Source organism: Leucopleurus acutus (assembly GCF_964270905.1).
Source record: "Leucopleurus acutus genome assembly, chromosome: 1".
NCBI classification, from domain to species: Eukaryota; Metazoa; Chordata; class Mammalia; order Artiodactyla; family Delphinidae; genus Leucopleurus; species Leucopleurus acutus.
The window spans coordinates 27,103,421-27,160,455 of record NC_139142.1 but is presented as its reverse complement, the minus strand read 5'-3'; the positions used below and the strand labels follow the sequence as shown (position 1 = coordinate 27,160,455).

Below are 57,035 nucleotides of genomic sequence, written 5' to 3'. Positions count from 1 at the left end.
GGTAATATTAAAGAAACTACCAAAGTACTTAGCAAACTCTATAGTTTCACTGTCCAATGTGGTAGCCACTAGCTACACGAAACTACTGAGCACTTGAATTGTGGCTAGTCTGAAGTAAGACGTGTTGTAGCCGTAAAATGCACACCAAAGACTTTATATGGAACAAAGAATGTTAGATATCTCAGTCATTTTTACATTTTTATATTGAATTTTATGTTGACATTCTATTTTGGATATATTAGACTTAATGTATTATTAAAATTAATTTCACAATATTTACAATAACCAGGACATGGAAGCAACCTAAATGTCCATTAACAGATAAATGGATGAAGATGTGGTACATATATACAATGGAATATTACTCAGCCATCAAAAAGAACGAAATAATGCCATTTGCAGTGACATGGATGGACCTAGAGATTGTCGTACTTTTAAAAAATATTTATTTATTTATGCATGCATGCATGCCATGCCAGGTCTTAGTTGCGGCATGCAGGCTTCTTAGTTGCAGCATGTGGACTCTTAGTTGCAGCATGCATGTGGGATCTAGTTCCCTGACCAGGGATTGAACCCAGGCCCCCTGCATTGGGAGCACAGAGTCTTACCCACTGGACCACCAGGGAAGTCCTGAAATTGTCATACTGAGTGAAATAAGTCAGACAGAGAAAGATAAATATCATATGATATTGCTTATATGTGGAATCTAAAAAAAAAAAAAAAGGTACAAATGAACTTATTTACACAACGGAAACAGAGTCACAGATGTAGAAAGCAAACTTATGGTTACCAAGGGGGAAAGGGATAAACTGGGAGATTGGGATTGACATGCACGCACTACTATATATAAAATATCAATATGTAACTAATGAGAACCTACTGTGTAGCACAGGGAACTCTACTCAATACTCTGTAATGACCTATATGGGAATAGAAGCTAAAAAAGAATGGATATATGTATGGGTATAACTGATTCACTTTGTTGTACGGCAGAAAAACACAACATTGTAAATCAACTATACTCCAATAAAAATTATTTAAAAAATAAAATAAATTTCAACTGTTTTTTTTACTTTTTAAATGTGGTACTAGAAAAATTCATATTATTCGTGGGGCTCATGCTATGAGATATCATTGTAGCAGACTGAATAGCTAATAATTTGTAGAACATGTACAACTATTCAACATATATACTGTTGAGACAATTAAATTTAAATTCACTTACACATTTTGCTGAATTCATTATTTATGTTCTATAAAATATCAGTAAGAAGTAAGACATTTTTGATGTTAAAATATTTACACTTAAACGTTGGGAACTACTACTTTATAAACTACACATTCACTGACATAATTTATTAACTGTTTTTTGGGGGAATGGAGGTAAAGGGTAAATAAGAGGCCAGCTAGTCAACGTGTAAAGCACTTCAGGTTGACTCTTAAAAAGAATCTTTATGGGGCTTCCCTGGTGGCTCAGTGGTTAAGAATCCACCTGCCAATGCAGGGCACACGGGTTCGAGCCCTGGTCCGGGAAGATCCCACATGCCACGGAGCAACTAAGTCTGTGTGCCACAACTACTGAGCCTGCGCTCTAGAGCCCGCAAGCCACAACTACTGAGCCTGTGTGCCGCAACTACTGAAGCCCGCGTGCCTAGAGCCTGTGCTCCGCAACAAGAGAAGCCACCACAATGAGAAGCCCGCGCAAAGCAACCAAGAGTAGCTCCCTCTCGCCACAACTAGAGAAAGCCCGCGCGCAGCAACGAAGACCCAACGCAGCCAAAAATAAAAATTAAATTAAAAATTAAAAAAAAGGGCTTCCCTGGTGGTGCAGTGGTTGAGAGTCTGCTTGCTGATGCAGGGGACACGGGTTCGTGCCCCGGTCCGGGAGGATCCCACATGCCGTGGAGCAGCTGGGCCCGTGAGCCATGGCTGCTGAGCCTGTGCATCCGGAGCCTGTGCTCCGCAACAGGAGAGGCCACAACAGTGAGAGGCCCGCGTACCGCAAAAAAACAAAACAAAACAAAAAACCCCAAAAACACCAAAACTACAACAACAAAAAAAATTAAAAAAAAAAAAAGCTTTATGGAAAAGATTCAACTGCAAGTAAAAGGAATGGAGAAAATGGCCTTTACCTGCTGGAGTGGGGTTTTGCATAGATGTGATGGGTCAAAAAAGCAAGTCCTGGGGGGGTTCTAAATTGGGAGGGGTATTCTAAAGAATGGAGGGAAAGGGAGAAGACCCTCTGTAGGAATAATTCCAGTAACAGTTTCTAAAACAGAGAAGCTACAGAGAATTCCTGGCTTACAGAACCCTATTTGGTCTTTCTGAACATGTATAATTATTACTACTTTAATATACATATTATATACAGTTTATACATTTATATATAAAGTATAATAAACTTTTACTAGCTCACATAAACTTTATCCATCTGGAGTAAATTACAAACATTTTTTCTCTAATTCGTCACATATAATTTGCCATACTTTAATACTGAGGAATATGGAGGAATTATTGCCAATCCAGATAAAGAGATACTCGAGTAACAGAAAAATACACCTAAAATAGTTTCTGCTAGCCTTTATTTGAGAAAATTTACACAAAAATCCCCAATCCAACACTTACAAGTGAATCTGTATAAATCCATAAATCCCACATGCCTCTTTCCATTAAACAAACATAAAAACAGCTTATGACAGGGGTTTATGACAATGGTATAACAAAGCTTACTTAAAACTATCACTTTCATCAATAATTTACAGGCTTTGTTGAATAACAGGTTCAAAAATGGAGGAAAGCGATAACATCTTCCTTTTTAAAGCTGATTTGCTCTTGCACTAGTCTTTTATCAAAGGCAAATAATTTTACTTTTTAGATAAAATCAAACTGTGATATCAATGAACTTTAAACCAAAAGCACAAATTCCAAGTTTGTAGTCTTGGCATGAGTAAAAGGAAAGGACAGGAAAGAATTTCAGTTTCACAAAGTCACATGTGGGAACAAAACATCAGCCAAATAAAGTATTTTCCTCTCCTATCTTCTTCTTTGACATTTTGTCAGAACAGAAGACTACAACCAACTGAGTAGCTTTCATTGTTTCTAAAAAGGGAAAAGGCACCAGTCAGAAATATGAAAGTTTCTTGTTAGGCTAATGGTACAGAACAGTATTTCACCTTTAAACGTCTAAGGATGGATCTTAACTCACAAATTTGGTTATTCTCTTCCCTGCTTGGATGTATCCTCTGTTGTTTAGTATATGGAATACCACAGATAGACTTTCTCAACATCTGCTGCCCTTATGGTGAGATTTGGCTGCCAGGTTCTCAGAAACAGTATCTATCAATTCTTAACAGCAGATGGCAATGTTGCACAAATTAATGACAGAACTACTTTTATGCCACACCAGAGGAATGCACAGAGGGAGTCAAAAGAGGGGGGAAAAAAAGGCTTTTGGGTTCACAATAGCTGGAACATTTACAGAACAGCCTGGGAGTTTAACAACATAACTCACTCCCTCTTTCCCCTTTGTACTTTATCCAGGTCATGACAGCACTGTTCTCTGTTAATTCCAACATGCTGCTTCTTAACTGCAAGCTGCAGAGCCCTAAGTCCTGTAATGCTTGTCATTGCGATGGGACAAGCCCTGTAACAGTCAGCAGGGTTAAAAAAAAGAGATTACAGAAAGGACAAACTCCCACCCACTTTATTGGGAGAAGTGGGGCAAATATCAAGTGATGTTATTTTTTCACTGTTGTTTATGAACATGATCATTCGTGTCCACTCTTTCTCTTATTTACCTTAGTATTGGCCTTTAGGCACCTCATATTCCCAAAGTGATTATTGGATTTGCTTTTATAACATATATTTTCAGGTATTTACTCGATTCATGATCCTTCCAGATGTGTTACCTTTTAATACTTCATATGTCTTAATTGTCTAGATGGAATACATAAGAACAGAAATTAAGTCAGTGACTTGCCATGTAAGAAGACTTTGTAAATTTTACTTATATTTTCCTTTGTATAAGTTATGTTAAAAATTTAAGCAACCACATAACTGACAAAGGACTTGTATCTAGGATATATAAGGACTCCTCAAACTCAATAGTATTAGTCAACTATACTTCAATTAAAAAAAAACCCTCAGTAGTAAAAAGAACACACAATCTAATCATAAAATGGGCAAAGGAACAGATATTTCACCAGGAAGAAATATAGATGGCAAATAAACACATGAAAGGATGTTCAACACCATTTACTAATAGGAAAATGCAAATTAAAACCACAATGAATATCATTACACACGCCTCTCAGAATGACTAAAAAAATTTAAAAAAAAATAGCAAATACTGGTGAGGATGTGGAGAAACTGGATTGGTCATACATTGCTAATGGGAACGTAAAATGACACAGTCATTCTGAAAAAAGCAGGACAGTTTCTTACAAAAATAAACATGTGTTTACCAGATAACCCAGCAATTGCTCTTTTGGGCACTTATCCCAGAGAAATGAAAATTTATGTTCACATAAAAACATGTACATGAATGTTCACAGCAGCTTTATTAGTAATGGCCCAAAACTGAAAACAACAGTGATGTCCTTCAGATGCTGGTTAAACTGTGGTACATCCACACCATGAAATGCTAATGAGCAATAAAGAGGAACAAACTAGTGATATATGCAACAACTTGGATGGATTTCAACGGCACTATGTTGAGTGAAAAAAGTCAATCTCAAAAGGTTATATACTATGTGATTCCATTTATATAACATTCTTAAAATTACAAAATTAGAGAGATGGAGAACAGATTAGTGGTGCCAGAGGTTGGGGCTTGGGGTTAAGGAAGGAGGTGACTGTGGCTATAAAAGGGTACCCCAAGGGATCCATGTGATGAAACGGTTGTGCATCTTGTGGTGGTGGTCACACATCCATACATGTGATAAAACTGCATAGAACTAAACACACATAAATACACAAAAAGAAAGAAGTTCAAGCGGCTGAGCACAAATATTTTAATTCTCTAAAATGAAATTTTCTTTAAGAGTAATCTACAGTTCAAAGCTCATTTCTATGAGGTGTCACATCCATTACACTTTTAAGAGACATAAAATTGTGAAAGGGTATCACCAGAAGCTAGCTAAACATTTCAGCTAAGGGTCAAGAGAAAGTTAATGGTATTGTCACACAGAAATCCAAAGAGGACAATCAGAATGAAACAAGTTCAACATGGTCATACAAATGTTGGTAAAAGAACTAGAGTGGAAGCCCAAGCTGGTGAGCAAGTGGGAGAAGGAAAGAAAACATGGTTCAAACAGATCATACGAGGAAACCCAAATGCTGGCTTTGGCATTATCTAGGTAACCCCTATTTTTTGTCATAGGTGACTCTAATAATAGTCTTATTGTTGCAAAACCAGTCCAAATCCTACCAAGTTAAAAAGAAGTCCCTCTTTGACTTATTGGGTGTAGGTGGTAACCCACGTCCTCCCACACCAAAAGACATCAGTTCTAGCAAGAAAGCTCCAACGTGCCTTGATGGTGTTGCTGGTAGGATGTCTTAGGCCACGCACATCCCAGCGATGTTCTGCTGGCTAAGATACAAGGTGGGAGGAGACTGGGCTTTATTACTCAATCAACTTCTTGGCCTTGAAGAAGCGACGCAGGTAGAAGACCTGCCAGGTGGCTAGACCAATGAGGCAGAACATTGAAAAGATGCTGAAGTACAGGACCCGAGTGTTTGTGGACTCTAAAAAAAAAAAGCAAAAGCAGTGTAAATGTAATGAAGTGAGGCTCAGTAGGCTAAATGGCCAGGGGGAAAAGACAATTAATTAGCTTCACTCTGCCCCTAGGCCTTACAGTAGGATCTCAGATAAGTTTTTTTCTTAAATTTTCATTATCCTATACATAAATGTTAAAAATTACAAAGATTAGTACTATTAGTTTGATACACTATGAGCTGACTGAGAATATGGTCAACTGCTTATCACAGAAAAAACTGCTATTCCCTTGAAAATCTAACAAGGCTCATTTACCTGTAGAGCAACAACACGGAAGTAAGCAATTATCCTTCCACACAACCCCCTTTGGCAAATCTGAGAAAAAGGTACACCAGAATTTAAAGTTTGGGGATCTATCTCCTTTACGGTGCACGTACTGAGAAACAAGAGCTTCCCTCCCCTCACCATTGGTATCACGCATCTCTTCCTCTCGCTTCTTCATATAGGCAAAATCATTAACAATAGATTCTGAAAGGTCTTCTAGGCGTCGTAGCTCTACCTCCAAAGGTTTGAGCTTCTCAACTTTTGCAATCTGGAAAAGAAAGGAATTATGAACACACTCCCTGAAAAAACTGCTACAGTCAAGAACACAACATAACAGAGGAGTCTTTTTAAAAGTTTCGCCAAACTTAAAATTTCTTCTGTCATTATTCTAACACATTTTAAAATTTGGGCTTCTTCCCTTCCCTACTGTCTCTATGTTTCCATCTCAAACTTTTTTTATACTTTAATTTTGATTAAAACCTCCTTAGTAGTACTATAATATGGTAGCCTATAAAATAAGATATATTATTTTTCCAAGATTTCTGACTTTAATAATGCATTTTACTTTGCCTTTCCACTTTTGTCTAAGAAATAAGCAATATTATTAGCATAAGTGTGAGCGTCATAGTATTAGTCAAATGTGGTTTTGAGAAGAAAACACACCAAATTCCCAATAGGGAATGCACAGGAATGAGAGAGTACATATAACTATAACATTAAGATAATAACTCAAACTGCAAAATTAGAGAATTCTGGTTTGCTCATTTAAATCCCACAACCCTTTAAGGTTTGTAACAGAGCTCTAGAACCCAGATGAATCCTAGCTCTGCTTAAAAAAAAAAAAAAATCCACTGAGTGTTTTTTTGTTTTTGTTTTTTAACATCTTTATTGGAGTATAATTGCTTTACAGTGTTGTGTTAGTTTCTTCTGTATAACAAAGTGAATCAGCTATATGTATACATATGTCCCCATGTGTTTTGTTTTTAATTACACAGCCAGTTATCAAAATAAATCTCCAAGGACATCACTGTGTGCTAAGGAATGAAGGGTATGAGAAATAAACTGTCTTCCTTTTTCACCCCAGACCACTGTGAAACCTCCAAGAGTATCTAGTAACTAAACGCATATATGATCAGAGAAAGGATTTCATATTCTATTTGTTTTTTCTTTATCAATCTTAGATTATGATTTGTATTAAAATGGGGATATAACACCAGAGCATTTCAGATCTTAAAATTCATATACCAGTTGCTCTTACATTTTTTCCACAGAGAACTCTTCAAAAAATATTTCTACATCTGCTTCTTTACTCCCTATACATTCTCTATACAACTCCCCACTTTTTCTTCTCTTCTGTTCAATTCACCTTCCTTGTTATTTTCCTCTGTTAAATGTTAATAGCAGTTAATGTGGGATGAATGGGAATAGTTTGAGGGTGTTCTTGTGTTCTCTTCACTAAACTATATTCTTCATTGAACCTGTGAAGAACAAGACACAGTTATTTAAAATAAAAGAAAACTAAAAACTGCTGTTAAGATAGGGATATAAAAATTGAGTTTATATTTAAGGTACCTAATTTATTAATTTTTAAAAATTTATCTATTTTTGGCTGCACTGGGTCTTCATTGCTGTGCACAGGCTTTCTCTAGTTGCGGCGAGCAGGGGCTACCCTTCATTGCGGTGTGCCTGCTTCTCATTACGGTCGATTCTCTTGTTGCACAGCACGGGCTCTAGGCACGTGGGCTTCAGTACTTGTGGCACGAAGGCTCAGTAGCTGTGGCTCGTGGGCTCTAGAGCTCAGGCTCAGTAGCTGTGGCGCACAGGCTTAGTTGCTCCGTGGCATGTGGGATCTTCCCAGGCCAGGGCACAAACCTGTGTCCCCTGCATTGGCAGGAGGATTCTTAATCACTGCGCCACCAAGGAAGTCCTAAGGTACCTAAAATATAGTGATGGATTTGTAATGATCCACCTAAGTTTTCTTTCACTGGATGCACATTTTCTTACAATTGTAAAATGTTGGATACAGTTAATAGCTTGACTGACAGCTAGCTACAGAACAGAATAAAGCTAACTGGGTATAATATTTACAATGGTTAGTTAATACACTGAGCTAACACTCTTAGCTGAATACCCAAACACCAGGTTTTGCCATTAACCTACAATATATATCTGTTAATTGATTTCATATAGAGGTGCAGAGCAAAGAAATCCCCCCAGGAAAAAGATACAAGACATATATAATAAGCTGAACCTTTGGCTGTTTAACATTTTCCCTCCTGGTATATGCTTTCCCCTCCAAAGCTTCTTGAATGAGATAGTATGAAGGCAACAGCATGATACCTCTTTAGAGATAAGTGCTTTAAGGCTCCTTAAATAGAAACTTATAAAAGGAACTGCAAGTGAAACTATGGCTGTACCTCTCTCTGCCAGCTGAAAATAATATTCTTAAAAATTACTTTGAAGACTACTTCTAACTCCCCACCCTTTTTTTGGTTAAATGACAATAGCCCAAAGGCCTAAAACCCCAAAAAGGAGGATGGAATGAAAATAAATTTGGTACTGAGAATAGCCTTTGTTGAATATAGTCCCCCAAACCTGTCCCAATCCTTTTCCTTTCTGGTGTTTCATTTATTTTTTAGCTATACAAGAAACATATAAATATGTCCCCTTACTAAAGAATTTAAATTATTCAGAAGCAAAGGAAACAAAAACAAAAGGCCCATCTTCACAGCTCCTCGGTCCCCACATCCACACATTCCTTCCCAGAGGTGGTTATGAACTTGGTGTATATCTTTCTAGACCTTGTCAGAAGATAACACACTATTTACGCCTTTGTATGTATATAAATGTACATAAGAAAATATAATTAAAAACATACTTATAAATGCGATCATAATGTATATGTTGTTCTAAGGCTTCCTTCTTTTCATTTAATAAAATCTTTCCAAAAACTTCAGTGCTGGGCTTCCCTGGTGGTGCAGTGGTTGAGAGTCTGCCTGCCAATGCAGGGGACCCAGGTTTGTGCCCCGGTCCGGGAAGATCCCACATGCTGCGGAGCGGCTGGGCCTGTGAGCCATGGCCGCTGAGCCTGAGCGTCCGGAGCCTGTGCTCCGCAACGCGAGAGGCCACAACAGTGAGAGGCCCGCTTACCGCAAAAACTTCAGTGCTTGTAGATTCACCTCATACTTACTTCTTAACTGCTACATAGTACTCCATATGGCATATGGGCCACTGTTTACTTAATCATTCAATTTCCTAACCCCTTTTCTAGTATAGGACCTACTGTAGACTCTATACTTCTATTCATAACATATCATCCAAGTCAATTTCATTTTCTCAATGAAATCCCTACTCAATCCTGCCCTTAATTCAGTAAATTATTTGCAGACTTCCTGAGTGGGATGAAGGTCTCTTTCCCTAAAAAACATCTCTGCCTGATAACTACCTTTATTCTTGATATTAGTTTAAAATCCAGCGAACGTAAAGAATTGCCAAAAGACTAAAACAATATTGAAAACCAACTTGCTATTTCAACCATCTAACATATCATGGATACTCAGTGGAAATAACAAAAATAATGAATATATTTCTACATTTAATCTAAACCTAGAAATCAAAACAAATGTAAAAGGTTTTTCTGTTTTGTTTTTTAACATGTTAATACCCTAACAGTGTTTTTTTGAGGGCTTATTATGTGCAAGGCATCAAGATAAATTATGATCTCTGCTCCTAAGAAGCTCACAGTCTCGTGGAGAGGCTCACCTAAAAAGCTACAACCATAATATAAAGCACTATGTATTAACTTCTACAACAAAGGTACACATTGAAAGTGGAATGCAAAGAAAGTAGCACGAACTTAATTACAATTGGAAGAATAAAGGAAAGCTTAACAGGAAGTGGGGGAGTTGGGTCATACAAGGTGTACAGGATTTTAAGAGATGGGAGAGACAGATATTTAAGGCTGAGGGGAACCTGCAAACCAAAACATGTAGGGAAGAAAGTGCAGGCCCTGCTTAGGAGGCCATGAGTAGCCATAAAGTAGGCAGATGTGCGTGTGTGTGTGCGCATGCGAGCTTGTGGGTGGGTGATGGGTAACAGCAAATATAAGCCTCAAAAGTTAGGCTGGGGCTTCCCTGGTGGCGCGGTGGTTGGGGGGTCTGCCTGCCGATGCAGGGGACGCGGGATCGTGCCCCGGTCCGGGAGGATCCCACATGCCGCGGAGCGGCTGGGTCCATGAGCCATGGCTGCTGAGCCTGCGTGTCCGGAGCCTGTGCTCCGCAGCGGGAGAGGCCACAGCAGTTAGAGGCCCGCGTACCACAAAAAAAAAAAAGTTAGGCTGGAGCTAAATTGAGGATGAGGATGAAGAAGGTAATATAATGAATTAGACCTATTACTATATACCCAGAATGTGATCCGTATTTTATATCTTATACTCTCACTTAATCCTCATAACATAATCCTATATATGGTGAATATTATTATTCCTAAATTTCTCAGATGAGGAAATTAAGGCTCAGAGGGTTAAATAACTTGCCCAAGGTCCCAGAGCTTGGTTGAGCTAGAATTACAATCCAAGTCTGAGCTTATATTTTAATTTTATTCTGTAGGAACAAAAAATTTGGTGAAGAAAACCAGATGACTAGACTAAGTTTTATCTGGATCAAAAGTGAAGTGAATGTGCTATAGTAGGCCACAAGGATCTGGGTAAGTTGTCCAGTTTATCAGTCAAGCTTCATAGGTTTCATACTGCATTACTCTAATTTTTATAACTAATAGAATAAAATTTTAAAACAAATTATCCTAAGTATTTTAAAGTAGACCCTCTTCGCTTGCCCAGGACTAAGCATTCAAAGAGTATCATCAAGGGACTTCCCTGGTGGTCCAGTGGGTAAGAATGCGCCTTCCAATGCAGGGGACGCGGGTTCGATCCCTGGTCAGGGAGCTAAGATCCCATACGCTGCAGGGCAACTAAGCCCGTGCACCACAACTACTGAGCCTGTGCGCCACAACTAGAGAGCCCATGCGCTGCAACTACCAAGCCCACGCACTCTGGAGCCTGCACACAACTAGAGAGAAGCCTGAGCGTCACAACGAAGATCCCACATGCTGCGACTAAGACCCAATGCAGCCAAATAAATAATAATAATAAGAGTATCATCAAGACTTTATATCAGTCAGTACAAAAAGCTAATAAGAAAACCTCTATCAATATCCCCACTGACTGTTGTTCTGCTATTCAAAACATCTGATTCAATGTTCAAAGTGTCTGTAAGAATGTGAAATTACACATCTCACGAAGGCAGGCCATTATTCTGGTCTACTTTTCTCTTCCAAGGTTGGAAGGATGATGTGTGTTTTGCCAACAGTCTGATAAAAGCAAACCCTATTTGACAATGTGTACCACAGGTTCTCCACTAGGAGGTAGCATTCCCCTTGTAGGCTGCATTTAACCATTAAATAATCAAAAATATCAGAGCTACCAGAGACATCATTTTACAAATGAGGAAACTCATGATTCCATAAAGTTATTCAGTCCTTTGAGGGGAAGACCAAGACTAGCAGTACCACGGTCTCTTGACTCCCTACCCAGGGTCACCAAAGCATTTAGCATCAAAACTGCAAAGCTCTGCTGTAAAATGTAAGCAGAAATGAATCCCTGACTTCCAAAAGCGTACACACTCAGTGTATCCAAATCGTACCTATCTTTCCAGCCTTAACCATGAAGCCTCCTTTAACCACTACTGTTAACACTGATTCCCTCTTCCCTAATGCCCTACAACACTCAGACTGTGTCACACAATTAACACTCAATCATATACTGTCATAGTCACATTGTTTTTGCTTTTTATGTTTTTCCCCCACACTAGTTTGGATCTTGAACTCAACAGACTCAGAATGATATATACCTTGTGTAATCCCACATGCCTGATACATGGTACACACTTGTAGCTAACCCATTAGGTCCATTCTAAGCCTTCTTTAAGGAGCCAACATTCTCATAGCAGCTATGTGCTGCTGGTCCCCTGAAGCACACACTCCCTGTATGTTAAGAGCACTCTGCATTTACTTTCACTCAGCATTCATCTTCACCAGGCACACTGCCTAGGAAAAAGTTCTCTCTACCACAATATCTATCACTCTTCATCTGTAATGGTAGGTATTGCTTGGAAAAGCTTTCCCTGTGTATCTATGACACCTCCAAAATAACCGTAAAATTACTCTTCTTAAACCATATCTAAATCTTCCATTCCTCTAATGATGATCTGAATCTAAAGAGTTCAGAGTTCTATGTAATTGTACCAAGGAAAGGTATTAAATCTGAAAGACTGCTTCTTAAAACACACATGTGAAACCAGCCTCTAGAGAATCACTAGATTCTTTCCCTTGGTGGAACACTGAGAAACTCAAGAGAGAAGCTTCTTGAGGAGAGCCAGATTCAGACAAATGACTGTTATCTCCACACCCCACTCCACAGCCCCTGCAAATTTTAGAAGCATAGCAATAAAAGTGGAGACCATCCAGTCTAACACAATCAAGATAATGAAGACAGTTGTACACCCAAAGGCAAGTCTACTTACACATGGGGGCATGTGAATCACAGGCTTCTTCAACGAAGGTCAAAAGGTCAACAATGTGCAAAATAAGTCCCGCTAATACTGCCAACCTTAGGGCTAAATGAATGAAATTTAGAAAGATCCTATTTACTTGGTCATAGCCATTTGGCAGTTTCTAGAAGGGGTAGGAGAAGGGAACTAAAATCTACTGAACTGATCACCTATGTGTCAGGTGCCTTACCCATGTTATTTCATTTAACTTATGTCAAGAAACGGATTTTGGATCAAGTATATAAAACCAGAGTTCCTCCTTCATGAGGGCATTCAGAGAAACAGAACCTTTGGAAAGCCTTCAGCTGTTGCTCCAACAAGTGCAACTGTGTTTTTGGTGTATTTGTTGGTAGCAAATGGCATACTAATAGACCCCTAGGCAAAACATGACTTTAGTTGAGTTGAAAATGTGGACATCCAAGCAAGAGGGGACATACACAGCCCAAGAGTTAAGAGGATATGTCAGACAGCTCGTTCTTGGTGGGATAATTGCCTTCATTCCCACAACTGTAAGATTAGACAGTAAGTCCCTCCAAACCGCTGTTCTAGTTCACAGACCACAAACTAAAAAGAAATGGCTCAATTCACATACTGATTCTACAAAAATGCCACCCTCTGAGGGGCAAATGCCACCCTCTGATAGGGGTGAGAGGTCCTTAAAATACAATGGAGGGAATCAAAAGTGCTTTATTTCTGAGGAAATACACATTCTTTCTCTTTAAAGAATTCAAACTACAAGCCTATGCTTCTTTACAAAATGGCAACCATTCTGCCTTCAAATAATGTCACCTTACATTTGTATCGTGTTTACATAGCAATTCACATGCATTAACTAATCCTCCATAACAATTTAGTAGGTAGTGTGGTACTCTGTCCAGCTATTTAGACAGCGATTACTACTGAATCTTACAGGACCACATGGGATTTCAGAATTATGAAGTCCGCAAATGTGAGGGAGAGCTGTGATGTGAAAAAAACATTAAAAGAAATGTGCCACCTTCCTGAATCTAAATACTGATGCTGAAGGGCCGCAATCCTCTGGAGATAAAGACTCTCCCTTGTCTCAAGGGCCTGAAATTAAATGCCTCAAAACCTCTACATAGGCTCAGTGCTCTCTGGTAATTAAGCACTCAACAAGTGCTTCTATTATCCATGTTCTTGTCACAGGCATTAGCCCAGAGACAACTAATAGCTATTTCTGAGCAAGGTTTAAGGCAGTCTAGCCACAGACTGAGAAAAGGGCTAGTCTTTGGCCTGTGTAATAACCACTTGTCCTCCTCTGTCTCAGTCTGATCTGCTTTTTGTGGGGTGGGGGAGTGGGGAGGTAGACCACCGAAGAAAGCAGTGGGAGGAGTTTCTTGGTTAAGAAAGAGAATTTAGAGTTGTGTTGTAACCATGTGCGTAAAGAAAGGCTTAGGACGTGCCAGACTTCCGAAGCAGGAAGCAGGCAAAGGAAGCACTGTGGTTTCCTTTCTGCTAGGGATTCCCCTCTTGGGTTAAGTAAAAGGTCAGGAAAGATAAAGGCCCTTTCCCAGTGTCAACAAAGTCCAAGGATGATGGAAATTCCAGGAGGTATGGGGATTCTAAAATGCCACGTGGTGGTGGTGGGGGGGGGGCGGAGTCAAGATGGCAGTGTGGGAAGACGTGGAGTCTGCGTCTCCCCAAAACTAGGGTGCCTGCGGGATGCTGGTGGGGGACCTCCATGCCCAAGGTGACGGGAGGAAACCCCAAGCGAACTGGTAGGATGTGGGGGGACTGAGAGGGGAGGAGAAGTGGAGGCCAGATAGGACCAGCGCTCCTGAGGGGTGGCTGAGGGGGGAGGGTTTCCCACGCCTGGAGGGACCTTTGGGGGCTCAGATCAGTGGGGAGCATGCTATCCCCTGCCCAATCGGCAGAAGTCTGCCTGGCTCTCGGGCTGGGTCCTACCCCCTCAGAGGCCCCCTCGGGGCTGCGAGGGTCCTGGGGGCATAGGAGGGAGGCCAGGGAGATCAGGAGAGGCAGGTGGGAGGGGGCCCTCTGGGATGGCCCTGCCCACTTGAGCCCAGAGACCTGCTGAGCTCCCAGGTGGGGTCCCCCACCCTCTGAGCCCCTTCTGTTCCTTGAGCCTAAGCGCCCCACCCCCACCCCAGGGCCTTTTCCAGCCCTAAGCATAAGTCCTAAGCATAGGTCCCACCCACCACCCAAACCCCGTCCCTGCTTAGGTCCCACCCTCCACAGCCAAGGCCTTTTCCACCTTTCTTTTTTTTTTTTCCTCTCCTCCTTTCTTACTACTGTGGTTCTGTTTTACCTTCTGGTTGTTTCAACTATATTTTAATTTTTATATTCTTTCTAACATATCTGCTAGTCTAATTTTATTTTTTTTCTTTGTCATCGTCCTCCCCCCTCTCCTTTTTTTTGCCACTCCGCGTGGCTTGCAGGATCTTGGTTCACGAGCCAGGGGTCAGGCCAAAGCTCCTGTGGTGGGAACTCCGAGTCCAAAACACCAGACTAACAGAGAACCTCAGACCCCAGGGAATATTCATCGGAGTGAGGTCTCCCAGAGGTCCTCATCTCAGCACCAAGACCCAACTTTACCCAACAGCGTACAAAGTCCAGTAATGAAAGCCTCAACCAGTAAGACAGGAACAATCCCACTCATCCAAAAAAAAAAAAAAAAAAAAAAAAAAGGAAACAGCAAAAAAATATGTCACAGATGAATGATCAAGGTAGAAGCCTAAAAGATCAAATAAATGAAGAGGAAACAGGCAATCTACCTGAAAAAGAATTCAGAGTAATTATAGTAAAGATGATCCAGAATCTTGGAAATAGGATGGAAGCACGGATTGAGAAAATACAAGAAATGTTTAACAAAGACCTAGAAGAACTAAAGAACAAACAGAGAAGAACAACACAATAATTGAAATGAAAAATACAGTAGAAGGAATCAATAACTGAGGCAGAAGAACGAATAAGTGAGCTGGAAAACATAATCGTGTAAATAACTGCCGAGGGGCAGAATAAAGAAAAAAGAATGGAAAGAACTGAAGACAATCTCACAGACCTCTGGGACAACACTAAACGCACCAACATTTGAATTATAGGGGTCCCAGAAGAAGAGAAAAAGAATGGGTCTGAGAAAATATCTGAAGAGATTATAGTGGAAAACTTCCCTAACATGGGAAAGGAAACAGTCACCAAGTCCAAGAAGCACAGAAAGTCCCATCCAGGATAAACCCCAGGAGAAACAGACAAAAACACATATTAATCAAGCTAACAAAAATTAAATTCAAAGAAAAAATATTAAAAGCAGTGAGGGAAAAACAAAAAATAACATACAAAGGAGACCCCCCCCCCCATAAGGTTATCAGCAGAAACTCTGCAGGCCAGAAGGGAGTGGCAGGATATACTTAAAGTGATGAAAGAGAAAAACCTACAACCAAGATTACTCTATCCAGCAAGGATCTCATTCAGATTCTACAGAGAAATCAAAAGCTTTTCAGACAAGCAAAAGCTAAGAGAATTCAGCATCACCAAACCAGCTTTACAACAAATGCTAAAGAAACTTCTCTAGGTGGGAAACACAGAGAAGAAAAAGACCCACAAAAACAAACCAAACAAACCCAAAACAATTAGGAAAATGGTAATAGAAATATACATATCAATAATAACCTTGAATGTAAAATGGATTAAATGCCTCAAGCAAAAGACACAGACTGGCCAAAGAGATACAAAAACAAGACCCATATATATGCTGTCTACAAGAGACTCACTTCAGACCTACGGACACATACAGACTGAAAATGAAGGAGTGGAAAAAGATATTCCATGGAAATCTGAAGAAAGCTGGAGTAGCAATACTCATATCAGATAAAATAGACTTTAAAATAAAGACTGTTACAAGAGATAATGAAGGACACTACATAATGACCAAGGGATCAATCCAAGAAGAAGATATAACAATTATAAATGTTTATGTACCCAACATAGGAGCACCTCAATATATAAGGCAAATGCTAACAACCATGAAAGGGGAAACTGACAGTAACACAATGATAGCAGGGGACTTTAACACCCCTCTTATACCAATGGACAGATCATCCAAACAGAAAATAAATAAGGAAACACAAGCTTTAAATGACACAACAGACCAGATAGATTTAATTGATATTCATAGAACATTCCACCCAAAAGTGGAATACACTTTCTTCTCAAGTGCACACAGAATATTCTCCAGGATAGATCACATCTTGGGTCACAAATCAAGCCTCGGAAAATTTAAGAAAACTGAAATCGTATCAAGCATCTTTTCTGACCACAATGCCATGAGATTGGAAATCAATTACAGGAAAAAAACTGTAAAAAACACAAATACAGGGACTTCCTGGTGGCGCAGTGGTTAAGAATCCACACGCCAATGCAGGGGACATGGGTTCAAGCCCTGGTCCAGGAAGATCTCACATGCTGTGGAGCAATTAAGCCCATGTGCCACAACTACTGAGCCTGTGCTCTAGAGTCCACGAGCCACAACTACTGAGCCCTCATGCCACAACTACTGAAGCCTGCCTGTGCTCTGCAACAAGAGAAGCCACCACAATGAGAAGCCCGCACACCGCAATGAAGAGTAGCCCCTGCTCGCTGCAACGAGAGAAAGCCTGCATGCAGCAACAAAGACCCAATGCAGCCAAAAAGAAACACAAAAAACCCACAAATACATGGAGGCTAAACAGTGCACTACTAAATAACCAAGAGATCACAGAAGAAATCAAAAAATACATAGAAACAAATGACAATGAAAACACGACAACCCAAAGCCTATGGGATGCAGCAAAAGCAGTTCTAAGAGGGAAGTTTATAGCAATTCAATCTCACCTCAAGAAACAAGAGAAATTGCAAATAAACAATCTAACCCTACACCTAAAGCAACTAGAGAAAGAAGAACAAAGAAAACCCGAAGTCAGTAGAAGGAAAGAAATCATAAAGATCAGAGCAGAAATAAATGAAATAGAAATAAAGAAAACAATAGCAAAGTTCAGTAAAACTAAAAGCTGGTTCTTTGAGAAGATAAGCAAAGTTGATAAACCGTTAGCCAGACTCATCAAGAAAAAAAGGGAGAGGACGCAAATCAATAAAATTAGAAATGAAAAAGGAGAAATCACAACCAACACCACAGAAATACAAAGGATTATAAGAGACTACTACAAACAACAATATGCCAATAAAATGGACAACCACAAAGAAATGGACAAATTCTTGGAAAGGTGCAATTTTCCAAGACTGAACCAGAAAGAATTAGAAAATATAAACAGACCTATCACAAGCAATGAAATTGAAACTGTAATTTTTTGTTGTTTATTTATTTTTTCTTATTAGTCATCCATTTTATACACATCAGTGTATACATGTCAATCCCAATCTCCCAATTGAAACTGTAATTTAAAATCTTCCAACAAACAAAAGTCCAGGACCAGATAGCTTCACAGGCAAATCTTACCAAACATTTAGAGAAGAGCTAACACCGATCCTTCTCAAACTCTTCCAAAAAACTGCAGAGGGAGGAACACTCACAAATCCATTCTATGAAGCCACCATCACCCTGATACCAAAACCAGAAAAAGATATCACAAAAAAAGAAAATTGGAGACCAATATCACTGATGAACAGAGATGCAAAGTTCCTGAACAAAATACTAGCAAACAGAATCCAACAACATATCAAAAGGATCATACACCATGATCGAGTGGGATTTATCCCACGGATGCAAAGATTCTTCAATATACACAAATCAGTGTGATACACCACATTAACAAACTGAGGAATAAAAACTATATGATCATCTCAATAGATGCAGAAAAAGCTTTTGACAAAATTTAACACCCATTTATGATAAAAACTCTCCAGAAAATGGGCATAGAGGGAACCTACCTCAACATAATAAAGGCCTTATATGACAAACCCACAGCAAACATCATACTCAATGGTGAAAAACTGAAAGCATTTCCACTAAGATCAGGAACAAGACAAGGGTGTCCACTCTAGCCACTCTTATTCAACATAGTTTTGGAAATCCTAGCCACGGCAATCATTGAAGAAAAAGAAATAAAAGGAATACAGATTGGAAAAGAAGAAGTAAAACTGTCACTATTTGCAGATGACATGATACTATACGTAGAAAATCCTAAAGATACCACCAGAAAACTACTAGAACTAATCAATGAATTTGGTAAGGTTGCAGGATACAAAATTAATGCACAGAAATCTCTTGCATTCCTATACACTAACAACAAAAAATCAGAAAGGGAAATTAAGGAAACAATCCCATTTACCATCACAACAAAAAGAATAAAATACCTAGGAATAAACCTATCTAAGGAGGTGAAAGACATGTACTCAGAAAACTATAAAACACTGATGAAAGCAATCAAAGATGACATAAACAGATGGAGAGATACACGATGTTCCTGGATTGGAAGACTCAGTATTGTGGGAATGACTATACTACTCAAAGCAACCTACAGATTCAATACAATCCTTATCAAATTACCAATGGCATTCTTCACAGAATTAGAAAAAAATTTTTACAATTCATATGGAAACACACAAGACCCCAAATAGCTAAAGCAATCTTGAGAAAGAAAAACGGAGCTGGAGGAATCAGGCTCCCCAACTTCAAACTATACTACAAAGCTACAGTATTCAAGACAGTATGAACCAGTTTTCAGGGCAGAAATAGAGACACAGATATAGAGAACAAACGTATGGACACCAAGTGGGGAAAGTGGCGGGGGTGATGGTGGTGGTGGTGGTGTGATGAATTGGGAGATTGGGATTGACATATATACACTAATATGTATAAAATGGATAACTAATAAGAACCTGCTGTATAAAAAAATAAATTAAAAAAAAAAGACAGTATGGTACTGGCACGAAAACAGAAATATAGATCAATGGTACAAGATAGAAAGCCCAGAGATAAACCCACGAACATATGGCCACCTAATTTACAACAAAGGAGGCAAGAACATACAAAAGAGAAAAGACAGCCTCTTCGTTAACTGGTGCCGGGAAAACTGGACAGCTACATGTAAAAGAATGAATTTAGAACACTACCTAACACCATACACAAAAATAATCTCAAAATGGATTAAAGACCTAAAAGTAAGACCAGACACTATAAAACTCTTAAGAGAAAATCATAGGAAGAACACTCTTTGACATAAACCATAGCAAGGTCTTTTTTTGACCCACCTCCTAGAGTAATGCAAATAAAGACAAAAATAAACAAATGGGACCTAATGAAACTCAAAAGCTTTTGCACAGCAAAGGAAACATAAACAAGACGAAAAGACAACCCTCAGAATGGCAGAAAATATGTGCAAATGAAACAAGGGACAAAGGATTAATCTCCAAAATATACAAACAGCTCATGGAGCTCAATATCAAAAAAACAAACAATCCAATTAAAAAATGGGTGGAAGGGGGCTTCCCTGGTGGCACAGTGGTTGAGAATCTGCCTGCCAATGCAGGGGACACGGGTTCGAGCCCTGGTCTGGGAAGATCCCACATGCCACAGAGCAACTAGGCCCGTGAGTCACAACTGCTGAGCCTGCACGTCTGGAGCTTGTGCTCCGCAACAAGAGAGGCCCGCACACCGCGATGAGGAGTGGTCCCCACTCGCCGCAACTAGAGAAAGCCCACGCACAGAAACAAAGACCCAACACGGCCAAAAATAACTAAATAAAATAAATAAATAAATTTTTAAAAAAATGGGTGGAAGGGGCTTCCCTGGTGGTGCAGTGGTTGAGAATCTGCCTGCCAATGCAGGGGACACAGGTTCAAGCCCTGGTCTGGGAAGATTCCGCATGCCGCAGAGCAACTGGGCCCATGAGCCACAATTACTGAGCCTGCGCGTCTGGAGCCTGAGCTCCGCAACAAGAAAGGCCGTGATAGTGAGAGGCCCGCACACCGCGATGAAGAGTGGCCCCCGCTTGCCATAACTAGAGAAAGCCCTCACACAGAAACGAAGACCCAACACAGCAACGAAGACCCAACACAGCCATAAATAAATAAATAAATAAATTAAAATCATATGGGCTTCTAAGAAGACCTCTGCTTAAAAAAAAAAAAGAAAAATAAATGGGTGGAAGACCTAAATAGACATTTCACCAAAGAAGACATACAGATGGCCAAGAGGCATATGAAAAGATGCTCAACATCACTATTAGAGAAATGCAAATCAAAACTACAATGGGGTATCACCTCACAACAGTCAGAATGGCCAGCATCAAAAAATCTACAAACAATAAATGCTGGAAAGGGTGTGGTAAAAAGGGAACCCTCCTGCACTGTTGGTGGGAATGTAAATTGATACAACCACTATGGCGAACAGTATGGAGGTTTTTTAAAAAACTAAAAATAGAACTACCATATGACCCAGCAATCCCACTACTGGGCATATACTAAGAAAAACATAATTCAAAAAACGACATGTACCACAATGTTCCTTGCAGCACTATTTACAATAGCCAGGTCATGGAAGCAATCTAAATGTGCATCAACAGATGAATGGATAAAGAAGATGTGGCACACATATACAATGGAATATTACTCAGCCATAAAAAGAAACGAAATTGAGTTATTTGTAGTGAGGTGGATGGACCTAGAGTCTGTCATACAGAGTGAAGTAAATCAGAAAGAGAAAAACAAATACCGTATGCGAACGCATATAGATGGAATCTAAAAAAAAAATGGTACTAATGAACCTAGTGGCAGGGCAGGAATAAAGACGTAGACATAGAGAATGGACTTGAGGACACGGGGTGGAGGGGGAAGCTGGGGCGAAGTGAGAGTAGCATCAACATATATACACCACCGAATGTAAAATAGCTAGTGGGAAGCAGTTGCATAGCACAGGAGATCAGCTCGGTGCTTTGTGATGACCTAGAGGGGTGGGATATGGAGGGTGGGAGGGAGGCTCAAGAGGGTGGGGACGTGGGGATGTATGCATGCATGTGGCTGATTCACTTTGTTGTGTGACAGAGGCTAGCGCAGTATTGTGGAGCAGCTATACTCCAATAAGGATATATTAAAAAAATAATAAAAAAGTAAAATGCCATACGATAGTGACGTCCACATCATTCTATATGTAAACTCACAATAATACCATCTGTTTTAGAGAAAAACAAGCTATGTCTAATATGCAATCTGAGGTTGAGAATATAGCAGCAGTACTCAAAAACTGAAAATCATTTTACCTATTCTTCTACCTCAAGATAATACAACATTTTTCTTAGTGTTTTATACCGTACAACAGTGCTTTAACTTACATGATCTTATTTAGATATAATTAGGATTCTTGGATTTTTCAGTTTACTCTTAAGTTCATCAAACAAAGAAGCTCTTGCTTTATTTCTTTTACTTAAACTAGCCTGGAGACAGAAACAAGCAAATCAAAGTCTCCACTAGGAATTGTCTTCCATTCACAACTGCATCACTTGCTCCTGTTTATTCCCTACAAATAACTCAGTCTAGTTTTGTTCAGTTGAACACACACATGAACTAGGAAAAAAAGAGGAAAGACCTGGAGAGCTGCAATCATTGTAGTACTACTTCCTGTCGTAGAACCAGCCAGTCGCTTCCAATCTTCCATTTTAGGATATTTCCCTTCCAAGTTCTGACCAAAGATAGAATAACTTCTCCTGTTCCAACATTCCTAGAAAATTCTCTTAAATCACTTAAAACAACTTTCCTTTGTTTATTCAGTTTACATTCTTCAAAAGCCATTTACATTTCCTGTACCCCACCTCTTCTTCATGCCTTCAGGTACTGCTGTAAAAAGACTGATCTCGGTACAAACACTCTTATCTTTCTGTAAAGATCAATCCTCCAGTCTTAAATAGTTCTTGTGGTTTTTCAAAGGTGCTCTGCATTTGAAGAACCATTTTGTGCTGCCCCCAGAGTCTCTCACAATAATTGAGATTAAAAGGGCTTGGTCTCCCTTCCCCTAATTCTATGCACACTTCCACCTCCCTACCACCCAAATAAATGCCTATTTTTATTCTCTACAATACTTCCTGTCAGCAAAACTGCTAGTCTCTTGCAGTTTTTTCTTCCATCTTGCTCTCTCTTTGAAATTATTTTAACTAAAAGCTACTTTTGATTATTGTGTTTCTCAAAGACAGCACAACTGTTCAAGTCTAAAACAGCACTGAATCTATGCTCTAGCTATATACATAGCTGTCAGTCGGGGAATAAAAGCCATAGGAATTTTTTTAAAAATCACTTTTCTTAACCTTGAACATTAACATAAATGAATTCCAGCTTTTAAAAATTATAAATATATATCTGGTTTCAGACGACTCAAGAGCGCTAATGGCATATGCTTGGGTTTTATCACACCAACATTTCTATGGGACAGGTGGTCCAGTCATTTGGCTGACAGCACAGCCAGAATTATTATTCAAGGCTGTTAACATAACTTTTTATATCAAGCTGGTTATCACATGACTGCTGAGAAAACCACAGCCTCCCGGGCAAAGCACAGCCTGTTGGCCTGACTAGGTCACAGAAACCTCACAGAACAGCAAGCTACTGCCTCTACTGGCTGTTACAGGACATACCTCTTCGTAATTTTTCGCCTCCACTCCATGCTTCATGTCTAGGATCACGAGTTGGTCAGGTATCCGCCCTGTTCCTGAGAAAGAAATCAAAGGATTCATTGTGCGGAATGTTTAAAATTCCGGGAAATCACCCACCCACCCTCCCTCTCCCTAAGCCCTACCCTCTCAATAGAGGGAAACAGCGGCAACTCCTCCCCCTACTCAGCTGCAGAAAATTCCTGGCTCTGGCTAAAAATCACAAGCATTCCAGACAAAGCCTCTATCTGTGTGGGGTGCCAGAAAGTGACAAGAACATGCTGCTGGCAAACATCTCTGAGGGAGCAGGACACAAGATACTGCAGCTGGTACTACAGAGGAACAGAACAGGGGAAGAGAAAACACACAGGCTCACTGGATTAGGAAATGAAAGTCACAACAGCAGACAATTGAGTGGCATATAGACCAATAGGTAGAGGGCACCAACTTAGGCTGAAAAGGAACATTTCCACATCTGAAAAGGCTGACCTGTGGAATTCTGAGAGAAGGATTACTCGGTATACGCTAAGCTTGAATTTACTTAATACAAATATGAGTACTGAAAAGTACACAGGATTTGTCTACTATTCCACTTATTTCAAACATTTTGGTCAATGTAAGGCCATTTCAATAGGTAAATAAAGTGTTATGGGACTATTCCCACAAAGCCTTTAGAAGAGCCCAAGAAGAAACTTAACAGTAAGAGTAAAATTCTCAGGGATACTTCTTACAAACAGAAAAGTCTATTTGGGATAGTAGGACCAACAGAGCAATGTTCATATTAGAAAAGATAATCTGATTCAGCTTGATCAAAAGGAATTCTACTCAGGCTTCCCTGGTGGCACAGTGGTTGAGAATCCGCCTGCCGATGCAGGGCACACGGGTTCGTGCCCCGGTCCGGGAAGATCCCACATGCCGAGGAGCGGCTGGGCCTGTGAGCCATGGCCGCTGAGCCTGCGCGTCCGGAGCCCGTGCTCCGCAATGGGAGAGGCCACAACAGTGAGAGGCCCGCGTACCGCAAAAAAAAAAAAAAAAAAAAAAAAGGCATTAATTCTATTCTTACATCATCAAGTAGGAGAAAGGGAAAGATTCAAAAGAGGCCCAGAAAACTGCTCAGTCTCAATCTCCTGGAATTCACCTGATTACTTGTATAATTAAAAACTGCCTGCATGAAATTAGGAGTTTTGGGAAATATTGCCAGTTAAGCATCGTGGTTCCTGAGACCATAAGCCATAGAGAATGGTACTGTACCCTGAGAAACACTGGAGATTTTCTGAAATGTCAATTCAAAAACTACTCATTGAGAACTCACAAGGCGCTAGAACAGACATTGCAATCTCTGCCTTCAAATAATTCTATGGGCATCTAAGACATAAATATGCATACCAGCTACAGTAAAAATGCAAAGCATATAAAACTTTAAGGAAAAAACAAAAATGGTTCAGACAATCCCAGCTATGGAGCAAAGGTTAGAAGAGGGAAGAGATTAGTTGTGGACAGACTTCACTTGAGAGGTAGCACCTGACGGCAGACAAAGTATCTGGACAGAAGGGAACACATGAACAAAGACAGCTATTGAAAGGATTGTGGCATGTTTAAAAGACAGTAAAGAAGTTCTTTTGGATAGACTAGAAAGATCAATTTGAAAGCTTATAAGACTGAATAGGTAGGATCAAGAAACTAAGCCAAGGACTTCCCTGGTGGCGCAGTGGTTAAGAATCCGCCTGCCAATGCAGGGGACACCGGTTCGAGCCCTGGTCCGGGAAGATCCAACATGCCGCGGAGCAACTAAGCCCGTGCACCCCGACTACTGAAGCCCGCGTACCTAGAGCCCGTGCTCTGCAGCAAAGAGAAGCCCCCGCAATGAGAAGTCTGCACATGCAATAAAGGGTAGCCCCCGCCTGCTGCAACTAGAGAAAGCCCGCATGCAGCAATGGAAACCCAACGCAGCCAAAAATAAAATAAATACATTTATTTAAAAAATAAAAAAAAGAAAAAGAAAGAAACTAAGCCAAGTCACAGATACCTTCTGAGCATTAAACCAATTAGGTTTCCAAAAAAGAAAGCAAAACAAAAAGTGACACCCAGAAAGGTATCTTCTCCCAAATCTAATGTGCAATCCTGATCACAGCACTGCCCGTAAGAGATTCAATGCAAATATTTGCTTCTCCTTCCTCACTTAAAAAGTTGTGAAATCCAAGCAGCTCACAGCTCCGCCTGGTCGGAATGATCAAGATATTCTCTTCCTAACAGACTCTTCTCGCTATCTCTGTTTGCCACAGCACAGCTTTAGCATTATTCAAACACGAATGAAACCACAAAACCACAGACCATCTGAGTCCAGACCATACAATTTCTTGCACAGAACAGCCAGCCCATCCCCTTAATTGACATCATGGCCATAAAGGGTCTCCTTCGTAAAAACACCCTTTGAAATTTCTCTCTGCCTGACAAATAGACAGTCTTTTAAAGGTGCTCCAAAGACTATAAGGTATCAGGTCTCCACATCAGAATAAACAGCTGAATAAACACAAATGAAACTAGAAATTGAGCGCTGGCTATAACGTGTGTGTGTACACATACATTTATACATATATACACACACATTTTTGAACTAGTTCCTAGGCATTTACATGCATGGCATCAACATATAAGAAATTCAGAACAAAGGATAATCTCTGCCTTCAAAGAGTTCAAAATTGGGAATGTAAGATATATACACGAGACACTTAAACAACACAAGGCTGTGTGTGTGAGATATATATATATTCAAATACTTAAATAAACAATCCAATCAGTAAGTGATGCACTATTCAGAGGAAGCCACACTGACCTCCTTGCTGTTTCTGAGACATGCTCAACATCTTAAGGTGTTTGCCTTCTCTCCAAAGCCCTCATTACCATCTGACTTCTTTTTAATACATAAATAAATAAATTTATGGCTGCACTGGGTCTTCGTTGCTGCATGCGGGCTTTTCTCTAGTTGCGGCAAGTGGGGGCTACTCTTTGTTGTGGTGCGCAAGGCTTCTCTTATTGTGGAGCATGGGCTCTAGGCGCACAGGCTTCAGCAGTTGTGGCTCGCGGGCTCTAGAGCACAGGCTCAGTAGTTGTGGCGCGCAGGCTTAGTTGCTCCGCAGCATGTGGGAGCTTCCTGGACCAGGGCTCGAACCTGTGTCTCCCGCATTGGCAGATGGATTCTCAACCACTGCGCCACCAGGGAAGCCCCCATTTGACTTATATTTGTCTATTGTCTGCTTGCTCCAATGAAAATGTAAGCTCCACTGAGAACAGAGACTTCTGTTTTATTCACTGCTATATCCCCAACACCTAGAACAGTGATGGATGAATCAATCAATTGACTGAGATATCAAGCAGACTAGAACGGCTGAGGGATGCATTCTAAAAGAACTAAAGGTAGGGACTTCCCTTTGGTCCAGTGGGTAAGACTCCACACTCCCAATGCAGGGGGCCCGGGTTCGATCCCTGGTAGGGGAACTAGGTCCCACATGCATGCTGCACCTAAGAGTCCACATGCTGCAACTAAGAAGTCTGCATGCCACAACTAAACACGCCCCAACAAAGATCCCACGTGGGGCAACTAAGACTTGGCACAGCCGAAACAAACAAATAAATAAATATTAAAAAAGAAAAACAAAATCCCCCCAAACTAAAGGTAAACCTATGTTCATATGGGAAGAGAGCATTCCAACAAATGAATAAATGTGACATATTTAGAAGGCAGAGCAAACCAGAATGACTGGGGCCTGATGGGCAGAGGAAGATAAGGTTGGATGGAGCAAGAGTATAAAGACTATTAAAAGCCATGATGCCTAAAATCCCTTCTAGCTTGAAAATTTCATGATTCTGTGTTTCATTCTATAGAACAGGAATATTACTGCCACTACAAAGAAGGGAAAGCTTTTGAAAAAGGACTGACATAATGAAAGATGTGATTTAGGAGATAAATCTGGTGGCAGTATTTGGATATATTAAAAGCAGGGATATCAGTTAGAAGGCTAATGACAAGATCCATGATTTGAAAGATCAGAGTTCAGATCTGTGTGGTGGCAGATACAGGAGGTATTTTGAAAGAAGTATCAGCATAACTTGATGACAGACTGGAAAAGACAAAAGTATGTAATTTCAAATATGTGAGCCCAAGTAACTGGAAGGATGGTGTTAATACTGATGAGTGAGGGGAACTAATTTGAAAGAGTAGGTCATGAATACAGTCTTAGATGTCTGAGTTTTGAGGTAAGAATAGCACAACCATGTGGAAATGTCTAGAATACTGTTGAGACATCCTGGAACTGGCAGGGGTGGGAGCAGGGAGAAGGGTATCAGTCATGAAATCACTATTACAGTCTTCTAATTTTCTATTCTTAATCTATTATTCCATTTACTTCAGGCAAACTCCCTTAGCTTTTAGGCTAAACTGACCCACTTTAGATCAGGGGTCAATTTCTGGTTAACTGTTAAAAGCAGCTGGTTCTTTTGCTATTCCTGGGAATATGTTGGAGGTGTTGGCAAAGGTGCTTGCTTTTCTTCTAGGATCGTATGTTCTGAACATTCTATAAATGTAAAATTGCCAGGAGTCCTTTTGCTACCATACGGAGAAAGCCTGAGAATAAAGTCAAATGGAGGCAAAAAGAGGAAGCACTAAAAACAATGTAAGGTTCCAATGATACCGTTAAAACCCCAAGATACAGCCCTGCCTGAAGTCAGTACCACACTGTAGACTTCCCTGTTCAGAGAGTCACATGGTCTTTCTCTTCTTCCTCTTTAAGCCAGTTTGAGTTATGTTTTTGTGTCCTGCAGCCCCAAAGGGTCCCAAGTAATGTAACAGGTATAGATGCATACAGCTTTTAGAGTCTGGTGTCCTTGAAGCTGAAGAATAGGGAGTGAAAAAAGTCCCCAACCACTGAGCACAGAAGCCATCAGGTAATCAATCAGCCTAAAAGTTACTAAGAACTCTTGGCCTTGAGATGCACAGAAGAAGCCACAGCAAGTTATCAGGACTAGGAAATAGCAAGTGCCCTGGAGATCGAAACTGCTTCTGACGATACATTATTTGTCAGACAGACCCTACTTCTAATCCCAAAGAAAACATGTCACTAGCATATAAATGCACTATTTTCTAGCATCTATACCAAATTCAACTCTATCATTCAAGACAAGTATATCACAGGATTCAAGAAATGCCTTCTCCTGCACATGAAGAACTCTACCAATTCGCCAACTTTCACTTATATGTGTGTGCGCTCCAGCAAATGTAGTTTTCATTTCCTCTTCTTGCCCAGACCAAGAGAGAAAGTTCGTGCTCTAACTTGCTTAGAAGATGATGCTTAATTCAGGGAAAATACTCTGATTTACTTACCCTTGCTCTCAAAACACACTTCGAACATGTCATAATCTTCAGTGGTAAAGGCAAATTTCCCCTTGGTTGCATCTTCCTTGGAGTACAGAATATGGCCAGCAGAATCTGTAATCTAAAAGTAAAAAGTAAGTAAGAACAGGCAGCAAATAATACTTGGGAAGAGAACTTATAGAAATTGGAGAAATGGAAAGAAACACTGTCTATAAAAGACAGTCTAGGGCTTCCCTGGTGGCGCAGTGGTTAAGAATCCGCCTGCCAATGCAGGGGACACAGGTTCGAGCCCTGGTCTGGGAAGATCCCACATGCCGCAGAGCAACTAAGCTTGTGCGCCACAACTACTGAGCCTGCGCTCTAGAGCCCGCGAGCCACACTACTGAAGCCCACGTGCCACAACTACTTAAGTCCGCGCGCCTAGAGCTCGTGCTCTGCAACAAGAGAAACCACGACAATGAGAAGCCCATGCATCACAAAGAAGAGTAGCCCCCGCTCGCCGCAACTAGAGAAAGCCCGTGCACAGCAAAGAAGACCCAATGCAGCCAAATAAATAACATAAATAAATTTATCAAAAAAAAGAGAAAAAGACAGTCTGTTATGATCACTATGGTCCAACCACTCCCAAAGACAGGAATTGGATTAGAAGGTGAAACCCAAATACAGCAAATTTCACACAGTTGATAATAGTTGTGATATGAAGTGGGTTTAATAGCAAAAGTTCACTTTATAGAATGTAGATATGAAGTGGGTTGATATGAAGTGGGTTGATATGAAGTGGGTTTAATAGCAAAAGTTCACTTTATAGAATGTAGATCAGTATCATTTCCTAGAAAGGGAAAATGGAAGTGGATAATTACTGAAAGAATATACAAAAAGGAGAAAGATACATAAGAACACATTTCCTGTTTAAAACAAATCTTGACACACAGTTGGGGGGAGGGGTGGAAAGTGGAAATGGAGCACCTGACACAAGGAGTGAAGGAAAAGAAGGCATGCCTGGAGGAAAAATCTGGCAGAGCTATTCCTGCAGATTTTATGTGGATTATGTTAATGGCTACAAGGGGTGGGGGAAGGCAGGGGGATAAACAAGAAGTTACTCCTAAAAAAGACATCTTTGGCTTCCACAAATGATAATTCCTGTCTTCCAGGTTGTTGCCTCTAGTTTTCCAAACTTAAACCGCTCCATTCCTACAGAATGGCCTGTAAGCACAGACGAAGCGGCATATATTGGTAAGTGAACAGTCGCATATAAAGCAAGGGCTTGACACAGTAATATGACAGACCGGGTCTCAGGCTTCTTTTCTAGAGCACATGGTTGTCTTGGCAGAAGGCACATTTCATGACCTAAGACAGGAAGCTACTTGAAATGTAGAACACAAAAATAGTGGATTAATTATATTAAACTGGACGTTCTAATGCTGTTTGTAAAACAAGATTCAATTATACATGAGATTTTAAATATAAAAATTGAATAGTATACATATAAACCTATATATTTAAAGCACTTTAATAACACTAGTTATTTCTGAGCAGTGAGATTTCTTTATAATTTTTTTTTCTACAAAGGCATGTATCACTTATGGTCAGAAATAAAGTTATTTCAGTTTTGTGAAGAAAAACATAACGAAAGAATAGTTACCACTGATAGACAAATTTGAAATGATGGGTTAATAAAAAAGGTTTCATGGCACATCTAAATTCCCTAAGAGTAACAGCAGTAATATTAACCAAGTATCTTCTGCCATGAATGATGTTGATCATTCATTAATTTGTCAAACATTTAAGATGCCTGGATCTGCACTGGTCACTGCAGAAATAGGATGTGGAAGATGGTTCCCATCTTCGAAGGGCTTAAGAGTATAAATAGGAGAAGAATAAGAAATGAGACAACTTCGCTGCAGTGTGGAGAGTGCGTCTGTGCCATGGGATTATGGAGGTTCACAGAGTGTATCGTGGAGGAGGTGACACAGGAGCTGAGTCATGAAGGATGAGTTGCAATCAAGGGAAGAATAGGAGTAAAGACATTCAGGGTAGAAGAGACAGCAAATATGAAGGCTTAGGTCCAGAAAAACGAAACAGAACAAAAACATGGTATCATCGTAACACTAATAGCTAATATTTATTAAGCACTTACTAAATGCTGAGCACTGTGCCAAGGCCTTTATATGCATTTTTTACTTGAGCTTCACTATAACCCTACAGGTAAGAAGTATTTTTTCTCCCATGTTCCACAGGAGGAAACTGAGGCACAGAGAGGTTAAGTGGCTGGAGAGATACTAGCCAGATCATGTAGAACTACAACATCATGCTAAGGAGTTTATTGCGCACAAAGTGGAAAAGGCAATGAAGAATTTGAAACCAGAGTGATGCGATTCAACTTGCAGTTTAGAAAGATAAATCTGATAACACTGTGAAGACAGACTCAAGAGGGACAATACTAGAGATAAGAAGATGTGTTAGGACACTAACCCAGTACTCTAGGTTAGAGATGATGAAGGCTTTGTGTATGGAGAGAAGGGGCCACATCTGAGGAATTTTAAAAATGGAGAAAAAAAATAAATTAAAATAAATAAATAAAATAAAAACAGAGAGCCCAGGGACTTCCCTGGTGGTCCAGTGGGTAAGACTCTGCGCCCCTAATGCAGGGGGCCCGGGTTTGATCCCTGGTCGGGGAACTAGATCCCGTATGCATACCGCAACGAAGATCCCGCACGCCTCAACTAAGACCTGGCGCAAGCTAAATAACTAAACAAATACTTAAAAACAAACAAACAAAAAAACCGGAGAGCCCACAGGACAAGACCAAAAAGTGAATGCCCACAAAGACCAAGCAAGCAGCATACACTGAGTCTCACGGGCCAGCACAAGTCCACGGGGTGTGGTGAACAATGTGGCAGACAGGAGACAGGCTGGTCTCAAGGGAGAAACCAATTACTACCATGGCATGCCAGCTTTTCAGACAATCTAATTCTCCAAAAGAACCTAAACATTTTAACTGTTATTTGAAATCTCCTAGTTTTTAAATCCTCACAACCAATCCCAACATTTGAAAAACTATCTCAAGGCCAAACAAAAAATGTCTATAGGGGCTTCCCTGGTGGCGCAGTGGTTGAGAGTCCGCCTGCTAATGCAGGGGACACGGGTTCGTGCCCCAGTCTGGGAGGATCCCACATGCCGCGGAGCGGCTGGGCCTGTGAGCCATGGCCGCTGAGCCTGCGCGTCCGGAGCCTGTGCTCTGCAACGGGAGAGGCCACAGCAGTGAGAGGCCTGCGTACCGCAAAAAAAAAAATGTCTATAGAAACAACTTCTGGGCCACCGATATCTGACCTCTGCATAGGACGGGAAGAAAGCTGGCTAAAATCACACAAAAGAACTGTTGGGCAGCACTGAGGTGAGAGCTGAGATCAGGGACCATGGATTTCTAGTGGCCGCACCTAGCAGCCAGGATGCAGGAGCAAAGAAAAGTATTATATGATTTCGGTCTGGAGTCTACAACTGAGTGGTTTGGAAGGATACGGGAATTAAGGAATTATGTTATAAACTTTACCTACATAGTCTTTAATCCTCACAACAATCCCAGAGAGGCCAGTCTTATTATCCCCATTTTACTGAGGCAGAAACTTAGTAACTTGTTCATTATCACAGAGCTAATAAATTGTGTAGGTAGATTTGAAGACAGGGTCTAAAACCTATGCTCTTTCCACATTCCATGTTACAGCCCCACAGCAGGAATGGCTGAAGGAAGTGGAATGCACAGAAGCCAAGAAAGACTAACAGAATCTGATGGATTCTTTGGGTTGGTGCAAGTCAGAGAGTCTGAGAGTCCTCTTGAGTGGGACATGGCACTGTTCAGTCTGCATTCTCCACCTTAGAGGGATTAGCAGGCAGCCACAAGGTAGAGGCCTTGAAGTCAGCAATAAATAAACAATCTGCATGGGAATATTTAGCCCTGAAAATTCCTAAAGGCCTCTTGTTCATGTGATACTTTTCCTGAATTATCAACTAAAAGAAAAAGCCAAACAAAGGACAATTCAACTTAATCAGACTTACAAGACTTGGCATAAATTTGCCCAACCAGGTTATTTCCTAGAAGAATAGCTTATGATCTCTTTGCATTCTCCTAAGATTTTTCTTTTAATACCTGTGCCCTAGAATACTTTTATTTATTTTTTATTTATTTATTTATTTTTATATTTTTTTATTTTTTGGCTGTGTTGGGTCTTCGTTTCTGTGTGAGGGCTTTCTCTAGTTGTGGCAAGCGGGGGCCACTCTTCATCACGGTGCGCGGGCCTCTCACTATGGTGGCCTCTCTTGTTGCGGAGCACAGGCTCCAGACACGCAGGCTCAGTGGTTGTGGCTCATGGGCCTAGTTGCTCCGCGGCATGTGGGATCTTCCCAGACCAGGGCTCGAACCTGTGTCCCCTGCATTGGCAGGCAGATTCTCAACCACTGAGCCACCAGGGAAGCCCCTCTCCTAAGATTTTAAAAGGGTTCTTCAAAAAAAATTATTTAAGGACAGGAGCCTCTTTAGATGACAAAGGATCCTAGGTACAGGTCAGAAAACTCTTATTAAGCAGTGGCAAAAATCCTTCATTGAGTACTTTGCAAAATGAATTAAGAAGTCTGCCATGTTTTTCTGAAAGACTCGAATACAATCCACACTTCCAACTGGTTCTCGGAAGGAGTAAAAATTGTTTAAATTGTCTTCTTCTACACTGTACTGAGGAACTATAGTCATGGTAGAACCACTTGCATTGCTGGTTCTTTCTATGACATCTGAAAATGTATTAAAGACGCAAATATTTTACAAGAGGCTGAAGGCAAAACACCCATCACTGCCTATACCATTTATCAGCATGAAATTTACCTCCTGGAAATAGTGTGTGATAATGATCACATTTCCATCAGTGTCTCCACATTTCTATACTCCCTATGACCTTCAGATGACACAACTATATAAGGGTATCTATCCAGATATCTGGAAATCCAGACAGGCAACTTGACAATTTAACCTTCATGTTAGGCTCTTATAGACAGTTGGGGATTCTAACAGATCCCAGAATTTTTCTGAAAATCAGTAGGTTTCCCACGTAGTTCATAACTTTGCAGTTATTAAGCAGCCAAGCCATTGACCTTAAAAAAGAAAGAAAAGGGCTTCCCTGGTGGCGCAATGGTTGAGAGTCCGCCTGCCGATGCAGGGGACACGGGTTCTTGCTTCGCAACAGGAGAGGCCACAACAGTGACAGGCCCGCGTACCACAAAAAAAAAAAAAACAAAACTGGGCAAATCTCAGTGACTAGCCAGAGCCGGCAAAGTCTAATAGGCCAAAATAATGGTTTTAAATTTCTTTAATTAAAATGTTCTGATTACAGATCACTTTAAAAGATCATCTGGTTTCTCAAAAATTAAGAGATTTTATTTTTTCTTCTTAAATTCTACTAGAGAACCACCTTGGTAATATGATAACTGCCACTTTCACCTACTGTAACAGCAAACCCTTAAAGGATTCCCCCTTAACAATAAAAACATAAAACTTACTGTAAAGTTCTTAACCAAAGGTAATATCAAGGCATAAAATTTGCCCATATGACATCAAGGAATGGGAAGTAATAAAGATTTCTTTCTAGATAACACCTTCTGAAGAAAAGCAAACCAAAGTTCACAACTTACAAAGTAGGGAAGAAAGTGTTAATTGTATGTATATGCACAGTAGCTGATGTCAAGAATATGTGAATACTCACACCAAAACCATCAAATAAGTGAGAATACAGGTCCACTGGGAAAACAAGACTTATTTAGAATTGGATTTTCTTGGACGATTCTAGGCAGTGGCCAGAGAAAACAGGTTCTTGAGCAGTTCTTCTGCTCCTGAAGCCTGCTCCCCTTCCTTGACCACACATTCAAGGTAATACCCTGCCTACTTCAAAAGGATCTTTAAGTAGCTTAGGCTCAAACACTAGGCAAATAAAGCAATTAGGAATTAAGGAATACAGTTCACCTGGAGGAAGAAACTAATAGGCACTATCAAGAACCTGAACTAAGCAAATGGTATGTGCATAATAAATTTGGCTCTCAGTTTTCTGGAAGCCAAGACTAAGAGAGAAGCAAGTTGGGTTACACATCATTTGTTTCCTGATGAAAGCTCACAAATTTATCTTCAGAGATAATTTTCCTGGAACTAAACAAGAACAGTTTATCAGGAAGGTTCTTGTGAAAGGACTGTGACCAATATTAGACTCTCCACTTTCAACCACAGCCTTGCTAAAGATAGAAATACAATTCACATGGATGCTTTTAGTGACCCTCCATAACAATCTGCCTGACCTAATAATGCAGAGGTGGGACCTGAAGGAACTGGATGAACGCTCGTGAACCGCGGGCCTCTGCTCTTTAGCACCACTTCTCTCCCCATCCTAGCTCCTCTTGCTGCTCAGGGAATTCTCAGCCTTACTCTAAAGTTGCAAGAAGGCTGGGACTACTTTTGGCCACTTGCTGCTACCACAAGTGTGTTTGAGAAAAAAAAAAAAGTGTCAGGAAAAGATACCTTAAAAATAATACTACCCATCCAGATCTTGGTTTCTAATACCATTCTCCAATAAAAGGGAACCAGGGCTCCTTGGAGAAATGGCTGACCCCAGGACTGGGACAAGAAATACACAAGATGAGCCTGGGGCATCTTGTAGTGCCAGAAAGTAAAGAAGCACTGGAAAACAAAACAAGACAAAAAACAACAGGGGTTTGTCAAAGGGACACAGGAGCCAAATGAAAGAGCTCCCAACAGCCAAAGCTGTAACAATTTGAGCAACAAAATAAAGCAGTATTGGATTGTAATTCAATATATAAATACCCAGGAATCCATAATGACATAAATGATTAAACAAGCGAACAAACAAACAAGCTGGGAGAGAAGAAGAAAATCTCCCATGCTGAACACTCTCAGATAACTTACGAGATTTTAGAAAAAGCACCCTCAAGGAGGTCAAGCATACTCCCCACTCAAGTGTGGGCTGCACATAGTGACTTCCAAAGAGCACAGCATAGAAAGGGGGGGGGAGAGTAACTTTACAGTGGACAAACCTGACAAACACTACCTCTGCCAGATGATCAAGGTCAATATAACAGTGATAATTCATGTTGACAATATGCTCCCTTGGCATGATATGATGAAAATGACCCTTTACCTTTGTGGTCTTCCTCCCCAAAACCCTTAATTCCAGTTTCATCATGAGGAAAACATCAGACGAATCCCAATACAGGGGTATCCTACAAAATACTTGACCAGTACTCCTCAAAACTCAAACGGCTGTCAAAAACAAGGAATATCTGAGAAACTGTCATAATCTGGAGGAGCCCAAAGAAATACGACTAAATGTAATATATCCAGGATGGGATCCTGGGACAGGGAAAAAGGACATTAGGTAAAAACTAAGGGAATCTGAATAAAGTATAGACTTTAGTTAATAATAATGTATAAATACTTGTTCATTGTGACAGACAAAATGTATCATACTAACATAAGATATTAACAATAGGGGAAACTGGCTGTGGGGTATATGGGAACTGTATTATCTTCACTGTTCTTCTGTAAATCTAAAACTGTTCTAAGATAAAAAGCTTATGTAAAAAAATACTATTCAGAAAGATGAAGTCAAACACATACATACACATACATACACACACACACACACACACACACACACACACACACATATACACATACACCTCCAGATTCTCAAGAAATTTATAATCAAAGCCAAGCAAGTAAATAAACATTTTCATATACTTTTTATGTTGTAAATACAAATAGTTAATTTGGACAAGTCTATACCTACCCTTATAAAATGACATATGATCTACGGGGGAGGTGGCAAGTCTGTGTATTTCTAATGGCACAGGTCACACATTGCTTTCATTTGCTGAATCAGCTCCATACCCCACCAGTCCAAGAATGTGTTAAAAACCAAAAGCCAAATCCACGTCTTTCTGGGTGTCCTACCATAGCAGCAGAGGTCAATCAGCTTGCAGCTTTAGTGAAACTCTGAAGATGTAATTTGCTTCACACAGGCTCCTACCTGCACTCTGTCTTCCTCAGGTTTATGACCAATCTGGGGTATAATACTGAGTATACAATGTGTACATATTATTTTAAGGCTAACCATAAACCTTGTAACTCTTGAATGACTAACTCAGGAATTCAGAAACAGCCAAGTCCCTTGGAGAAGCTCTATACATTGAACAAAAATGAACCAAAACAGAAACACCTACCCTTTTCTTCTTTTGAGAGATAGTACAGCATAGTAGTTAGGCTGAAGGTTCTAGAGTCAGGCCTCAGGTTGGTGTTCAAATCACATTTGGGCCACTTACTAGCTGTAAGGCCTTGGATATGTTCCTTAACCTCTCTGTGCCTCATATGTAAAATAAGAACAAGAGTATGTACTTTACAAGGTTATTGTGAAAATTAAATTTAATAAAGGTAAAGTGCCTAGAACAGTGTTTGGCAGCTGGCAAGCACTCAGTAAGTGTAATTATTAGCATTGTTGTTGTTACTGTTAGCATTTTTGCTATTATGGTAACTGCTTGTCAGTGATAACTCAGAACTCCACAAACAATTAGGTCACTAACCATACTTTCAATCTAAAAGTGCTAATAGATGGCAAACTAGATAAAGTAGTCTGCATCGACTAAACCCAGGGGTGACTAGGGCCTAAATGGTTGTTGCATGGAGACAGGAAAAGACAGACAGGTAAACCTTAAGGAAGCAGCAGTAAGATTTAGAAACTGAAGAAATACAAAATGCCTAACAAAGCAGGTATTCAACAAATCATTTTAGCTGCTAACAGGGGATAGAAAGAAATACCAGATGACTTCAGCAATTCCTGCAAGCGTTTTACCCAATGAGTAATAAACTACATGAAGGACCCAATAACATTAAGTGTGGGGAGAGGAGAAGAGAGGACTGTGGGTGCATATATAATGATCAGGGGTTGTGGGTCTATACGCTTCATTTGGTAATAGTTCACGGTGAATCTTAAACTGTGGGGTCCAATCAGAAAGAACACCAAATCACTGAAGATGCTGTAGTTTTACACTAGAAAAATAGCATCAGAAATACTTGCAAGAGACTACCACAAGTACTACACACTAAGAACATGGACGACTCTGTCAGCCCAGAAGCTATATTTAATGGGCAGAAAACAAATTTACTCTGATCTTTCAAACAAGAGCAAGTACCAAGTCTACCAACAGCACCCCTGAAATCAAAGGATCACATCTAGATTTTACCCAGAACAAAGTCAAACTTAGAAAGGCCAGAAGCAGCATTTAGCAACACTAAATTCTTTCAAATTTCCAACACAATTCAGCAATGGCAGAGCACAGCACAGAAGTAGTTTAAGAAGGCTTATAGAAGTACTGAAAACTAGACATGGGAGATTTCCAGGTACTGGTATGATAAAGGATAGATGCTCTCCTCCTGCTTCTATCAGCATTTACGACATTAACTCAACATAGGCAATACGTCATACTTGACTGGGGGGGTGGGAACTGGGGGGTTGCGGGGGTGGGCGGGGGGAGAAAGCTGGAGAAAGAGAGGGAGGAAGGGAGGGGAATGAGAAGGAAAGACCAGTTGCTGCCCTAACAATACTGCTGCGGGGGTGAAGCCAGATCAAATGTTTTTTTTCATACTGTTCCAAAGTTATTTACGGTAAAACCTCCAGCGTGACCCTTTCAGGCACAAACAAAGCCTTGTTCTTTCTTAACAACTAGTCCCTTGATTTCCCACACGTTGTGTTGAACAATGAGGTTGGGGGCACAGAATAAAGCAGATGACATCAATCTCCCTCAAGTCGGAGGCTTGTTTCAGAGCCCGAATTCTGGTCTGTGGCCAGCTGGCTGATTTCACAGAGGGCTCTACTGTCCAGGATGCCAGGCTGCATATGCATTTGGGGGCCATGGCTCAGGATCAACCACCAGTTAGCAATTCACACAAGAAACAACACAGAAGTCACTGCATCTCACTAGATTACCTTTATAAATCTGTTCCCTTTTCCTAGAAACTAGGCTCAGTCTTCAGAAGTCATCATAAAGATATGTATAGCAATTTCAAATTCTAAGCAGCCCCCTTCTCTAGACCAGTTGAAAAGAGAGAAGGCTGGGGACAATTGTTGAACAAGAGAAATTTAAATGAAGTAACAGAGGCAGGTTCAGTCATTTGTCAGTTTGCCAGTGGCCAGGGGCGTGGGCTGTGCCATGGGCTCCAGTTCCCTCCCCTTTTCCCTCTAAGGATCCATAAGGAGACTGTCTATGCATGGCCCTACGGCCAGCAGATAGCTGAGTCTGGCCTCAGAGAGTCCTCCGGAAGGAGCCTGTAACCCCATCTGCACTTGTCCTCATGAGCCGCTCCAACGCCCAGCCCACAGGTGCCCTGGTCCAGAAGGTGGTGGAGAACAGCAGTGGGACCCCACGCTTCTCAATGCGTTCCTTCCCAATTGACGACTTTGAGACTGGGAGTCCTCTGGGCAAAGGCAAGTTTGGAAATGTGTACTGGGCTTGGGAGAAGAAAAGCCATTTCATCGTGGCGCTCCAAGTCCTCTTCAAGTCTCAGGTACAGAAGGAGGGTGTGGAGCACCAGCTACGCAGGGAGACTGAAATCCAGGCCCATCTGCAGCATCCCAACATCTTGCTTCTATGACTGGCAAGGATCTCCTTGATTCTGGACTACGCCCTCCCGGTGGGAGCTCTACAAGAACATGCAGAAGAGCTGCACTTTTTTTTTTTTTTCTTTTGCGGTATGCGGGCCTCTCACTGTTGTGGCCTCTCCCGTTGCGGAGCATAGGCTCCGGACGCGCAGGCTCAGCGGCCATGGCTCACGAGCCCAGCCGCTCCGCGGCATGTGGGATCCTCCCGGACCGGGGCACGAACCCGCGTCTCCTGCATTGGCAGGACTCCCAACCACTGCGCCACCAGGGAAGCCCCCAGAGCTGCACTTTTGAGCAGTGTACAGCCACGACCATGGAGGAGCTGGCAGATGCTCTGATATACTGCCACGGGAAGAAGGTGATTCACAGAGACATAAAGCCACAGAATCTGCTCTTGGGGCTCCACGGAGAGCCGAAGGTCGCCGACTTCGGCTGGTCTGTGCACGCCCCCTCCCTGAGGAGGAAGACAATGTGTGGCACTCTGGACTACATGCCCCCGGAGATGACTGAGGGGCGCATGCACAATGAAAAGGTGGATCTGTGGTGCATCAGAGTGTTCTGCTATGAGCTGCCGGTGGGAAACCCCCCCTTCGAGAGTGCTTCCCACAACGAGATGCATCGGTGCATCGTCAAGGTGGACCTGAGGTTCCCCCCTTCCATGCCTGCAGGAGCCCAGGAGCTCATCTACAAGCTGCTCAAGCATAAACCCTCCGAACGCCTACCGCTGGCCCAGGTCTCAGCCCACCCTTGGGTCCGGGCCCACTCTCGGAGGGTGCTGTTTCCCTCTGCCCTTCAGTCTGTCCCCTGAATTGTCCCTGTCATTTTCTCAGTTGTGTCTGTATGTCTGCATATGTGTAGTTAGGAGGAGGGGATCCTGGCCTGTTCCCACATCTATCTTCTACCTCCTCTTTATTTAATAAACGCTGAAGCTTTTTGTACTAAATAAATAAATAAAGTAACATATTGTTTAACTTTTATGGAGAAGGAAACACAGAGTCAGGTTTTAATTTAAAGCTAGAAATCTGTATATAATACAAAAATAAACTAGATTTTAATATTATTAAATTTTAATGTACCAATTAGCCTTCTGTACTAAACCATCTATTTATTGACCTGTTTCTAACCCACTGGACAACAGTCACATCAAATGTAAATTTGAAAAAGACATATTTTTCCTAACAGAAAAAAATCAGCCCTCAGTACAGACAACAGTAATCATGAGCTGAAGTGTAACTGTTCCAAATAAAATCAATTAAAGCTATAGCATAGGGACTTCCCTGGTGGCGCAGTGGTTAAGAATCCACCTGCCAATACAGGGGACATGGGTTCTATCCCTGGTCCGGGAATATCCCACATGCCACAGAACAACAAAGCCTGTGCACCACAACTACTGAACCTGCGCTCTAGAGCCCACGAGCCACAACTACTGAGCTCGTGTGCCACAACTACTGAAGCCCACGCGCCTAGAGGCCGTGCTCCACAACAAGAGAAGCTACCACAATGAGAAGCCCGCTCGCCGCAACTAAAGAAAGCCCGCGTGCAGCAACAAAGACCCAGTGCAGCCAAAAATAAGTAAAAAATTTATATTTAATAAAAAGCTATAGCATACACACACACACACACACACAAACACTCTTTTCATACAGCTTTTAGTGTGAAAAAATGTTATAAGCCAATGGTTTCCCAACTGCCAAGATCCTTCTTGATAATTTTTATGCTTAAATTGTGATAAGCGTACGACTCAAGGCTGAACTCTCCAAATGATCTTGTTTGGCTTTCTCATCTGTAAGCTAGTTGGGAAACACGGGGACCATAACTGAGTGTAATATCCAAATAAAAGATAATCTCATTTAGCAAAATGAATTATTAATAACAACAGCACTCTTGAAGAATGACAATGAAAATAAACCTTAGACCAATAAGATTATTTGGAAGAGGTTAAAAAAAGTATAAGTGATCTAAATTACCAGTAGGCTTTTCTTTCCTTTCCAGTGATGATTATGACATCTCCTCACAATTGCTTTCTCTCTTTCTGTATTTCCAAAACATAAATCACCCTTAGGCAATAACTAACTCATCTCATCCCCTAAAATTAATTCATCCTCCAGTTTTCACCATTAACAAGCATTCTAAATAATAAATGGTACTGGAATCTATTAAATTATTATGGTATCATCTAGTCTTTATGAAAATGTGGTTTTCAATTCACAGATTCTGAGTCCCTACAACGGGCTTTTATTATGGACCTGAAGTAATGAGGAAACTACATTCACTATGAATGATGAGTTGGTACTTCCTGCTTCAATTCTGTGCAGCAGTCTTTAAATCTGAAACTATTTAGCCTGGTTTAGCCTCATTTTATGAAATGAGTAGGGAAGGGATAACCTCAATTGGAAATCTTAACACAAAACACATCCCAACATGGGCCTGAAGGAGAAATCTTTGCGGAAAGAGTCCCACCCATCATTTCAATCCATTTCTCTCTCTATTCAGAAAGGCCTTCGCTGGCCACTCAAATACTTTACCCCATTAATCACGCCTTACCACCTACTGCTTGATTTTTCATTATAGTACTTATCACTGCCTGACATTTTGTGTATTTTTTTTAACTTGTATTTTGTCTTTGTTCTCCACTAGAGCTCAAGGACCTTGTCTGCAATTCATTGCTATAACCCCAGCTATGTATGGCATATACTAAGTATTAAATAAATATTTATTGAATGAATGCGAGAATCACAAAAACTCAGAATTCCTCTCATTAAAATATTCTTTATCTGGTCACTGCAATGACATAGGGTGGGGGAGTCAGATAAGCAATTCAATTTTCATTCACTAGACAGGAAAGAAGAGTACCAACATCTACGGCCCACCACAATGGGCCCTGAACAATTAAAGAAACCACCTCCATTAGCCCTTCTAACAATTCTATGAAGTCTATCATCCCCATCTTACATATAAGAGACCCAAAGAGAAAGGTTAAGTAATTCCCCTAAGACCATACACCCTTTAAATGGTGGAGCTGATGGGATCTGAACCCAAATCTGTCTGACTCCAGATGCAGGCTCAATAAGACTAAGATATTTAACTCAGTTGTACAACAATGCCTACGTAGTATATTAAACCGAAGACACAAAGATGAATAAGACAGCAAGGAGTTCACAAAGTAAGCTGTGTCAAACAGGATGTAATGGAAGCACACAAGAGGGGTGTACAGGCAAAGACTGGTCCAGGTTAAGAGAACACTGTGTTCAAAGAACTGCAAGGTATTCAGAACAGCTAGAGGCAGGAGGAGAGAGGTGAAGAGGAAGGAAGAGGTAAAGATCAGAGATGAGGCTAGGACAGTGTCAATTCATTTGTTCATTCATTCCTTAAGTTGAAGTCCTACTATGTACCAGGCACTGTATTAGACACAGGCATTTCAATGATGATTGAGACACAGCCTCTGCTCAAGGAGCTTAAAGTCTACCTGAGGAGATGGGTAAATACAAAACTACAACACAGTGTGATACGTGATAACACTGATGTATTCACTGGACATTAAGGTGCTCCTTGATAGGAAGATGATGAACGAGACAGGTCTATCAAGGCACTACACTCACAAAGATCCTTCTAAGAGAGACTGCCTCAATTAGAGCAATAACTAAATGCCAAGCCCAGTTGGCCAAGTTCTGCACTTCAGAAAGTGTCCAGTTCTCCAAACCTCAACCCAAACCACAGCTGCTTAAACCAGGGGTGGATATATGACCAAAGAGAAGATAAGCAACAGGCTGTTCAGAGACTTAGATATAAAAAAGGAGCTGAACCAATGAGATCCTTGCACTCTGGAGTCACACCTCAGAAGCTGAAATGATGCATAGAGAGAATCCTTGAGGCAGAGTCTGGGCCACGAGTGGTCAAAATTTAAGACAAAGCAGAACTAAGTGGACAGAGGCTATGAAAAAGTTGCAAACTATGCTAAGGAGTGGGATCAAACCACAGATAGGTCTGTGGCCTGCACAATATATTAAACTGTTAAAAATGACACCCAACTTAACGGTCTCTAAAATACCATTTCTCACAAAAAGGAACCACAACTTCTTGGAGGAATAGCTGCATCCAGGTCAGGGGTTTGACATACAAAAGATGAGCCTTCGGCACCTAGTTGTTCCACACAACAGGGCAGCTATCAAAGCCTAATAGAATTGTGTCAAAAGGATACAGGAGCCAAAGAGACAAGTGAGCATAGAGAACGAATGCAAATGACTAAAACAATGACTCCAAAAATTGAAATAAACAACAATAAAAAATGATCTCAGTATAATACTTAAAACAACAAAAACAACCTTCTTCAGACTACACTGGAAGGGCTTCCCTGGTGGCGCAGTGGTTGAGAGTCCGCCTGCCGATGCAGGGGACACGGGTTTGTGCCCCGGTCCGGGAAGATCCCACGTGGCGCGGAACAGCTGGGCCCGTGAGCCATGGCTGCTGAGCCTGCGCGTCCGGAGCCTGTGCTCCACAACGGGAGAGGCCACAACAGTGAGAGGCCCGCGTACCGCAAAATAAAAAAAAAAAAAAAACAGACTACACTGGAAATGACAAGGGCAACTTCCTTACTCTGAAAACTGTCAATAAGAAGGAATAAACTCTGCACTTACCCCGACTTTCCTTCCTGAATTATAAATTTTAGGGTAACCAAATGGCCTCAAGTGATGAATTCTTTAATAATTCCAGCTAATAAATATGAAAGGAACAACAATTAGAAAATCATCATTTCACAACCTTAATGAAACAAGTAATTTACATAAGTCATCAATGGCTTCCTAAGTGAAAGATTAATTGGAAGGTTTACATTGGAGGCTTCGGGCTGTTACCATCTTGGTAGGCAGGATAATGTCCCCACCCCCCAAGCGATGTCCATAGCCTAATTTCCAGACCTGTGAATATGTTACCCTACGTGGCAAAAGGGGTTTTGCAGATGTGGATTAAATTAAGGGTCATTATAAGGGAAAGAGGGAAGCAGCAGAGTCAGAGTAGATGAGATGATGGAAGCTGAGGAGGGAGACAGGTTTGGGTGGGAGAAAGGAAGAGAAAGTTTTGGAGATACTATGCTGCTGGCTTTCAAGACGGAGGACGGGGTCACCAGCCAAAGAATGCAGGTGGTCTCTAGAAGTTGGAAAAGGCAAGTAAATGGATTCTCCCCTAGAACCTTCAGAAGGAACACAGTCCTGCTGACACCTTGATTTTAGGACTTCTGACCTCTAGAACTGTAAGATAAATGTGTGTTGTGAGCCACTAAGTTCATGGTAATTTGTTATAGCAGCAGTTGGACACTAATACACCCAACTGAACCCACTGATCTATCTTCGCAGCACTAAGGGGCACAAAAAGTACTGTGTGCTCTGCCATGATGCCACATGAGGTACACAATACCACCCTTAAAGTAACCTCACCAAAAGATAAACCTGAACCTAGTTACATCTTTACAGCTGATTCCTTTTACAAGAAATATGGGGGAAAGAACTCGTTAAATGACACCTCAAGGAAGCAGAGACAAATCCAAAATGTAGGACGTGATTTAAGGACCTCTGACTCCAACAATACAATTTCAAGCATATAAAAAAGGCGGGGGCGGGGAGGGAGAGTGGACTGCTATAGATTAAAGAGACTTGAGTGATACAACAAATTAATTTTAAATAGATATTTTTGAGACAAGTGGAGAAATCTGAATATGAATTGGGTATTATTAGATGGCATTATGGAATTATTGTTAACTTTGCGAGGTATATTATAGTCACATAACATTGTGATTAAGTTCATAATTTTTAAGAGATTCATCCTGAAGTATGAAGGACTGAAATACCACGATATCTAGGATTTACTTTAAAACAGTTCAGCATAAAATGAGAAGGGAGAAATAGTTAAGATGAAACAAGTGGGACAAAAACCTGATAACTGTTGAATCTGGGTAATGTGTACACACTGGACTGACTGCACTCTTCTCTATAAAACTGAAAATAAACAAATGCCAAAATTGATTTGAATTAGTTGGTGACATTTTAAAATCAGGAGCTTTCACATAAAAATCTGGATTTCTGACTTCATTTGAAAAATCAGATGGGGCAACAGGCCCTCATCAAGAGATGAGTACTGGCTGCTCCAAACTGACAGTTTCCACTACTCCCAATTATCTCCCATTTAACATCACCACTGTTTTTCTTATAGCTGGCCCAATTCATTCATTTACATTACCTACTTGGCGTTTAGGTTAAGGACCCCAGGAGTAGTCCGATTAAGCTGGCTAGTGGCAAGAGAACAGAGCAGACATGGGGAGAGCAACTGTGTGATGGTAAAATGCTAGTGCGTAGATGCACAGAGTCCTGCTGTCAAGGTCCCTTCAGCAGCCTTGGATACAGATGTAATTCCCATAAGACTATGCTACACTACATGCTTTCTGTATTCAGTGCTTACTAGAAGCAAGGCAGTATGCCTGACATTCTGAAAAATACAAACATGAAAATAATTCCTGCCCTCAGGATACTAACAGTCTAATGAGGAAGACAAGATATAAATATAAGTAATTACAATATAAGATGAAAATAAGTGAGTTTAGGGTACTGTTCAGGGAGGTTCATATGTAAAATGCAAAGTGAGGAGTGACAAAGCTTACAAAGCTTCAGGAACAGGTCATGAAGAACGCTACAGAGTACGCTGGGAAATTTACATTTTACCAGATGAAGAATAGTCAGCCACGGGAGGGTTTTAAAACATAAGTACAAATCAGACGGGGGCAACACTAAAGATGAGAGTAAACTCTCATTGCTCAAATTCTCTGATTCTATGCACTACACATCCTTTGAAGAGCCAGAAGCACGACCCCCAAAATGTTGTATCTAAGCATATAAAATTATGCCATCATCTCTTTCTTGGCCAAAGGTGTTTGGTATCTGAAGAGAATAACAAAAGGCTGGCTCATGGTGCAACAGCACTGAAAATAGTTTATATCTCTCAAATAAAGTTTATATAAACTGCATCTGTTACCACTACTGGGTTCCAATACCTTAAAAATAAACTATGGTCTTATTATACCTGAAGCTCTATTACAATGTAAAAATGTTTCTTCCTGTTTAGTTCAAGACCCATTCTGTTAAAAACAAAAACCACGTGCTTATAGTGAATGAATAAAATTACCTAAAATACAATCGAATCTTGACACATATCAAATTATATTAACGTTTCAAAGATCAGGCCCGGTCATCCTAAATGTAATATGGGACCAAACGGCACTACAGTAGTAGTTGTCACCATCCAAGAGTATCACTGAAATTTACTGAAAACTTGGCCAAGTCCAGACTCTGGCGTACCAAAAAAGGAAAGGACTAGAGACTGAAACCGTTTTGTGACCAGTAATCGACTTTAATCAATCACAGGAATTACAAATAAAAAACAAAAAGAGAATAAGATTGCAGCACTTTTCTGTCACCTTACTTAACTCCCAAACTAAGAATCCATTCCAGCTCTGACACCAATATGTTCTACTACCTCTCTGAGCCTCAGTTTCCTCGTGTGTAAAATGAGGCTAACAGTATCGTAGGGTAGTGTACGAACTAAATGGTAATATGTGTACAGTAGCACAGGACCTGACACACAGCTGATGCTCAAGAAATAACAGCTTTTTGTTATTCACAGTAAGCTTCAGTGCTTCCGTCGTTTTCCTGCAGGCATCCATGTGTCTTAAGATGCCGGTCCCTACACATAATCAGCATCCAAAGACTTCTTTGGAGACCCTAGTTACAGTTCAAGGTACCTAAGACCAAAACAGGTATAGGACCGTGACAAGGACCCAAAGTCAAGGCCGTCGCCGCTCAGCTGTCACCACATCCGCCAAGGCCGGGCGGCCCTTCAATGGGCTCCCAGCTTTGGTGCCCAGCCCCGCCCCGCGACAGCCAACAAGCGGGGTGAGGGGGCGGTCTCGACAGCTCGCCCTTTAGCGCTCCGGGAGGCCAGACCGCCCTCCAGGCCTCCGCCCGCCGGACTCTCGGGTCCTCAGCTACCTCGCCGACGCTTTCAGTCTTCTCTCCCCGCCCCACCCAGTACCTCACCTTAAGATGGGTGCGTAGGCCGCCGACGCCCCCAGACTGGTCGGTGATCTCGTACGCGCCCGTCACCAGCAGGTCCTTGTGGATCTCTTCGCGGAGGCACTTGCGGGAGTTAACAGGCAGATGGAAGGAGATGGCGAGGACCGAGGTGGGGCCAAGCAGGAGTAAAAGCAGCAACGCTAACGGGCAAGGGCCACGCTGGGCCTGTGGGCCAGAGAAACCAGACATCGTGCCGGAGACTGTTCACCACCCTGGGCCTCTATCGCGCCGGAACCGGGAGGGATCACGTAGCTCACCTCTGACCTTCTAATGCCGTCGGCGCCATTTTGGAGGCTGGCAAATAGATGAAAAATGTATAGTGAATCTTTTTAAAGGGAAGAAGGCGCATGATACCACGTAATGCCTTCAAATTAAAGTGGTTAAATGAGGTTTTCTAGAAGCTTCCGGAAAAAGTTTCATTTTTTTAAGCTCTGTGACCGCCCAGTCGACCATAGCAAGTACGGGCAGCCCAGGAAGCAATTCTCCTTGAACATCCGGAAGTAGCGCCCGCGAGTTTTAAGGTCGGTGATACCATAGCAACCAAGCCCCAATAGGAAACAGCCACAAAGCCCATCGCTGGGCCCGCCCACCAACCTCCCAGGCGCACCGGACGTGGGGTTGAGGGTGCGTTGTCCCAGCGCTTTGGTGACAACTGGGACATTGAGCACTTGAGAGGAAGGCTTCGAGAGGCTGAGAAAAGATTCTAATTTGGCTATTAGGCGAGCGGGGGCCAGAACCTCAGAGAAGGGGTAGAGGTCACCTGGTGAATGTGAGCTGGAGGTGTCCAGTTCATGCTCCTGAGCCGGGTATTTGGGCTGGAATAACTGATTTCTTTTCTTTTTAAAAAAATAAATTTATTTATTTATTTTTGGCTGTGTTGGGTCGTCGTTTCTGTGCGAGGGCTTTCTCTAGTTGCGGCGAGCGGGGGCCACTCTTCATCGCGGTGCGCGGGCCTTTCACTGTCTCGGCCTCTCTTGTTGCGGAGCACAGGCTCCAGACGCGCAGGCTCAGTAGTTGTGGCTCACGGGCCCAGTTGCTCCGCGGCATGTGGTATCTACCCAGACCAGGGTTCGAACCAGACCAGGGTTCCCTGCATTGGCAGGCAGGTTCTCAACCTCTGCGCCACCAGGGAAGCCCCCCTGGAATAACTGATTTCTGAATGTGCATCTTAGTTAGCAAACATTGAGCACCTACTCTGCTAGGTACTATTCAAGCTAAATTTGGATTCTGTATTTAAATTGAATAAAACCTTGTTTTAGCCCACTGTGGGAGATGAACCTAATGCAGTTTACCAGATAAGCGTTATGCAGGGAAAGCAAGTATTGGTGTGTTTTAAATGTTTAAATTACTTTAGGGATCAAATTGGCTAGTCTATAGTAAGAAAATTTACATGGTAATCATTCATGCTTTCATTTAACACATATTTACTGACTACCTACTGTGTGCCAGACACTATAGCATGCATGCATACCGACATGTTTATTGATTTAACAAACCATTATGGGGATGCTATCAAACATTCAGGGCTGAAGAAAATAGGAAGATAAAAAAGGAGTACTCTTAAAAAAAAAAAAAAAAAAAAAAGGAGTACTCCACAGCCTATGTTTAGAATTATCTACTTCGATTCATGTTTATTGAGCATCTACAGAAATACCCAGAAGATGGACTGTCTGTTCTTAGTAAATTAAATAATTGTTCTGTATTTATAACTTCTTTCAGTCTTTTCCTGGAACTGAAGTCCCACAAACAAAACAAGAACAAACATAAAGGAGCTGTAAAGCATTTTAAAATTTGACAAATGTCATATAATAATTACCTTATGAGGTGTCTACTTAGGAACATTTAGTTTGATTATTTTATCCCTGATCTAAGATATGATTGTTCATCTACTCACTACATCCTGATAATCTGCACTGGCCTTTTCCCTGCCAGTGCAGGGAATCAGAACCAAGCCTTTATCTAATTCATTGTTTACTCTCAGTCCTGAGGCTCTGCTGACCATCAGCAAGAGATCTGCAACCCACAAAATACCTGTGTGTGTGTTTTCTTTAAATTTCTTACATTTAAATAATAGCTTATATGTTTTAAAATATTTTCACAAATATTAATGATCTCATTTGGCATTTTCAAAACCCATGGGACATAGGCTGGGGAAATCTGTTGATTTTACAGATGAGGAAACTGAGGTTCTGAGAGGCTAGAGAAATTTTGTACCCAAAGTCCCATAGTTTAAAAGTGACAGAGTCAGTCTGAGGGCCTGAACCATCTTCAGAAAGGTGCTATTACATATTATTTTACAGGTGAAGAAACTGAGACTTAGGGAAATTGAGTTACTTTCCGCAGTCACAGCTCTTAAGTCCTTTCCTGTTCTATATTCTCGCTTATCCTGGCCCCCAGCTCTTTCCTGTCCCCCATTCCCTCCTTCATATTTTTCTCCTTCGTACTCATCACTATCTAGTTTCTGCATACATTTTACTTATTTATCACACTTATTGATCTGTCTCCCTAACTAGGATATCTGTTTTGTCAGGGGCAGGAATTTTTGTCTATTTTATTCATTGCTTTATTTCCTGAATCTAAAATAGTGCCTGGCACTTAGAAGGCACAATAAATAATGGTTCAATGAATGCAAGATTAATTCCTTAGCTCCTAGCAGAAGGTCTAACAGCAAATTTCTTCCATTATTCCTTAGCTGTTTTCAAACAAATTTATTTAATCCATAATGTATCCAAAATGTAGGTACTAATTCAGTTTCACCAACAATGAGCATTTTTTTAAAATAAATTTTTTTATTTTCTTACTTTTGGCTGCGTAGAGTCTTCATTGCTGCGTGCGGGCTTTCTCGAGTTGCAGCGAGTGGAGGCTACTCTTCGTTGCCATGCACGGGCTTCTTGTTGCGGTGGCTTCTCTTTGTTATGGAGAAAGGGCTGTAGGCACACGCGCTTCAGTAGTTGCAGCATGTGGGCTCAGTAGTTGTGGCTTGTGGGCTCTAGAGTGCAGGCTCAGTAGTTGTGGCACACGGGCTTAGTTGTGGGATCTTCCCAGACTAGGGCTAGAACCCATGTCCCCTGCATTGGCAGGCAGATTCTTAACCACTGCGCCACCAGGAAAGTCCTCATATCTTTTTTTTTTAATTGAAAAAATGTGATCTTGTTTCCATATAAGGACAGAGGAAAAAAAAATCTACCCTCTGTGCTGTGTAACTAGAGGGCAGAGTAGATATTCCTGGGGAACTAGAATTTTTGAACTCTGCATCAGCGTTAAACAAGGTACCATTTTACATCTGTTTGGGGAAAAGGCCTCATTCTGAATTGGAGAGCAAATGGAAAGTGTCCCTCAACTAGAGAAACTGTTTTTTCCTGGCCTAACAGTCCTCTGCCATCCCATCATCCTGAAACTTCCCCAGCCAGTCTCACCTAAGATTCCTGAACCCCCACCCCCCCACCCCCCAGACTGTGGAGGTGAAGAGATGTCACTAGGACACACCCTCCACCCAGTCTATCCTTAAGCCACAAGTTTCGCAAACTTTTGTTTGTATGAGAGGGAGTTTGTTTAAAACACACCTCACTCCAGACAGTGAATCAGAAGCTCTTATTAAAAATCTGCATTTGTAATAACCTTGCTGGGCAATTCTGTGGTTGGAAGTCCCTGGAAGAGCTATGGCCCTTTGATGCCTCCTTTAACCAGCCTAATCCTCTGGTGTGGCTTGAGGATCCCCAGCTCCAACGCAAAAGCTGTCAAGGATTCCTAACTCCAGTGCCCCCGTCCATTCATCTGTACAGTCCCACTCACAGGGTGTATTTAAATAGCTAAAACAAGATGCATTCTGTGAAGAGGCAAAAGACCCTTTTGGAAAACAATTTGTCATGTGTCATACTCTTTGACCCAAAGAGTGATTCCAAGGACCTTTTCTATGGGTCCTCTAAGTTCTAGAGTCCCCCAGGAGCTGGTTCTGGAACCTCTGCACTGCACTCTGTGTGATCTCATCCAGTCCATGACTTTAAATGGATCCATAGACTGATAACTCCCAAATGTGAATATCCAGCCCTGACCTCTCCCCTAAACTCCAGAGTTTATATCAGGCTCCCTACTTGACATCTCCACTTGAATGACTAATAGGCAACTCATACTTAACTCTTGATATCCCCTCTCCCCCTATTCCCAAATCTGCTGCTTCCCCATCTTAGTAAATGACACCACTTTCTACTTCTTCACTGAGGCCATCCTTGTTTCCTCTTTCTCTTAACCCTACCCCACACAGAGCAGTTCATCAGCAAGTCCTACCAGTTCTGTGTCCTAAATATATGCTGATCAGTTTCTACTTCTCTCTAAGCTAGGGGTCGGCATACTACTGCCCAGCTGGTCAGGCCTAATCCAGCAGGCAACCTCCTGTTTTTGTATCACCCAAGAGCCAAGAATGGTTTCTACATTTGCAGAGGGTTGTTAAAAAAGAAGGAGGAGGGGCTTCCCTGGTGGCGCAGTGGTTGAGGGTCCACCTGCTGATGCAGGGGACACAGGTTCGTGTCCTGGTCCGGGAAGATCCCGCATGCCGCGGAGCGGCTGGGCCCGTGAGTCATGGCCACTGAGCCTGCACGTCTGGAGCCTGTGCTCCGCAACGGGAGAGGCCACAACAGTGAGAGGCCCGCGTACCGCAAAAAAAAAAAAAAAAAAAAAAAGGAGGAGGATCAGGAGAGTGAGGAAGAGAAACAGAATGTGTGCAAGAGAGCTTAACATATGTACCATCTGACCCTTTACAGAAACGTTTCTTCTCTCACCTAGATAAGACAACAGCCTCCCTACTTACTGTTGTCTCTGTTTCCATTCTTGCACCACTATAATCATGTTCCTTAATACACCTCAAGTGATTTTCTTTAAAAAATATAAATCAGGCCAATCAGAATAAAGCTCAAATACCTTTCCACAGCCCCAAAGCCACTGCAGTCGGGCTCCTGCCTACCTCTCTAATCTCCTCTTACCCAGTGATCACTTCTTCCTACCACCCACCCGTTCACTCTCCTACAGTCACCTGGCCTTCCAAACAATGTAAGCTCCTACCTGCATCGGGCCTTTGCACTTAATGCCTACCTGGAACTCTCTTCTCCACATCTTGTCCCATGGATTCTGGGCTCTGCAAACTGCTTCTGCTGTTCAGGTCCCAATTCCAGTGTCACCTCCCACCTTACATAAGTAACCCTGTCCCCAGGTTACTTTCTATCACATGATCTGGTGTTATTATCTATATAGCACTTGTGACTATTTGAGAGTATCTTGTCCTTCCTTTCTTTTTCTCTCTTTCTCTCTCTCTCTCTTTCTTTCTTTCTTTCTTTCTTTCTCTCTCTCTCTCTCTCTCTTTCTTTTCTTTCTTTCTTTCTTTCCTCCTTTCTTTCTTTCTTTCTTTTTCGTTTATTATCACCCAACCTGAATGGAACTTAAGCTCTAAGAGAGCAAGGTCTTTGCTTTGTTCCCTGAGGCCGGGCACAATGTCCTGTACACACTGGGTGGTCAACAAATATTTGCTGAATGAAATACTGCAACATAATATAAAGCACTTAGCACATTGACATAGAGCAGTTGCTCCATAAATGCTAGTTCCTCTATCTAGTATTTTAATTGTCATTTTTTCATCTGGAGAAGCTGAGGTCCAAAATTGTTTAGTGACTTGCTTCAAGCCATATGATGAGTCAGTGTTAGAGCTGAGAATAGAAATGAGAGCTCCTAACTGCAGACTGGTTTTCAGACATAATTACATTTGATAAAACATGATCTTTATTATTTAGTTCCCACTCTACTAAGAAGTTTTAGATTCTTCTGGGTTCTCTTTTTCTACCCTCACTTATATTCAAAATACAACTTTTGTGGGGTTTAAGTAAACTTAAGTCTTTCAGAAAATCCATAAAGATGTTAATAGTTAATGCAAAACTTGTAGCATCAATTAGCGTCTCCCCTCAATTCACTTTGCTTGAAAAAACAAGATTTATCTTCCTCTCCAGATTCCCATGATGCTGAATTTTTATCTTCCTAGTAGGAAGCATGACCTCCTCACCAACCCTCCATCACAATTAATGCCCTTCATCAGTGTTGTCTCTAGAACATTGTCGAGTTAAACTATCAGGACCCAGCCTTTAAGTTACAGCCTGTAAATCCTTATTGCCAGGATCAAAGTTCTTCTAGTGATATATATGAGCTGAGAACATTAAGTCTGGATTTAACAAAAAATTACGAGGAAGAATTTTAAAAATGATGTAAGCAAAAGATAAAAAATATGTCCCCAAAGAAGAAGTTCCAGAAAACATAAGAACCATGACATGAACTGTCACCACTACCCACATGTCTTGAGAGCAAACCAAAGCAGAAAAGAACAGGAATAGAAGGTAGGTGTCACCTCTGCGCCATCAGCACTGTTTGCTTATGGAGAACACCAGCCCCAGAGCCCAGGGCAGAGAGATGAAATCCTGGAGGCCAGGAAGGCAGAATCCCAAGACAGGAATGAGATGAAAAGAAATCCACTGGACCAGTTGGAGTGGAAGAACCTAGGGACAAAAAAAGAAGAGCTGTGAAGATGAGACTCTAGTGGGGGAAGGAGGTAGGATCAGGGAGGTAAGATGGGAACTGCAGGGACCCCATGTTTACCTTATGTCTGTAGCCACTTATGCTTCTGAGAAGAAATAAAAGTATTGAGAAGGAAAGAAAGAAATGGGGAAATTGCTCAGTGCTTTGTGGAAGTAGCCCCAGAGTTGAGGCGCTCCAAAGGAGGATTAACAGAGAGCCAAATGGCATCTACCCCCAAACCCCTGGAAACAGCCATGCCTGAAGCCTGTACACATGCAGATCCTAAGAGCACTTGGGATTACTTCAAAACTGTTTTGAGACCTTAAAGCCTGGTGACCTAGAGCAGAGGATTACACCATTTTTGGCCTTCACTCCTGGTTCTAAGGAAATTTTGTTTTCTCTCCAGTGCATTTTCCTTGATAGGCTACTAAGTGGTCAGCATCTGGTGTCTACCATCACCAGCTGTCTCTGAAATCCACCAAAACTCTTTCTCCCTCCGCAAAATCTCCATCTTGTGAGCGATTACAGACCATATAGATGGGGAAAGACCACCAGCTGTGGGCATCTTGATAATGCCCACATGCCTTTCCCTTTATTATTTACTTGAATCACCTTTGCACACTGAAATCACCTGGCAGCTTTTTAAAGACTGCCAGTGCCTAGGACCCACCTAGGACCCAATGCAGACCACTGAAAACAGAATATCTGGGTCTTGTCCAGGGCAATAGCGTGTTTCAGTGGTTCCCTAACTTTGCTGCACACTGGAACCATCTGGGGATCTTTAATAAACACTGATGTCTGGCTACTTCCACTACACCCCCCCAGACATTCTGATGTAAATGGTATGGGTGCAAGCTGGGCATTTGGATTTTTTAAAACTTCTCTGTGATCCAACATGCATCCGGAGTTGAAAACTAATGCTCCACCTAACCCGTGGCCATTCCTATTTCAATACCTAACCTTTCCACGCCTTCCAAGCAGTGTACACTCAATAAATGTTTCTCAGTCTGACTTACATCCCTGTTTCTCCTGCTCAAGCACTGCTGCCCTTTCTCCTGGAACACGACACGAAATTAGACCTCTGGTAAGGAGAGTATCTGGAACACCAGCTTGGGGACAAGGTTCATTCCTGGGCCAGCCACGTTCTGCCAGCTCAAGTGTTAGCAAAGAGGGAGGAATGGGAAGCCAGGGCTTCAGATGAGGAGGAAGCTCTCTCCGCAGGCACATGAGGGAGGCTCTTTTTTTTTCTTTCTTGCACAAAATCATTGTGGCACGTGGGCAAAGGAAGTATTAATAACCTTTCTAAAGAGGTACTTCTCCAAGATTTGGTGTTTCACAGACCACAGCCAGTGCTGTCAGTTCTACAGATGGCCAACTTCTGCAATTTCAGATAGCGGCTTCTGAAGATAGCTCAACTTGCATCCCTAAAGCAGAAGACCCAGCAGTGTGGAAGGGAACCATCAGAGTCTCTAAGCCAGAGGTCAAAAGCCACTACCTACATGTTGGTCAGGGGCAAAGAGACTGACCACCAAGCAAAATCATTAGAGAGAATCGACTCTTTTGGAGTGAAATTAAAGTAACAACATTCCAGCATTACAATAACCAGGGCTTCCTGGCAAGCCCACACTGAGAGCCATGAACTGGGCTTCCCACGGGAGGTGTGTGCTCTAGATAGGGGTCCGGGCTCTGCCCTGCCACCCGCTCACTGGGCGACCTGGGGCTAGAAATTACACCGTCTAGGTGTTGACTTCATCCTTTGTAAAATGTGAAGCCAGAGACTGAGAACAGAGCCTTTCTTTGACTTCTTATAAGCATGCGTCCAAAACATAGTGGAGAACTCGCAGGCTCGCAAAGGTGAAGCCACCACATCACTCGCTGCACTGTCTATGCGTTCCCCTCCCACCTCTAGACCACCTGCATCAGAATCACCTACGGAGTCTCCCTTGCCCCAGCCCTACCACTCTCACTGCTGCCAGAGTCAGGTTTTCTGGGCATGGCGCCCCGTTGTGCACATTTTAGATCACCTCCCTGGGAGATTCTGGTGCAGTAGAGGTTTGAGGAGCCCCATGCCTTGCTGTGTACTCCATGACCGGTTGTCTGCTGTATCTCTAGATGTCTTACATTTATTTAAGCAGATAAGAGGCAGGATGTAAGTGTGTGGTCCTGGAATCAGAATTCCCGAGTTCTGTTACCCATTAACTGTGTGACTTCAGTCTAATTACCCAAACTCTCTGTGCTTCTGCTTCCTCATGTAAATGAGGAAAATTATAGTGTCTATCTCCTAAGCCTGTGATGAGGATTAAATGAAATAAAATATTTACAGCATTGAGAATAGTTTCTGGCACATAGTATGCACTCAGTAAATTTAAGTTGTCCTGAAACAGAATAGGCTGGCAGTGGCTTACTTTTTCACTGTATTCCTAGATCCCTCCCTCCCAGGAACAAACCTCACCATCACCAACTACTGCTAACATTTATTGAATCTTTTTCTTTTCTGGGCACAGTGCTAAACTCAGGACATATCTCATTTTACCCCCTCAACAATGGTATAAGGCAGATGGTACTACTATCTCCCATTTTATGGATAAGGAAACTGAGGGTCAGGCGGGTTACATAACTTGCCCAAAGTCCCACAGTCAGTGAACAGTGAGGCCAGGATGTGCAGCATCCACTCGGGTCCCCACTCCCTCTGCTCCCCTGCACCTCTACTTTTGTGGTCCCCCCGAAGGCACACCCTGTGCCCTCATCAGGCCCAGCCATCTCTCGGAACCAGCTCCCCATATCAAGCTCCACCTTCTCTGATCCCTCCAAACCATGGTTTTCCATGCTTTGCCTCCTTGGTCTGGGGTCCTCCAAGAAAATATCTTCTCCTCAGAGGTGTTGGATCAAACCATATTTCTCCTGCATCTTCCTGGGGAGTACCTTCAAAGCATTATATCTGCCCCCAGCAGCTCCCAAACCCAAATCCCTGGCCTCACACACAGCCATTCCCTCAACCCCCAGGTGGCCCTGGTGTCCACTGAGAGCATGCCTCCCTCTTCCCTCCCTG

At 41.7% G+C, this 57,035-nt stretch overlaps 2 protein-coding genes across 2 annotated transcripts; one reads left to right on the top strand and one right to left on the bottom strand.

Annotated features, from left to right (window-relative positions):
* Positions 1-2,565: 2,565 nt before the first annotated feature.
* On the bottom strand, positions 2,566-48,100 carry TMED10 (transmembrane p24 trafficking protein 10). Its single transcript, XM_082852349.1, has 5 exons — positions 47,402-48,100; positions 28,633-28,744; positions 23,241-23,314; positions 6,182-6,308; positions 2,566-5,745 (listed from the first exon to the last, which is right to left on the bottom strand). Exons 1-5 carry the CDS (start codon positions 47,624-47,626, stop codon positions 5,624-5,626), a joined length of 660 nt encoding a protein of 219 aa, XP_082708475.1. The 5' UTR covers positions 47,627-48,100; the 3' UTR covers positions 2,566-5,623.
* Positions 39,190-40,214, top strand: LOC309962282 (aurora kinase B-like). Its single transcript, XM_082839984.1, has one exon. It carries the CDS (start codon positions 39,313-39,315, stop codon positions 40,129-40,131), a length of 819 nt encoding a protein of 272 aa, XP_082696110.1. The 5' UTR covers positions 39,190-39,312; the 3' UTR covers positions 40,132-40,214.
* Positions 48,101-57,035: the final 8,935 nt, after the last annotated feature.

What these genes read in the sequence shown, in the direction of transcription:
- LOC309962282 (XM_082839984.1), top strand. Translation starts at nt 39,313, where the DNA reads ATGACTGGCAAGGATCTCCTTGATTCTGGACTACGCCCTCCCGGTGGG.
- TMED10 (XM_082852349.1), bottom strand. Translation starts at nt 47,626, where the DNA reads ATGTCTGGTTTCTCTGGCCCACAGGCCCAGCGTGGCCCTTGCCCGTTA. An exon ending in AGTGTGTTTTGAGAGCAAGG is followed by an intron (nt 23,315 to 28,632) that starts GTAAGTAAATCA and finishes TTTCTTTCTCAG; the next exon opens with GAACAGGGCGGATACCTGAC. An exon ending in AGGCGAAAAATTACGAAGAG is followed by an intron (nt 6,309 to 23,240) that starts GTATGTCCTGTA and finishes TTTCTTTTCCAG; the next exon opens with ATTGCAAAAGTTGAGAAGCT.